The sequence below is a fragment of the Rosa rugosa genome, chromosome 3 (genome assembly GCF_958449725.1).
Source record: "Rosa rugosa chromosome 3, drRosRugo1.1, whole genome shotgun sequence".
In the NCBI taxonomy this organism is placed as follows: Eukaryota; Viridiplantae; Streptophyta; class Magnoliopsida; order Rosales; family Rosaceae; genus Rosa; species Rosa rugosa.
The window spans coordinates 34,371,412-34,443,500 of record NC_084822.1 but is presented as its reverse complement, the minus strand read 5'-3'; the positions used below and the strand labels follow the sequence as shown (position 1 = coordinate 34,443,500).

The 72,089-nt window shown below is 37.9% G+C and overlaps 2 protein-coding genes, 2 long non-coding RNA genes and 2 pseudogenes across 6 annotated transcripts; 2 read left to right on the top strand and 4 right to left on the bottom strand.

The window, feature by feature from the left end:
• Window positions 1-10,302: 10,302 nt before the first annotated feature.
• On the bottom strand, window positions 10,303-14,529 carry LOC133737617 (uncharacterized). The gene is made up of 6 exons (XM_062165142.1): window positions 14,384-14,529; window positions 13,506-13,670; window positions 12,426-12,548; window positions 11,221-11,339; window positions 10,887-10,957; window positions 10,303-10,620 (listed from the first exon to the last, which is right to left on the bottom strand). The coding sequence occupies exons 1-6, from the start codon at window positions 14,527-14,529 to the stop codon at window positions 10,417-10,419; spliced, it is 828 nt and encodes a 275-aa protein (XP_062021126.1). The 3' UTR covers window positions 10,303-10,416.
• A 5,443-nt stretch (window positions 14,530-19,972) lies between these two features.
• LOC133737616 (aspartate--tRNA ligase 2, cytoplasmic-like) lies at window positions 19,973-44,070 on the top strand (annotated as a pseudogene).
• Window positions 44,071-44,805: 735 nt separating this feature from the next.
• LOC133738876 (uncharacterized) lies at window positions 44,806-46,531 on the bottom strand. Of its 2 annotated transcripts, XR_009860346.1 has the most exons (4): window positions 46,501-46,531; window positions 46,198-46,279; window positions 45,971-46,093; window positions 44,806-45,065 (listed from the first exon to the last, which is right to left on the bottom strand). It is a non-coding gene; the product is annotated as an uncharacterized LOC133738876 (long non-coding RNA). The 2 variants fall into 2 exon arrangements; XR_009860345.1 differs by lacking the exon at window positions 44,806-45,065 and having other exon boundaries at window positions 45,517-46,093.
• Window positions 46,532-54,738, bottom strand: LOC133738875 (uncharacterized). Its single transcript, XR_009860344.1, has 3 exons — window positions 54,548-54,738; window positions 54,360-54,471; window positions 46,532-46,577 (listed from the first exon to the last, which is right to left on the bottom strand). It is a non-coding gene; the product is annotated as an uncharacterized LOC133738875 (long non-coding RNA).
• A 3,561-nt stretch (window positions 54,739-58,299) lies between these two features.
• LOC133736250 (uncharacterized protein At5g19025-like) lies at window positions 58,300-58,932 on the bottom strand (annotated as a pseudogene).
• A 380-nt stretch (window positions 58,933-59,312) lies between these two features.
• On the top strand, window positions 59,313-62,406 carry LOC133738874 (F-box/LRR-repeat protein 10). Of its 2 annotated transcripts, XM_062166546.1 has the most exons (4): window positions 59,313-59,587; window positions 59,677-59,882; window positions 60,003-60,096; window positions 60,607-62,406. In XM_062166546.1, exons 1-4 carry the CDS (start codon window positions 59,405-59,407, stop codon window positions 62,053-62,055), a joined length of 1,932 nt encoding a protein of 643 aa, XP_062022530.1. In that variant the 5' UTR covers window positions 59,313-59,404; the 3' UTR covers window positions 62,056-62,406. The 2 variants fall into 2 exon arrangements, with proteins under 2 accessions (XP_062022530.1, XP_062022531.1); XM_062166547.1 differs by lacking the exons at window positions 59,313-59,587; window positions 60,003-60,096 and having other exon boundaries at window positions 59,745-59,882.
• The last annotated feature ends 9,683 nt before the right edge of the window (window positions 62,407-72,089 follow it).

The window sequence follows — 72,089 nt, the reverse complement described above, 5'->3', positions numbered from 1 at the left end:
ATATGATATGCCAATGCATCATCAATCGCCATAGAATTTCTATCTATCATCTCATGTACACTAGTGTAATTTATGGAGATCTCTCTCTTCTTTGGAGTTGGTTCTGACATTGGAGCGTCCCCCAATGATGTCTCTTGGACATAACCATAATCCGGAATATTCTCATGAGATGGATTATTCACATCGATGATTAATGGATTATTTTGTGCCAAACTCGCTTTCTTTCTTGGGCGAGAATCCATCGAACCTATGGGCCTCCCGCGCTTCCTGGCAGGAGCTGTAGGCCTAGCCACAACGTCACCAAGGGTGGGGACGTTGGCGCCATACTCATGTACTCTTGAGGTGGCGTCATGTCCTCTAATTTTAGGGACATCAATCCTTGCAGGCACGTTTGCAGCAGGTATATGTGATCACGTCACTTTAGCGATATCAGAAAACGCATCAGGCATCGATTCTGCTACGTTCTGAAGATCGAGAATTCTCCGCACTTCAATTTCGGACTGTGCGGTTCGGGGATCAAGATGAGACAGAGTGGGGACAGACTACGACAATTCCTGTCGTTCCTGTTGAACATTGATGTTCTTATCTCCCCCTAACGACGGGAAGACTGTCTCATCGAAGTGACAATCTGCAAATCTAGCGGTAAAGAGATCGCCTGTCAAGGGTTCTATGTAGTGGATAATCGTTGGAGAATCATATCCAACATAAATGCCTAATCGTCTTTGAGGACCCATTTTGGTGCGCTTTGGAGGCGCAATTGGCACATAAACTGCACACCCAAATATGCGTAAGTGTGAGACATTAGGCTCATACCCAGTCACCATCTGGGACGCAGAGAAGGGTTGAGTGGCAGTGGGCCTCAGACGAATAAGCACAGCTGCATGCAATATTGCATAGCCCCAAGCAGAAATTAATAGGGAGATTGGTGCGCATTACCAATACCCTAGCGACCATTTGTAGTCGTTTAATGGCGGCTTCTGCGAGACCATTTTGGGTGTGAACATGAGGAACAGGATGTTCAACATCAATCCCAATGGACATGCAATAATCATCAAAAGTCTTTGATGTAAACTCTCCAGCATTGTCTAATCTTATAGACTTAATAGGATGATCAGGGTGGTGAGCCCTTAACTTAATGATTTGTGCTAGGAGTTTAGCGAATGCAGCGTTCCTTGTGGACAATAGCATGACATGTGACCAGCGTGTCGATGCATCAACCAATACCATAAAATATCAAAATGGTCCGCATGATGGTTGAATAGGTCCACAAATATCACCTTGGATTCTTTGCAAGAATGGTATATTTTCTTTAGTGTCCTTTGCATAGGATGGTCTCGATCCTAACTTTGCTAAAGAGCAGGCTTTGCAGAATGAATAATGGGCTTTAGAAATAACCAATGAGGATTTTGGTTGAGCCATGAAGTCACAATTGACTTTAGAAGTAGAAATTGGAGTCAGGGGAGCAGAGGTGGCGTCAAAGCCACCCTTGAGCCGCAGGGGGATGGCGGCGCCAGCTAGTGGTGGCCGGACTTGAAGGGGGAAGGCGCCGTGAGGCGCAGGTGCTCCTCCTTGATCCAAATTTCGAGTTTTACTTCCTTTCGTTCTGAAAAAGAGATGTCCGTGTGAAGTCTTTAATATACGGATCATCATGTCACGACCTGGGTGTCCCAAACGGTCGTGCCAAAGCCTATATGTGTCGGAATCCCATAAATCATCTCTCATGACATGGTTGGATTCAAGGACTCGAATAGTGGTTGCATACAACCCACTAGAGCGACACATAAGTTTCTCTAAGACTCTTTTATGTCCGTAGTCATTAGAAGTGATGCAAAGGAACTCTTGTCCAGTCTCACAATGTGTTTCCACATGAAAACCATTGGCTCTTATATCTTTGAAGTAATAAAGTTCGAAAAATATGTCTACGACATGAGATAAAATCAATCGATACTTTATTAATAATAGCCAATGATTACATCAAAGTTTCTTAACCAAAATCTAATCCAACATAAAAATCAACTGTAGACAAATCGTAGTCACTCAATCCGTTCGGTAATTTCAATTTAGTTGTGACCAGGTAAGGTAAGGCGAGATTTTGGTGGAGCGTTGCTCACTTTTAAAACCGTTCTCTCAGATCAAACCTTGCCTAGACATCACAAGTACTCTTGAGTACGCCTAGAGGGAAAGAGTTAATACAATAAGTCATTTTTATTGATTTAAGGCATAATAGCCATTACATAATTCTTGGAAAAAATGAAAGACTATAAATAAGAATCTGCGCATTTTGTCTTCATTGCCAAATTTAAAGTCTTTGTGAACTCGAAGTCTTGATCACCATGATGCGACTACCTCCGTAGGTACATTGCAAATTCAGGTCCATTGATCATACGTTCCATATCAGAAATAGACACCATAAAGAGGATTCTCCCTTGATTGAGGCGCATTGGCGCAATATGCATAGTCCCTAGGACTGGTGGCGTTGGAAAGTGGTGCCCATGGCCAACGTTGGCTCCATGGTTTCCAACCCTATTTCCCTCAAAATCACGCCTCCTACGGTCGTGTGATTGTCGCCTTGAGCGATTACCTTCTTGAGCATTTCGATCGTATGGATCATGACGTCGATGGCGACTTTCTCTAGCCATAGGACGATGCTCTTGATGGCTCTCTTGAAGCCTATCAAATTCTCTTTTCACAAGTTCATTGCCATGTCTTTCAGCAGTGGCCATAGCTTCAATAAGCTGTTGGAAACTTGTGATCCGTCTTGCATTTACATGAGTCCGGAATAAGTTAGAGGACCTCATAGCACAGGCGGGGAAGGTATTGAGGGTTTTCTCAATCAACTGGTCTTCTGTGATCATCTTTCCACAGAGACGCATCATTACTCTGATGCGGAGGGCTTCCGAATAAAATAGCATGACCGTGTCAAATTCAGAGAAGCGAAGATCTTTCCATTCTGCTTCTGTATTCGGAAGTATGGAGTCACGAACATTGCCATATCGTTCGCGAAGCGCATGCCAAAGCTTTATGGCGCTATCCTCATTTATGAACTCAAACTGTAGTTCACTATCCATGTGACGTTTCATGAAGGCAAGTGCCTTGGAATTATCTTTCTCAGTTTGAGGGTCTGGAGCTGTTTCTATAGGACAAAGCTCTTGGATAGTATGCAATAAATCACGGGCAATAAGGTGGATCTCGACATCAATGACCCAAATTAAGTACCTTTTGCCTGCATAATCCAATGGAACAAAATCGAGTTTGTTCATGTTTGACATCCTAAAAGATGAAACAAGAACAAGTTAGATTCGGAGTCAATGCTTCCACGAAAACTAATATAAATAAGATTTCCGAGCTATGCTACCAAGAAATCGATTTCCAAGAATAATTGGATTAGACCGAAACAATGATGTTTGAATGGTCAAAATAGATGCTCACGAACGCTCTTAGTCCGTAGCATACGAACGCTCTTAGTTCGTTAAATCGATGCTTACGGACGCTCTTAGTCCGAAGTCTTACGAACGCTCTTAGTTCGTTAATTGCGTGAATCCCCACGATTCCGCTTTTCAAGAATCGAACCCACGTTATAAGAAAGGTGGGATGTAGAAGAAGGGAGGTTTTCAAGTCCCCGAGAAAAAGAAGGAATATTTGAATTATAGGAACTTTAAAACTTACTCTTGAATACTTACTTGTATTTGGATCACGCGCGTGTCGATGCAGGCGTGATGGAGTGAAGCAATCCGAGTAGAGGTTTGCAGCGGTGCGGGGCAGCAGGGGCTGCAGTGGTGCAGGGCTGCAGGCGCGCGGGCGCGTAGGCTGGCAGCGATGGGCAGTAGTGGGCGCAGGTGTGCGCGGGGCAGCAGTGGGTCTTAGGCCAAGATGTGGTAGGTTGGTTGGCTGCTATGGCTAGCCGTGGTGGCTGCAGGGGCAGCTGAGCCTTGCGGCAGAGCTGCAGGAACGCTGCAGCAGCGTGGAGTGGACGCACGGGCGCGGGGCTGCAGGGCAGCAAGCAGAGCGCAGGGGCGCGCAGGTGGGCAGCAGGGGCTGCGATGAAAAGCTCGGCCTAGAGGGCTGCAGGAGCAGGCGGGCTAGCAAGGGGCTAGGTGCTGCGGCAATTTTGAGGAGAAGAATTTCTTTTCAGGTTTTTGGGTTTTTAGCTTTTGTGGTTTTAGGGCTCGTGCTGATAACGTGTTTAAGTAAAATAGATTCGAGAGAGAATTGTGTTGTATTATTATTGAGAATAGGAGCGCTATATATAGGGATTACAAAGTTCTAGTTCTAATGTTACAAGGAATACCAATCCGTGTAGGATTGGGAAATCTAGAACCTTCTCTCCTATTGCTACTCCTAGTTTGATAAGGCACACTAAATCGATATTCCTTCAACACCATAAAATTAATTGGTATACCTTTACACACATGCCTTGATACTTCATTAAAAGACTTCCTTTATTTAAAACTCGACCGGAGTTTCTTACATAAGTAGCCGTAAGAACCTAAAAAAACAAAATTGTCATTTACTTTTTCTTTGAAGGAAAAAAAAATTGTCATTTACTTCATATATCTCATAGAATGCAAAGTTTGTGTTTTTCAAAATTAGGTAATGAAATAGTTCACGTATACGGTTTTGGTGGCCGTGATGATAGTATTTCTATGAACAGCTCAAATGAGACGTTGGTGTAGGCTTAACCGTATATGCTATCCTAGCTCCCTGCTTTCCTTCGACTATCAAGAAAATAGTCCAGGTGAGCACAACGAGGTTTCTAACGGAGCATCTACATACCTTCAATTATCCGCTAACTGTTGCAGAAGGGCAGACTGCCCTCTCGTAGTAAAGGGGACACCAACATTCCCTGAGGTTATTAATGATTATATTATATGGAAGGAAAAGTATGTGAATTTGACAGGAATGTAACACCAAGTATATAAAGAAAATTCCTTTATTGATATAGCAAATATCACTGTACAATCATAACCACAATTGTAACCGGATATTAAGAAATCAAGTTCTACTATGGGGAAGCCATTCAATTCACTCTCTCTCGGTACAACAAAATAACCGGTTCTTTTGTCTTTTGGTTTCCTGGAAATTGGTTTCTGAGAATGCATTCTCTTCAGGATTGCTGTAAAAGCCTCTCTCCTGCACCGCAAACCGAAATATGAATAACAATTACAACATTTATAGTATCCAATATTTGTATACGTATGTTCCCTCAAACACAATTCAACTCATTGTTCTACAAACATGTATATAGAAGATAAACTAGAGAAGGCATCACACAAAGAATTCATTGATGAAAATTTGATTCCCCTAAAGAATTGGCTTCAATGGAAATCATTTTAACATGTGATATTTCAGAGAGGTTTTTATATAGTGAAAAGTACTAACTTTTTGGTTGATGTAAAAAATAAAACTATTATATGCAGTAGTATAAAACATGAGAGATCATACCTCTTTTGACCGGAGCCTTCCTGGAAACTTATTAAGAAGATCACGCACGGTGATTGGTGACTGTACATTGCATCAAAACAGCCTTGATTTCTTCTTCAGTGACAGGACTAGCAGTTGCAGGCTCTTCTTTGACGGAAGGTTTTTGACCCTGATTAAATCCCATAAAATGAAGGGAAATTATTACATGGTCCCGGACTATAGTACACATGGTGGTCCCGGGTGATATTATTGGCCCATGTAACTTGTAATGATTTCTGATTTGGTCTCTTAAATTAATAATTCCCCTTCAAGCATAGTTGAGTACAAAGATTAAAACTTCACCTTTCATTCAAGAAATAGTTAATCAAAATAGGAAACCGTTATATAAGCACAATGTGATGCTAACTTAATGTTAAGATCAACCAAGCACTGCCAATTTTTACTCAAACCTCTGTTATCGAACATTTTTTTCTTAATGGGTTATCATCATCAATCGATCCTTACTTCTAAATAATGAGTGCAACCACTGAGTAACTCCTCCAAATCAGAAATATGAATAGCTCACCCTCTTTTTTCAGCGACTGACCCCAAGCAGAGAGACCTGAATGGGTATTATCACATCCCCAAAACCAATAACAACAAAATTCTTCACTTTTCAACTTTTGCAATCATATTTCACCACACACAGCAGATCAGAACAAACAAAAAAGACCAACCTCACTACTAGCATATGCCTTATAGAACACTTTATTTTTTCTGTATCTTTTGCTCTAGAGAATATGGATAACCGTATCAAAAAGTCATTAGGTACGGTGCAACCACGGAATGAAAAATGATATGCTTTATTGCAGGCTCCAGTAACCAAAAGCCACGCTTTTGACTTTGGTGTCTCTATTTTTTATTTTATTTTAAATGTTATATTAATGTTTTTCTTTCTCTCTCTTCATTTTCTTTTAATTTCTATTTATATATTTATCGAAATATAAAAATACTTGTTTTATACGTATACGATACTAAATACCTTAATATTTCATTTAATATTATAAATTTTTATATAATGTTAATTAAGCAAAGCAACGAATCTTCTTCAGTATCTATTATGCGTTGGATACCCTATGACAAAGGTATCATTGTTATAAACTAGAGAAAAATATAGAGATAGAAGAGAGAAACAGAGTATGGAGGAGGTAGAAGTGTTTTTCATTCTCATTAGACCCCTTTATATAGGAGTAACGTTTACATCATAAGGACATAACTAATGAGTATTTACAGTGGACAGCCACATTTATATAATATTTATAACACTCCCCCTTGGATGTCCACCACTAAATGATATGGTGTTGGACGCGCTTAATGTTGCCTCGTCAAAAACCTTGCCAGGCAACAAAAACCCAGTGGGACAAAAACAACCCTGGTCGAAGGAGAAAAAGAGTACAACGCGCATATGTCCTAGGTAGCATGATTTTGAATGCTCCCCCTGATGAGAATCTCCCCCTGATTTTTGCAAGCTTCAATCATGTATGTAATAAAATACATGCACCATGTATATTAGATATGGTGTGTCGATTACATAGGTGAGACTATGTGTGCTTTGCATAAAAGGGGACTCATCATGAATTGCAATTCCTGCGAAGGTTAGGGTAATACCAATAAAACTATGATAATAAATCTTACCTCAAGTAGAACCAATTTCATATGCTCAAATTATAGATAAAGATATTAGTTAAAGAATAACAATATAAAGGAACAACAATTGACACATTTACCTTTATACAATATTCCGAGCATTGAAATTTATGTATGACATACTTAGCCATAGATATCAATGTGTGTAATTGATAATTTCATATAGGCTCAATATGAGCTCTAGATAAATTCATAACTTCGTGGAAGTTAGAATATGTTGCAACATTGTGAGCATGATTCGAATTCGATTTCTTAGTCTTGTCATAGTACTCATTGTGGCAATAAGTTACTTTGACCGTAATTGAATGAGTATGTATGAGCTTTAGACTTTTGATTCCATGAGTGAGCTTTAAGCTCATTCATTCATGGACTTGCCTTTGGCAATATGAATCGGTCAAGGATTTGATTAAGCAATATGCTTATAATGACACATAGGATTTGGGGATTTGCTTTTAGCAATTTCCTTTAAGATCTTCATAATAATCATGACAACCTGCTATAAGCCTCTCGTCAATATATCAGCTATATGTAACACTGTACTTATAGAAAAGTTGTCGCTTGGAGAATAATGATAAGCCCATGTCTCTATAAAGAGACTTGTGTCATAGTGATTTCAATTCACTTTAGTACACCCTTTGTTATTTTTAGGGTAGATAAAGTCCAAGTATATCATCACGTTTACAATATTTAAAATCATTGGAATTGCCTCTTTCCAATTTGGCCAATAGTATGATTTGTCGACACAATGAAACGTGGTAGTATATAGCCCTTGATGATATTTAGTTGCAACTACAGATGAGATATCATCAATGATCATCAATTAGAGATCTATCACACATTCAAAATATATGCATGCATTAGCTATAATAAGCTTATTCATATCAGGTACCCATGCCTCTTTTAGGGCATTTGTTGTCTCTCAAGGACAAATTAATTAAAGAATGTGGATCTTTGTATAACCTCATAACGAGTGTTATAGGGCTTGTATAATCTTCCCTTATAGGGAGATTAAAACATTGGACTTGGTGGATATATCACACATAATGCACGCCGTTACAATAGTGTTTCCTCCCCCTAACGGCGGGAAGACCATCTAGTTTGACCATTCGGAATATATGTGTGCAAAAAATTTGGATTGGAAATCCATTAGTGGGTGGCGAGCCCAAACCAATTTTTAGGTCAAAAACTTGTCTTTAATAAGTGTCACTTTCTCAATTTCTCATAATTGATTGAGACTTTTTCTTAAGATAATAATAAGACATGGTGGATAAATATCACACACCAATTCATATCGTTTTTCATAATATTTCTCCTCCTAATGACGGGAGAATTGTCTTATTAAAGTGACAACTCGCAGATATGCGATAAATTATAATTTCCTTGTTAGGAAGGTTTGCAACAATGGTTGTATTATACAACAATGTAAAGTATGTATGTAGATGAGTCTACATGACATAGTAATGACACATTAGTCACGCCAAAATAAATTTATTTGGCTCAATGAAATTTTTAATTCATGATATAGTATACAGTAGTATACTCATAGTTGATTAATACAACATAAAGTCGGTGGAAATTTCATCACCAATATATGCAATGGTATTCCACATAGGTAACATAATACGAGCTTAGTTGGAGTCATCAATCAGGATCTGCAGCTCTTGAGATGATTGTTACCTTAGCTTTTTGAAGCATCAATTGTGAAAAATTATCAACAATTGCAATGGATCATGTCCATAGTTGCATTATATGCATGCAAGACAACTATGTTTGTCATTATATTTATCATGAACATTCATGGTTCAAAATGAATTTATTAATGAACACGTGGTTCATATTATTGTTTGACACTGAAAACAAATGTCAAAATGATATACTCGAATTTCAAGTTTGGGACAGTGGTCCATATGGATATAAGCATATATATACTCCAATAATAATAGATTTAGGGATCATAGCCCTCATACTCAAAACATTTGGTTTGAGTCTTCACAATTAGAAGCATGTTCTAAGAGTGGAGTGAACAGAGGTTCACATGTACTCATAAAGAGAAGGGACAAAGGTCCTAACATAATTGGAGATCAAGAAACAAGAGGTTTCGATCTATTTGATTGTATAACAATCAGCGGAGGAATTTTAAGTCCTCATGAAATTGAATCAAGAAACATGTAGTTTCGATCTCATTATAAATTGACAATTTTAAATCAAATTATTAGATAAGATAATAAGATGAGATCAAATTGAAGTCGTCAAACTCATGAAAAATACATACCTCGATACTGTTGAAAATATAATTAATATTTTTGATACCAATATGTGAGTACCATATGTCAAAATAGAGGCAGATTCATTTAGAGTCAGTAATTGAAATATGCATTAATATAACATTATAACAAAATAATCATAAATTTGTTGTAGTCTAGTTGGTTAGGATATTTGGTTCAATCGCATCCAAAAAAACCTGGGTTCAAGTCCCAGCGATAGAAAATAATTTTGTTATTTTTTCACAAACGACATAATCATATGAGGTAGATATGACAAAAATAATCATAAGTAATAAATGTTCATTATGATTGCATAAAATAAATAACTATGGTAAGTATCAAAAATGGTAATAGAATGAGTTACTTATAACAATAATTACCGGAGAATGGTAATAAAATTGATAATAAAATGAGTTATTAATAACAATAACTACAAGATAATGGCAATTAAAAATATTATCATGATAATTGTAACTCTTGCAACAAATTCTCATGACAAATTCAGTTATGAAAGAATTGTAATAAAGGTAATTTAAACATAATAAATATGGTTAAACAGACACTACTAAAAAAAACTCCATTTGCGACGCCTATTTTACGACGGCAAATTGAGCTTTTGCAACGGAAAAAACTTTTTGCGACGGAAAATTGAGCTTTTTGCGACGGAAATGTTAACGTTGCAATAGGTGGCGTCACAAGATCCATTTGCGACGGTAAATTTCCGTCGCAAAAAGTATTTGCGACGGAAAACTGTTGCCGTCGCAATAGTTAAACTATTTGCGACGGGTACTTTGCCGTCGTAAAAAGATATTTCATTTTTTAAAAAAAATGGGATGAATTGGTTGCGACGGATACTTTGCCGTCGCAAAAGAGAATTTCATTTATAAAAAAAAAAAAATGGTGTGAATTTCACACCAAAGCTAGTACCATCTGCAGCAAATATCATAAATTGAAAAATATTGCAAAGATCAACCAAAGGTTGAATTGCACACCAAAGCTAGTACCAGCCAAAGGTTGTTTAAAAACAAAGATCAGCCAAAGCAACTCATGCCAACACTACAGCACCTTCATTAGAAGTGGAAGAAATGGCCAAACTATCAACATTATCAAAAGCAGGGGCATCAAGTAAAAAATTCTTCAGGTTTTGAAAAGTGTTAAATTCACTTGACAAAACCACACACTCAATGCTAGGTAAGTAAACTTCTAGAATTCCCATCAAGTAGCTCACCAAAACATACATGTCCCGGCCCTGCACCAAAAAACAGCTAAAGAACTCAGTTTGAAGTCCATGTAAATGACAGAAATTCATATTCCATTTCATCTTGATTCTAAAACGGAAGCTATAAATAAATGAAGTTGCAGTGCAATGAGAACATTGATCCATCAACAATATCTAGTTGGTATTTATCTAAAGCACAGTGCCTCTAATACGTCAATAGAACAAAAGAAAAGCCCAAGAAAACTCTAGATCATGTTCCAAGCTACACCGAAAAGAAAAAAAAAGCAAACGCATACCAGATTACCAGGAGCAGTAGTGTTGGAACTAGTGCGGGCAGGAGAAGCCGCCTTAGCTTCTGTCTTGCTACCTGATTTTGACAGTAACACATAAGTAAATTCTAAGCGGTGACATAAAATTTAACATAAAAACATTTGTCAAGCACCATATCAAGAGTATATAAATTGATCATGCCCAGTTATTGTGAAATAAGAATAGAAAAGACCAATTTAGATTGCATCTCTCCATCAGTAAGCAAATAAGAACTAGCACTATAGCTTAGATTAACGGAAGTAAATTCAGAATGAGGGGAAGACCGAAGTAAATTCAAGATTTAGGGGAAGACTACCATACCTAGAGCAGTAGAGTCCAAACGAAGCTCTGTTTCTTGAAGAAGATGAACACGACTAAGATATGGATTGTCAGAGAACAATGAATCATGATAAACCAAGTCTGCAATGCAGCAACCCAAACTGTTCATTCAACAGGTTATTATTGAAGGATTATCCGTACTACTACTCAACCACTCCTACAGTCCTACTGAAGTACCAGATTACACATTACACTAAATAATGGATTGTAATATCGCACCTAGGAACATGTAGACATTTTTTTTTGGTAGCTAAACAACACAAAAAATAAATCTATAAATTACTAGTCAACTGAAGAAACAGGCTGTGGTATAGCGGTTATTTGTATGGTAGGTACTCTCCCTCCATGATTCCTAAAAACAAAGAGCCAAAAACAAATCCTCAACCAAACTGTCCAAAACCTGGTGGTGATCCATCTGTTCAAGACATTACAGGTACATTAAGGTCGTCTCTCCTTTAACAACTATATGATATGCTTAGGGTTCAAATTGCCGAAGCAAATGTTTTACTTAAGGTTAGACACTAGGTTTGTATTGTGACGCCCAACTCCTAAAGAGCTCTTTTAAATAGTCACTTTAACCTTCCATTTATAATCTCAAATTGTCGTACCTTGACATCTGTATTAATATGCTATGTGTCCATACAACTGAATTCAGATACTAGAATTTCAAATTGCAGTTTCATATTCCAAGGAATATCAATGAAAACTTAGAAGATAGAGGTTGGTTACAAGCCATTAGTGATAAAAGACTTTAGTTCTTAAAATATATTATCAAAAGTTTGATATTTCCACAGAGCATATACAAAATTATCATGTCAATTGATTATTCACTGTGCTATAACTTGGTTAGTAGCCTGGCAATAGAGAATGCACATATTAAATTCAATAATGTAGCCATATGTGTTGATAGCTAATAAAAACGGTGCATGCAGCCAACCATAGGTAACCAATTAATGTTATATGTATTCATATATAGCAGAGCTAGCATGCATGAGCGGTTAACTGAACACGTATATGGCATCAGACATATCACCCTATTAGATACGAGGCACTTGTGAGAATTCTATAACCAAATAGCAAGACACAGGTAATTAGAATTAACAAACCAATTAATAAAGCAAAGGGTAATCTATATTTTACAATAAAAGATAGAACAGTTCTATCTATATATGAAGTTAAGAACAAACCTGATAATGATTATAGTGAGGAGACAAAAGTAGACAGCAAGCTTAACAAGCCGGCACTTCTTCTCAGTATTAAGAACCCTGAATACTTCAGTGACATCAATAAGATGCTTTTGTTTTACAAACCTGAATTATAGAAAGTGGATGGTTAGGACTTGGGAGGGGGTAACGCTAGTTCATCTTCCACCAATACACCAAGACATACATAGAGGCAGACATGTAAACAGACAATATAAGGCAAAACAAAAGCTTATGTTGTGAGGATCAATTATTGCATTCTTTTGTGTTTCACAACCTATTCTAACTGGAACAGTAGACAAAAAGTCATGATCATCACAAGATGCACCAACCATAAACTGTACCAACCCACTAGTTGTGTCGCTGCATATATCATTTTAAAAAGAGATGTTCCAGAACTAATATATGTGTAATGTGAGTATAAATATAAATAACTCCATGCTATTAGAGCAGGCTTAGAGTAGTGAAAGACAAAGGTGTGGTGCCTGTTTTCATTATATTCTATGGTACAGAGATTGGTCCGATAAAATGTTTCAGATATCGGATCAAAATTAGGTAGGAAAGAATAATGAACCTACATATAATGGGTCGCTTAACAAGAAACAGAGTGAGAATAGAGAAAGTCGCTCTCATTCACCATCAACAATCAGCCAAGTTTACAATGAAAATTCATACTCTAAGCTAACAATCAGCCAAGTATCTATTGTCAACTAAGCAATCAACATAACCAAATCGAGCCCCTAACCTAAATCCAATAAAATCTACAATTAACAGCAAAATAAAATGAAGACATCAAGTAAAACTACCTTGGTGATTACTCGGTAGGAGAAATAGGCCTACATGCCATTGCCCAATTACCTTGGTAGGTTCCAGTTCGAGGAGCTGCAAAGCATACACAATCAAAAACCAAGATCCACAACCCAACCAGGTAGCTCCTAAAGCTACTGTAATTTGCAATCAATAAACTAGATCTTCTTCCCAATCACATCCCATACAAACCCAAAATCAGGACACAAAGACAACCAAGAGCCAAAATACACCGAAAGCTGAAAAGCAAAGAGTCACCTGTAAGCTGCCGGCGAGAAGAAAATTCGGTTATCGAAATGTTCAGAACGGCGGGAACAGTGAGGTTTCGGAGTTGAGAAAGAGGGTGATGTTTGGGCGAGAGAGAGAGAGAGAGAGAGCGGGGTGATGTTTGGGACTTTGGGAAAAAGAGGGAAAGAATTAGGGCTGAGTGTTTTGTTAGTAGGACATTTGGCCAAAAAAAAACAAAAGAAAAAATTGAGGGAAAATTATTTGGGTTAGCGCCAAGACTAATACGGTGACGTTTATGTGTTGCCATGCTTCTTTCCATTGTATTATTATTTTTTTTTTTTGTAAAGAACATATACAAATAAGTTTTGCGACGGCAAGTGGAAAAGGCGTCGCAATTGAGTACAAAATTACTACGGCAAATATTTTCCGTCGCAAATGATAAGGCTTAATCGCGACGGAACATTTTCCGTAGCAATAGGGTGTCAATTGCGACGGCAACTGTTGCCGAAGTAAAAAGGCGAAGCAATTGAAGTTTTTTTTAGTAGTGAGATAAAGATAATGAAACATAATTACGTTTAATCGGTGCCAAAACATAGGCTAAACAAAATAAATAGAGACAAAAAAAGCGCCTAAACATAGGCTTAAAATTTATCGGTGTCAAGAAAAACCGCCGCTGATCATGTAATCAATATGTTTTCCATTGTCCACAAAAAAATCAGGACTTTGAGCTTGTTATCTTCACTGACAGATTCTCCACATAATTTTAGTTGGGAGGTAATCATATGTTTAGCGGAATTGAAAATCAGTGACAGATTTAAAGTTCTGAAGGCGCAAAATGCGTCCATTCATATCGTGCTCTAGATAGAACAATGGTTTTCTGGTGAGCAAATCGATCAGCCAATGCTTGCCAAATCTCAAGTGGATCTTTCACCGTAAGGTAATCATCTTTTAGGATCTTATCAAGATGATAATGCAAGAAAATCATAGGCTTGGCGGGATCTTGCACAGATGACTTATTGTCAACTTTGATGGCATTTCCAAGGTTTTTAGCCATAAGGTGAATTTCAGCATCAAATAGTTCTTGCCAGAAATTTTAAGAGGATAAAGTCCAATTTTGTTAGATGCGTCATCTTTCTACAAAGAGAAAAGATGAGATATATCAGGATCCATAATTATTAGAACAATATGTTCTATGAAAAATTCATATACGAAACAAAGGTTTCGAAGAGTTCATAAATATGAACAATGGATCCCATAGGGAACACACGAGAAAAACATTCGTGTGATGTCTATAGAACTATAGGTTCTAAGACTACTCGGTCAGAGGACTCGAGTCTTGAGCAATGGAACATGTAGTTCTCATTGTCGTATATAAAATATAATTTTTCAACAATTATATTGTATAAAAGATACATACAAATATATGTAAATGATCGCATAAAGAAAATTGATATTCATCTAGGAGAGAAAGAAGAAAAACTCATAGATCATTAGCCTTGGTCATAAGCAACTATGTTGCACCATAAGGCTTGCGGATCATCATGGAGTTCAAAGAAGAAGAAGAAGAAAAATAAGAGCAAATTCGTGCTGATAACGTGTTATAAACTAGAGAAAAATATAGAGATAGAAGAGAGAAACAGAGTGTGGAGGAGGTAGAAGTGTTTTTCATTCTCATTAGACCCCTTTATATAGGAGTAATGTTTACATCATAAGGACATAACTAATGAGTATTTACAGTGGACAGCCACATATATATAATATTTATAACAATCATTTGAATTTTTATATTAAAAAAAAAATTATTGAAACCTACCATTAATATTCAGAGCAAAAAATTTTAAAAAAAATATCTGCTATTATGAAAATTCAAATTAGCAATAATCTAACATCTCGTTATCAATTGTTTCATGATTACAACAATTATAACACCAGCAAAGAAGAACCTCAAGTGATCCTATAATTTTTACTTCAAACTGTCTCACCTAAAAAAAGTCTCTCTCTAGGGTTTCGACAAAAGTCCCCCTTCTCCTTCCGGCGGCGTGCCCTAGGGGCTCTGTCGTCGGACGGGATGTGTTGTTCCGCCTACGACGGTGGAGGTAGTGGTGTCCTCATTTGTAGGGGGTTCGACCTGGGCCGCCGCAAATTGAGGAAGGTGGAGGAGGAGCTCATGGTCATTGTTGGGCGAAGATCTAGTTCTGGTCGAAGTGGTTGGTTGCTGAGGACGCCGTCGCTGGGTTTTGGCACCGGTTGGGTCGGGTTCTGGGTTGCTGCGAGGGTGGTGTCGAAGGGTGCTTGGCGGATCTGGGTTGGCATTATCGTTGTTTCCAGATCCGATCTCGAGATGGAGGGTGGCTGGGCTGGTGGCAACGGGGTTGATAGGCGGCGGCTGGTGGCATCTTTGCAGGTGGTGCTACGACAGGTGCTGCGGCTTCTCGGGGATGTACCAGAGCTGGGTTGGGCCTGGCATGTTGGCTGGGCTCTCCTTGCTTCTAGTGCTTGGGCTTGCGTCCTCTACTTGGGCTCAAACCAGGCTACTATTTTCTTTATAGTTTTTATTCTTTTATGTTGTTTAGTTTTATTGAGCGTTTTGCGAGTAATAAGTCTCTGCATTTGTTGTGTAGAGCTAGTCTGGCCTTTTGCCTGTGGGTGCACTCAAAGTACCTTGTCTGCTCTAGGTAGGCGGCGAGTTCCTTGTTTCGTCAAATGGCCGCTACCTCCTAGTGGCAGGGTGAGACTAAGTGTCACTGGATATAATTTTCAGTGGCAACATGGTGGGAAAGCTGTGATTATGGAAATTATGATATGCTGTATTCGAGTTGCAGATCGAGTTATCTTTCCGTTGTGTCACCGCTGCGAAGCAAATAGAGCCGTCTGGAGCGCGTTCTTTGCTAGTATGTGCCTGTTTGAATACAAGTGTTTAGTAGAGTTTCATGATATTATTTCAGGATGTACTCTAAGTGCCTATTGTAATCAGGGGTTTAGGCTCAATGTCCTCCCCTTGTATTCAACTGTTTCATTAATCAAGGCTTGAGGGCAGCCGCACCAGCCCTTTATTAAAAAAAAAAAGAACCTCAATGAAAATATTCATATTTAAAATCAAATCCACTAACAATTAAATTTTACCAGAAGTACATAAATAGTTTTGTTATTTATAAGGTCTACATAATTTGAAATAAATACCGAATTCAAATCCTAATCTAGTACTGAATTGAAATCCTAACATGACATTGAATTGAAATCCTAATAGTCTTGAAGCAATGACCACCATCTCCACATGATTAGCTCCCGTTCTAGTTGCATAATGGCTGATAGAGGCATGATTCCTAAACATATGGACCAAGTTAAAGACGTGTTACTGATTAGAAATAGCATATGTACAAAATGATAATATGAACTGCAAAAAAGTTCCACATCCAATAAGTGGGTAAAGCTATGGTATGTTAACATTTCTCATACATCAACTATTTTTACCACTTTAAGGACTCATGTTACCACTTTGAGGACTAATATTACTATTTTGAGGACTCATATGGTAAACTAAGAAAATTTACCACTTTAAGGACTCATGTTACCACTTTGAGGACTAATATTACTATTTTGAGGACTCTTGTGGTAACTAAGAAAATTTACCACTTTAAGGACTCATGTTACAACTTTAAGGACTAATATTACTATTTTGAGGACTCAAATTACCACTTTTAAGGCAATTGTATGCATGTCATACGTTAACATTTTGTAGAATTTTCCCCAATAAGTATAGTCAAAATGCAATGATAAATATATACTTACTTGATTAATCAATTTGCATATGAATTGGGGCAATCAGATAGCATTGTAGGATGGTAGACATCATCATCTAGTGAAAAAGCAACAGTCGATGGCCTTTGAGATGTGTCACGAGCAAACTGAGACATCGTTTGCATGACATCTTCTTGTGTATCCACTGATATTCCGCATTGTTTAAACATCTCTCCCATTTTTTGGAGTGCCATCTCTACGCATCTTACTTCAAACATTTGTTCCATCCGTTTTGTTTGCTCAGCCATTTTGCTTTGTAGTTCCTCCATCAAGTGTGCTTCTCTCTCTTGTGCCTTTTTCGCTGCTCTTCCAATTGCTCTCGCAACTGTTTTACTTCTCTTGATACTCCTCGCTCTTCAACATGGATTCCAGGGACTTCGTCCCAAGTAACCCCTGCTCCAACACCTCTCACTCTGTTCCCCTTCTCCTTACCAAGAACTTCAGCATACATTTCTTCACGGATTTCTAGAGCAGTGATGTCAACATTCATGCTTAGCCTCTTTTGTTCAGCCTCTTCCAAATCCGCCTCCAACAAATATAATGGATAGACCATAAGCAAAGGAGACACAAAATATCTACAAATATAATAAAGCTACAGAGAAATTAGCTTACAATTGCCTTTGCAGATGCCGCATCGATTGGTTCTTGGGACCCTTTCCTTTGATGTGTTAATTTAAATAGCTCCCACCTATCTGGCTCTTTACCATGAGAAATTTCCTGTGCAACAGATTGTATATTTAAAATATGCACTAGATACACAAGAAGGTGGGCAGGTAAGAGAGAGAAGAAACAAAGATACAAAGAGTTAGAAACAAATCCAAATGTATGTAGGTAATCACGTTTTTAATAATTGGACTAATAATCTGTAAATAATTCCTTGACGTATTAATTATATAGTTTGTTATTTAATTATAGGTAGGTGTTAACTTTTTCACTCAGATTAAACAATTACTCAACAATGGAAGAATTTACCAAGCATGCAAAAATTAATCTTGCCATACTAACTTCTCAAAAAGCATAGTTGTCTACAAAGTATATATTGTACCAATCTGGAACTCATTACAATAAATCAATGTCAAGGTCTCTTCTTCCCTTTATATGTTTGCAATTACCACATTTGGCGTTTTCTTTTTAAGAAGTGGGCAGTTAGTATATATTTGGGGCTGAACCCCAATAGCTAAGCGAATGTTAAAGCAACAAACTGTATTAGTTGAGATACACCTATTAATGTTGTTGCATTGAAAGCTCAGAGTTAGCTTTGGTCAAGAATAAATGAGGACATACTCTAGCAAAAAATCACTTAAACTAAAGATTTTACCGACATGAACCACTGCAAGTGGCCTAGTGGTTCTTGCCTAGTTGGGTGTGCTCCCCAACCTAGGTTCGAATCCCGAAGCTGTCAAAGTGGCCAGGCACTGTGCTGCAATGCACAGTTGAAGCATTTCACATGCGCCGAAGGGGTTTATCTTGGGCCTAGGAAGCCTTTGGGTTCCCCTTGACAAAGTCAAAAATTAAAAAAAGATTTTATCGACAGAAACAAAGAAAAAGGAATTATTACTGTCCATATATAGTCTTTGATATAGCTCTGTCCAGCATTGATCATAGATTTGTTATCAAGCTGCATAGAAAAAAAAAGGAACGAGTATTTAATCTTTGTACTCAACTATGCTTGAAGGGGAATCATTAATTTAAGAGTCACATGGGCCAATAATATCACCCGGGACCACCACGTGTACTGTGGTCCGGGACCATGTAATAATTTCCCCTTGAAATTGTAGAGGCTGACTTGGTCGCCTACTTTTTTGCTTGTACTAGTTTTTTTTTTTTTTTCTCGGAAGGATAAAATCAGGAAAACAACTTTTTGTACATATTCTTGAAGTAAACAGGTTGGGTAGTTTCCAGTCCAGGTACAAGTCTGCATGTATTTCACTGCATATTTGGAGAGCTCATGTGCCACCCTATTACAATCTCTCAGTGTATACGAACATTCACAGAGGAGAAAAGTCGCAACAATAATCTGATCCCATCCAAAAGGTGCCCATCGGGTTCTAAACTTTCCCCACCTTCTAAAATCGTATGCACAAGCACCTACGCATCAAACTCTAGTTCAATATAGAGAAAATCTAGTTCCAATGCAAGTTGTAACCTGTAATAGATTGCCTAGATCTCAGCATGGCTAGGAGTAGTAACACCATAAAGAGGAATGGTTCTAGCCACCGCAACTTCCCCCTTGTCATTACGACTAACGACACCAGCGCCTCCCACTCTTTTATCGGGAACAAAAGCACCGTCAGTATTGAGTTTAAACTCATCTCTTAATGTAGAAAGATTAGGAAACTTCTATTCAATGGATGTGAGGTTTATATACAACACAAGTATTCTTTTCCTACAATTATTCTTTCTCCTAAAAATAATCTTCTCCCACAAGTAGACTTTTTCCACAAGTAAACTTTTCCAACAAGAAACCTAATTAAACCCAACACTATCAATTACACCAACAGATCGCTCAAAGAGAAGATCAAATCAAGAATGTCACATCCAGAACCTTAGCCAACCACCGAGCTTAGCACGAACCAGAGAACGAGGAGTCAGCCTCTCTTAGCAAAAAGGCAACAAAGAAAAAAGCGGCCAAGCTCGAGAAGCTCCGTCGCCGCCAGGAGCGAGAAGCAGCGACTGCCGCGGCTCGCGCTGATCAATAGATGAAGATCGTCGACGTCAATCTTTGGACGGAGGTCGGAGCTCTAACTGAGGCGTTGAAGGACCAGAAGGTTCGGATACGCGGCCGTGCGCAGACGATTCGAGCCGTCGGGGAGAATCTGGCGTTTATTGTTGTCAGAGAGAAGGGATTCATGGTTCAGTGCGTCGTGACGGTTCAGCCGAAGATGGTTAGCCGTTAGATGGTGAAGTACGCGTCGAAGTTGAGCCGCAAGTCGATTATTGCATTGAAGGGATTGTGTCTAAACCTGATGATAAGGCAATTACAAGCGCTTCACTGCAGGTGGATGTGCAAGTCAGAAAGTTGTACTGTATAAGTAGGGTTGCTGTTTTTGTTAGAACCATAATACATATATTGAATCATAATCAAGAGGATATGAACCTATACTAGATCAAAACATATGTATGAATTTCTGTAATTATCAGAATGTAAGATTGAACTCTGGGATTGAAGATAATATATCAATCCCCCCTGGATCTGTAGAATGCGAGAACACAAGAACACTAATTCAGAAACTTACTTGATGCACTTGCATTGTCCATGACAGTCTTCTCCTGAATCCACCTTGATTTTCTCTTAGTAATGGGACTAATTTTTGAGAAAGAACTCGTGTATCAGAAGGGACAAGTCTGACATTCATATAGAGGCTTTGCATGACAGTTTCATCCATAAAGAAACTGTCATTTGCTTAACTGTTTTATCAAACCATCAACTGCTTATCAACAGCAACAGATTTTGTATTTAGATACAAACTTATCCATAACCAGAATTGAATAATAGCTTGTACACATGTAATTTTAAACTCTTATCAATTTTCATAATTATATATACACACATGTATATCTGCATATCAGTAAAACTTTGTGCAATGTCTAGTTCTATACATAAGCTATATCATTAGCTTACAATCTCCCCTTGAACTTGACATTGCCTTAAGTCATGTCTGAATACTATCACACATCATATATACATAAAATTGATCAACTAGAGAGTGCACTGTGAGTTTAAAACACTTGAGTTATTTAAATTCAACTGATTAAGAATTCTGTCAATAATGCCTGCTTAAAGGAACCTAAGAACAGTATGATGAATAAAGATAAACACCAACATTCCAAGATCACCTTGCAACAGACTAATATCACATGAATTTCTGCTACATCAGCAGTATAAGCATACTTTGTGTTATAAATGCATTCAATCACAGGCATGCTTGAAGTCCTACCAAAATTTCTAAATTAATAGAAACAAAGGAAATTATATTCCACTGTAAAATTTTATCACAATCTGCATCATATACATATTGCCATTCAATGAATTGCAAACTGAAAGTTGTACAACTTGATTTTAGCAGATAATTAATTGGATAAAACCTTAATAATATAACTGCATTTTATTGATCATATCACAACTTAAATAACATAACTACTAGTCAATACTAACTTGTGATTTAAAGCTGATATGTTCTTCAGCATCAAATAGTGTCTGCAATTTCCATATTTGCAGTATGTTTCACAAATTCAGCCACTGGTAAAGCCTTAGTCAATGGATCTGCTAACTGCTCTTTTGTTCCAATCTTTACAACTTCAATTTCATTATCTCTAACACTTTCCCTTACTGCAAACTACTTGACATCAATGTTTCTTGAACCTAAGGACCTCTTTTTATTCTTTGAGAAAAAGACTGCTGATGCATTATCACAATAAATCACCATAGGCTTTTCAATAGAACTTATCAATTTCAAATGAGAAATAAAATTTCTCAGCCACAATGCATGACATGTTGCCTAAAAAATGGTAATGTATTCAGCTTGAAAAGTTGATGTTGCTGTCAAGGTCTGTTTTGCAGTCTTCCATGAAATGGCTCCACCTACTAGAAGAAATATATAACTAGATGTTGACTTTAAGTCATCCATGTCTGATTTGTAGGATGCATCTGTATAGGCCTTCACTTCCAGTTCTTGTTCATTTAATTTTTTGTAAACTAGCATGTGATTTCTGGTTTTCTTCAAATATCTTAGTACTTTCTTGCCTGCTATCCAATGCTCATGACCTGCATTTGATTGAAACCTTGAAAGCATGTTTACTGCAAATGAAATATCAGGCCTTGTACAAATTTGAGCATACATCAAACTCCCCACCAATCTTGCATATGGCACATTCTTCATGCTCTCTGCTTCCAACATATTTTTAGGACACTGACCCTTATGGAGCCTATCTCCTTTAGATATTGGTGCATCACCTGACTTGCAGCCTTGCATTCCAAATCTTTGCAATATTTTATCCACATAATTCTTCTGAGATAGACCTAAAGCATATTGCTTTCTGTTTCTGGTTATCTCAATGCCTAGCACATAATGTGCTTCTCCCATGTCCTTCATATCAAATTGACTCAAAAGAAAGGCTTTCGTTTCTTTCAACAAACAAATGTTGCTACTTGCAAGTAAAATGTCATCAACATACAAAATGAGCAAAATAAAATTGCTCCCACTGGTCTTAAGATAAATGCACTCATCTAATTTATTTTCCAAAAAAACAAATTGTGTTGCAGGAGAATTGTAATTGTCTCTATTCATTGATAATATGAGCCTTTTAAATAGGGAGTTACAAGGTACACAATAGGTAATAGAATCCGAATACAATTGAATACCTACAACACTTTCCTATTACAACTCTAAACCCTAGTTTGTAGAGGCACACATGATGTCGACATCCTTCAACACTCCCCCTTGTGCTGCTCAAACTTGGTTATGACGCTTTGATCGTTGCCTCGTTAAAAACCTTGCCAGGTAACAAAAACCCTGTGGGACAAAAATAACCCTGGTCGAAGGACAAAAAGAGCACAACACGTCCTTCACTCTTCGAGATCGAACATGTAGACAGTATACCTCCCCCTGATGTCAGTATCTCCCCCTGATTGCTACAATCATGGGAGTTCGGATAACTTTCTTAATCCGATGCTTCTCACATGTTTCTCGAAGGTGGATTTAGGTAACGACTTAGTAAATAAGTCCGCTACATTATCCTCTAATCGGATTTGGTTCACTTCAATGTTTAGAAGTGCTTGTTGTTGCTGATTGTAAAAAAACTTAGGCGATATATGCTTGGTGTTGTTGCCCTTGATGAACCTAACTTCATTTGCTCAATACAAGCTGCATTATCCTCATAAATGCATGTAGGTTCATCTGTGGTAGACTTCAAACCACAAGTTCCTCGAATGTGTCTAACTATAGACCTTAGCCATATGCATTCTCGCACGGCTTCATGTAGAGCAATAATCTCTGCATGATTTGAGGAAGTAGCAACAAGGGTCTGCTTTATAGACCTCCAAGATATCGCAGTGCTTCCCATGGTAAAGACATAACCCATTTGGGAGCGACCTTTGTGAGGGTCAGAGAGATACCCTACATCAGCAAAACCCATCAAGCCATCGTTGTCATTTTGATGGAGGGGAGGAGGAGTTCAGAAGGTGGCGTTTTGCCTTGTGGAGTCTGATCCCACACTTCCGCTATTTCTTTTCTCTCTGTAGGGATAGAACAAGCCCATATCAATTGTACTTTGTAAGTATCGAAAGATTGTCTTTATACCAATCCAATGGCGTTGCGTTGGCGCGGGGCTATATCTAGCCAACAAGTTCATAACAATTGAGGTGTCCGGTCTTGTATTGTGCTAAGTACAATAATGCGCCTATTGTACATAAGTAAACACTTCTGCTATTAACACGTCTTCGTCATCATCCCTGGGACGAAACGGATCCCTTTTAGGGCCAAGACTACGGACGACCATGGGAGTGCATCTTTGATTTTATCAAAAATGCCTAAGCATCTATTGACACGGTATACAAAACCGTGTTCTCCCAATGTCATTCCTCTCAAACTCGGATTTCAGGTGCTCAGCGGTTTTCCTTAACTCACAAGGGTTCCAATTATATTTATCAACATAAACCGCGACAATTGCAAATCCGGAACTTGTCATGGAAACGCGTGGGCATAGTTCATCATATCCCTTCCCAATCAAGTAGTCACTTTAGTGAGCGTTTCAACCTTGTTGCAAACGTGCTCCGTGGTCTAGAGCCTCTTGACTTGGGTAAATGAGGTTCACAAGAACCTTCATTATATTCTGTATCTAGATCCCTATAAAGATAGTGACCACATTTGTAAGCTGCATGTTCAGTTATTTGGAAACTACCAAACTGATAAGGCAGTGGAGTGCAATGACATCCATTACGAGAGAATATGTCTTCTCGTAGTCGATTCCAGGGCATTGTGAGAAACCTTGCGCCATAAGGTGAGATTACCATCTCTTTTTCTCATCACGCTATCTAACGAAGACCTATTAATGTCAACAGGTTTTATGTTAGGAGGTGTTGGCATCTCAGGCCTGAAATCCTTCCTCTTCGTTAGTGAATCCAATTCAACCTGGATCGCATCTTTCCATTTAGGCCAATTTTATCTACGTTGGCATTCTTCAACGGAGTAAGGTTCGATGTCATTGTTCTCAAAAATTCCACGTCCTCATGTACACTACTGTAGTTCGTAGAGATCTCTATATTATCAGGAATTGGTTCTAACATTGAGGCGTCCCCCAACATTGTCTCTTGGACATAACCACAATCCAAAATATTCTCATGAGACGGATTTTAAGTATCAATGATCAATGGATCAAGTTGTGCCAAACTCGCTCTCTTATTAGGGCGAGAATCCATCGAACCTATGGGTCTCCTACGCTCTCTAGCGGAACCCATAGCCTATGACGCCATTATGCCACCTTGTGGCGTCACCATCCCACCATCCCACCATCCATGGTGGTGGTGTCGTACCCATCTTATCTGGGTGGCACCATGTCCTCCTATGGGGACATCAATCCTTGCAGGCATGTTTGCAGCAGGTATATGTGATCTCGTCACTTTTAGGGGATCAAGATGAGACATAGTGGGGACAGACCACGACCATTCCTGTCGTTCCTATTGAACATTGACGTTCTAATCTCCCCCTAACGATGGGAAGAGTGTCTCATCAAAGTGACAATTCGCAAGTCCAGCGAAATAGAGATCGCCTGTCAAGGGTTCTACGTAGCGGACTTATAGTTGGAGGCCTATGTCCAACACAAATATATATATGCTTTCGTTGCAATGACTCATGTTGATGCGCTGTGGCGGCGCAATTGGCACATAAACCGCACACTCAAATATGCATAAGTACGAGATATTAGACTCGAACCCAGTCACTAGCTGTAACGCAAATAAAAGTTGAGTGACTGCTATGAGTCGTAGACGAATTAGCATAGCTGCATGCGATATTGCTAAACCCAAGCGGAAAAATTGGTGCGCATTACCAAAGTCCGGGCTACCATCGTAGTCTTTTAATGGTGGCTTTTCCGCCAGACCAATTGGGTGTGTACATGGGAATATGATACTTGATATCAATACCCAATGATATGCAATAGTCATCGAAAATTTTCGATGTAAACTCTCTAGCATTATCAAGTCAAATTGACTGAATGGGATGATCTGGGTAGTGAGCCCATAGCCATATGTTATGTGCTAGGAGTGTAGTATAAGCAGCATTACGAGTGGATAATGGCACAACACGTGACCAGCGTGTTTGCGTATCAACCAACGCCATAAAACATCTATACGGTCCGCAAGTTGGTTGATCTAATCCACAGAATTCCCTTAGATTCTTTGTAAGAATGGAATTATTTCCTCAATCTCCTTTGCATAGGATGGTCTCAATCCTAAAGAACAGGCTTTACAGAACGAAACAGGGGCCTTATAATCAACCAATGAAGGTTTTGGTTAAGCCACAATGGACTTGAGAAGTAGAGAGAGGAGTTTATGGTGTCAATGCCACGTATTTGCCGCAGGGGGTAGGCGGCGCCGGCCATGTGTGGCCGGTCTTGCACAATCATGGCACCATGAAGCGCATGTGCAGCTCCTCGAACCAATTCTTGGTTCTTACTTTTCTTCGTTCTAAAAATTGATGTCTGTGTGAAGTCTTTTAATACACAGATCATCATGTCACGACTTGGGTGTCCCAAACGGTCATGCCAAAGCCTATATGTGTCAGAATCCCATAAGTCGTCTCTCATGACATGGTTGGATTCAATAACTCGAATAGTGGTTGCATACAACCCACTAGAGCGACACATAAGTTTCTCTAATGCAAAGGAACTTAGAGGTAATGCAAAGGAACTCTGTCCATTCTCATAATGTGTTTCCACATGAAAACCATTGGCTCTTATATCTTTCAAATAAAGTTCGAATTAATGTATGTCCAAGACATGAAGTAAAAGAATCGACACTTTATTAATAGCCAATGATTACATCAAAGTTTCCAAAGTCTAATCCATAAAAATCAAACTTTAGACAAATCGTAGTCACTCAATCCGTTTGGTAATTCCAATCAAATATGACCAGGGAAGTAGAGAGAGATGTTGGTGGAGCGAAGGCTCTCTTAAGTACCACTAATCTCAATTACTTTCCTTGACATCATATTTAATTGAGTACGCCTAGTGAGAAAGAGTTAAAACCAAATGTCATTTATTCATTAAGGCACAATTGCCATTACATAATTCTTGGAAAATGAAAGACTATTTAATCAAAATCTGCGGCATCAACATTGTTGTTTTCCTCGCCAGATTTGAAGTCTGTAATGATGAGATTAACGTCATTGTCATCTCCATCATCTCCTTCGGCTGCGAGAAGAGCCTCATGCTCTCTCATATCTTTTATACACCTTGTATTGTGCAGCTTTTGTTTTTCCACTCGCATTTTAGTGCTTAAACCAATGCTCTGAAGATCCATATCTATAGCATTACCTCACCCATTAATTGAGATGCACCTTGTGCATTAGGACATCCTCCATGGATCCCACGTTGGCCAATGTTGCCACGTGTCTACGTATCTCGCGGTTTTCCTTCCTTTGTAGGGCGGTTGTATGGAGCCACACGTCCATTTTGTTATCCCCTAACTTTTAGGGTTCCGCTCCTTGCGCCCTTATTTCGGTGCGCTATTATAATTCGCCTGGTGAACGCTCTTAATTCTAACGGGCCTTTGAATTATGGTTTTTCACGAGTATGTTGTCAACTTACTCAGTAAATGACATAAGTTGATGAAACCTCGTAATCCATCTAGCATTGCTCACAAGCCTAGTGCTGAGACGGGGAAGGTTGAGAGGATTTCTCAATTAATTCATATTCTGTGAGCTCTACTCCACAGGATCTCATTAGTAGTGAGGTGATTCTTGACGTTATTCACCCATCGGTGATAACAAATGTCATTTGTATCTGGTTTAGTGAAGTCGGATTTTTGCACGTTTGCATTCGACATTCAAAGGTGAAGGAGAATAGATTAGTTTCGGAGTAAGAACTTCCACGACAACTAATGTAAGATTTCCGAGCCTTAATGCTTCCAAGAAATAGATTTCCAAGAATATTTTGGATTAGACCAAACAATGATGTTTTAATATGGTCACAATTTGGTGCTTACGGACGCTCTTAGTCCGAGCATTATGAACACTCTTAGTTCATATGAACGCTCTTATTTCGTTTATTATGAACACTCTTAGTTCATTGATTATGAACGCTCTTAGTTCGTTAAGCGTGAATCCCCACAATTCCGCTTATCAATTAATCGAACCTATGTTCGTATATTTCAAAACCTGCAGCAAATAATGGAATTTAAAAGACAAAAAATGCAGGAACTTTAATCACAAAACTTACTTGGGAATTTGAAGGTTTGCTTCACGATTCTTTATACACGCGCGTGTTGATGCAAGCGTGTAGCTAAATTAGGATTGCCAGAATTTGGTCGGAAATTGGCAGTTGGTGGGCTGCCCTTCTCCCTTCCTTTTCCTTTTTTTTCTTCTTTTTTTTTTTTTTCGCTGGCAGAAGCCTGCTACCCCTTTTTTTTTCTTTTTTTTTTCTTCTTCTTCTGGGCCCACTCCTTCTCCCTCCTTCTACGCGGCTTCTTCTTCTTCCTTCTGTTTTCTGGTTTCTTTTTTTTTTTTTTCGCTGGCAGAAGGCAGTCACTGTGCTGTAGTGGGCTCGCAGGAGGCTGGGCTTGCAGGAACGCAGCAAGGACGCAAGGGGCGTGCGCGGCTACAGGTAGCAAGCAGGCGAGCTGGGTAGGCTAGCTGGGCAATGCGGGCTGGTGTGCAGCGCGGGCTGCAGGGACGCAGGCAGCGTGGGCTGCAGGATGCGCGGGGGCGCAGGTCGGCACAGAGCAGCAGCAGCAGCAGCGGCAGTGCGCAGGCGCCTTGGGCTGTTCGCGGATTGGGCTGTTGGGGGCAGGACGCAGGAAAGCAGCGCGGGCTGAGGCTTGCGGCAAGGAAGCTGGGCTGGAGGCTACAGAGAGGCGTGCGGCAGGAGGTTGGTCTGCAGCTAGGGTCTTGTGGGCAATGAGGGTTTAGGGCAGATTTTTGTGAGAGAGAGATATATTTTTTTTTTTAGGTTTTTTTTCTTTTGGGCTTGGGTTAGAACTCGTGCTGATAACGTGTTGCAGGAGAATTGTAATTGTCTCTATTCATTGATAATAGGAGCCCTTTAAATAGGGAGTTACAAGGTACACAATAGGTAATAGAATCCGAATACAATTGAATACCTAAAACACTTTCCTATTACAACTTTAAACCCTAGTTTGTAGAGGCACACATGATGTCGACATCCTTCAACAAATTGAGTGATTACCTTATCAAACTTGAGGTACCATTGCCTGGAAGCTTGCTTAAGACCATATATTGATTTCTTGAGCTTGCAAACCTTGCTTTCATCTTCTGCAAAACCATCTGGTTGCAACATATAAATTTCTTTATGCAAAACACCATTCAAAAATGCAGTCTTGACATCCATCTGGTGTAACTCAAGATCAAAGTGTGCTACTAGGGGCATGATGACTCTGAATGCATCTTTGGTTGAGACTGGAGAGAAAGTCTCATTATAATCAAATCCTTCCTTCTAATTATAACCCTTAGCCACCAATCTAGCTTTGTATCTCTCAATCTTCCCATCTACATCCCTTTTTTGTTTTGAATACCCATTTGCATCCAATAGGCTTAAAATCATTTGGCCTATCAACCAAGGTCCATACACCATTATGTGCCATACTTTGAAGTTCATCCTCCATTGCTATTCTCCATTTTGTATTGTTTAGTGACTGCATGGCTTCTGCAACTGAGGTTGGATCATCCTCATCTCCAAGGTCAGTTTCTTCTACAGTTAAATACACTTTATAATCATCTGGTATGACTGATTTTCTGGCTCTTGTAGATTTTCTCAAGGCTATAGGTTGTGGTTCTTCTTCTATTGGTGCTGCATTCACATTAACTTGCTATTCATCTTGCATGTGTACTTCAACTTGCTGCTCACTTGCAATTTGTTCATTCTGAACATTATCCATGCTATGAATTGTATTTCCTGGTTGCTGTGCTATAACTTCAGCTTGTTCATTATTTGGAATGAGATTAAATCCAAAGTTGAATTGCTGGTGGTGCACGAATTGCTGGTGCAGTTCTAATCTGGGATTGCTAAGTCATTGCAATCCTGGTACACAAACCATTCTTCTATATTGTTATCTGCTTGTGAAGTTTCCATATCAGCTTCAACATATCCTTTCCAGCATTGTTATCAAAGGCTTCATCATAGAATTTGGCTCTCTGTGATTCCACAATTCTTGTACTTCTTTTTAGACAATAAAATCTGAACCCCTTTGATTTTTCACAGTAGCCAACAAAATAGCCACTAATTGATTATGAATCAAGTTTTCCATCTGCTGCATTGTGAACTCTGATCTCTGCATTGCAGCCCCATACATGAAAGTGATTCAAACTAGGTTTGTATCCACACCAGAGTTCAAAAGGGATTTTTAGCACAGCCTTGCTTGGAATTCTATTGCAAATATAATTTGCTGTTTTTAAAGCTTCTCCCCATAGAAATTTTGGTAGTCCTGATCTCACTATCATGCTCCTAACCATGCTGATCAATGTTCTATTTCTCCTTTCTGACACTCCATTTTGCTGTGGAGTATATGGTGTAGTGTATTGTGCCATTATTCCACATTCCTGCAAGTACAAAGCAAAAGGACCCTTATGTTGTCCTTGTTCAGAATACCTGCCATAGTACTCACCTCCTCTATCTGATCTGATAGATGTGTTAGCTCAATGGTTAGAGCACTCACTACCTATGTATGAAGTCATGGGGGCAGGAGTGAAACCCTTTGATCATCTTTAAAAAAAACATCCAGTTTGTTTTTCAACCTCAGCCTTATAAATTTTGAAGAATTCCAAAGCTTGTGATTTTTCTGAAATAAAAAAGATATGACAGTACCTTGAAAAATCATCAATGAAAGTTATGAAATAACAGTTTCCACATATTGTGTTAACTGGAAAAGGGCAACAGATGTCTGTATGGATCAAATCAAGCAAATGCTCACTTCTTTTTTATCCTATCTTTCTAGCATTTGTCATTTTACGCTTTAAACAGTCAACACAAGTTTCAAAGTCAGCAAAGTTTAAATGAGGCAAAATTTATTGTTTAACCAGTTCAGCCAATCTTTGTTTTGAAATATGGCCAAGTCTTTTGTGCCACAGAAAAGATGAAGAATCACAAAATTTTCTCTTTGAACTTGGTCTGTTTAGAAAGAAAATATCTTTGTCTTCGTTCTCTGCTAGAACATTTGTGCAATTAACACACCAATAACCATTCAAAAGTGCAGCATCACCAAAACATTTCAAATTATAATAGAACTTCATAACTTTATTATTACTAAAGAAGCTAAAGCCATTGTCTGCTACAAATTGAGATCCAAAAATCAAGTTCCTACTTATACTTGGAATACAATAGACATTGTTCAATACTACTACATAATTATTCCTAAACTTGAGTTTGACAATTCCTACAACCTTCACAGCCACCCTTTGGCCACTCCTAGTACACACCATTGTCTCATTCTTTCTTGGGATTGAAATCTCTGACAATCCCTGTAATGAATTGACAATATGAATAGGGGAACCAGTGTCAAACCACCAAGAATTGTCATGCACATAATCATTTGACTCAAAACTGAAAACAGATTTGGACAAAAAAACTACCTTTCTTTTTCAGCCAAGCTTTGAACCATTCACAATCTTTCTTAAAGTGACCTGGTTTCTTACAAAAGAAACACTTTATGCCACATGCAGGTCTATACTTCATTTTATCAACATCAGATTTCATAACAGTTTTGGAAGTACTTACAGAGGTACCTGGCTTGGAGTTTCTGTTTCCAAACTTCTTTTTGTACTTGGTTTTGGTCATCAGATTCACAGTCATATCGGTTCCTTCTTGCTTTTCTTTCTCTTGCTCAACTTCCACACACAGTGATATCAATTCATTCACACGCCATTTCTCCTTTTGAGTCTTGTATAGTGTCTTTAATTGAGAATACTCACTTGGAAGTGAGTCTAGAAGCATGTACACAAGGAATGAATCATCAATGGCCATGTTCATTGCTCTAAGCTTTCCAGCAATGTCTGAACCTCTCATGATATACTCCCTAACACTTGTCTTCCCATTGAATTTCATTCTTGCAATAGACCTCACCAGATTCTGCACTTCAGCTTTGTTTGAAATTTTAAACTTTTCTACAACAAAATCAAAGAACACTTTGGCTAATTCTGAATCAGGTACACTACCCCTCACATTTTCATGCATGCTTTTCTTGATCATGATCAGTGCCATCTTGTCATGCTTGTACCATTTGTCATGCTTTTCCTTGCTTCTCTATTAGAACTTTCAGTCAATGCTGCTGGTGGGTTCTCCTTCAAAACATGATCATAATCCAATATTCCCATATTCAGTTCTATGTCACCTTTCCATTCTTAAAATTTGAGCCATTCAGAAGCTCAATTTGATTGATACTCATTGGAAAGTGCATAGCTGCATGTGAAATGATCAACCAGATTAAACTAGTGTAACGTAATACCAGAATAAACTGAATACCCCATAACTTGAATGAAATGTATACATATAGTAATATGAATTTATCAATTTCAAGACTCTGACAACCTTTGTGGTGTACAAATCTCTATTGATATATGAATATCCATCTACTTAATATATATATATATATATATATACACACACCAGATTTAATAACCAAATGTTTGAAACTGTATTTCTTTGGAAATGTCCAGCAAATTTATTTTAAGTTTCATAAATCTGTGATCTTAATTGATAAAGCATCAGTATCACTTATCTCATTTACATGAAGCTACTTTGGCAGCATACATGAATTTAAGATATATGTTAGTTTGATGCAAATAATCATTTCTGGTATACATTATGGCCACTTTGACAGCACACAATGTATTTGACATTATACCAGTAACTTTATCAATATATTCATATGTCAATCTCTTATCCAAATTTGGTCAAAGATAAATAGATGTATATATGATGATCATGTGCATTCGAAGTAATATACAGACCATAAGATGTCACAGATCTAAACAATATAGTCTTGAATATGTATATCACAATACATGTCTAAATGCGGATTAAAACAGTTTAATTCCCTAGAATACATAATTTCAATATTGTTAAATTATTTAACATGCCAATGATCTATATATAGGTGCTCTGATATAGAACCATAATACATATATTGAATCATAATCAAGAGGATATGAACCTATACTAGATCAAAACATGTGTATGAATTTCTGTAATTATCAGAATGTAAGATTGAACTCTGGGATTGAAGATAATATATCAATCCCCCTGGATCTGCAGAATGTGAGAACACAAGAACACTAATTCAGAAACTTACTTGATGCACGTGCATTGTCCATGACAGTCTTCTCCTGAATCCACCGTGATTTTCTCTTAGTAATGGGACTAATTTTTTAGAAAGAACTCGTGTATCAGAAGGGACAAGTCTGACATTCATATAGAGGCTTTGCATGACAGTTTCATCCATAAAGAAACTGTCATTTGCTTAACTGTTTTATCAAACCATCAACTGCTTATCAATTACAACAGATTTTGAATTTAAATACAAACTTATCCATAACCATAATTGAATAATAGCTTGTACACATGTAATTTTAAACTCTGATCAATTTTCATAATTATATATATACACATGTATATCTGCATATCAGTAAAACTTTGTGCAATGTCTAGTTCTATACATAAGCTATATCATTAGCTTACAGTTTTACCTATTGAAATTGAGAATGCTGCTCGAAGTGAAAAACCTAATGAGGATGGATAGAATACTCGCTTGAACAACCAAGTACTTGACTTGCAAACACCAGCCAACCGGGGGATTTTCCGAATCCAGAGTCAAGTTGGAACTATCTTCAGGCAGTTCTTGTTGTACGTCCGATGGGTTTATTGAAATCCATACGCCAAAACTGATCGCTGGCTCAAGTGAAGGTGGGGCTTCGGTGTTTAAACTGGACTACGGGAAGGGGCAACCTGCCTGCCTTGCCCAGTCACCGCAGCTCCACAAGCAGATGTCCATCTGTGCTGACTTTGGTCGTGTTTTTGAGGTTGGTTCTGTTTTCAGAGCTGATCGAGAACTCTGATACACATAGGCATCTATGTGAGTTCACTGGTCTCGATATTGAGATGGAGATTGAGTGGAGCTATTATGATGTTCTGGATATTGTTAACAGGTTAATTGTTTGTGAATATGTTTGACTGTATTAAAAAACGCGCCTCAGGGGCGCCTTGAATGGAGATTGAGTGGAGCTATTATGATGTTCTGGATATTGTTAACAGGTTAATTGTTTGTGAATATGTTTGACTGTATTAAAAAACGCGCCTCAGGGGCGCCTTGAGGCTCAAAAAGCGTGAGGCGTAAAAAGCGCTGATTCAGGCGTGAAAGGCGAACTCCCAGGCTTTTTTTTTTTTTTGTGCAGCTTCTGCTCACGCTTTGAAGTTGTTCTGCACTTCTGCTCTGCTCACGGTTTGTAGTTGTTCTTGTTCTGCTCGCGGTTTGTAGCTTCCTTTCGATCCCTCATGGCTGTATTAATTTGTTTTAATTAAACTTCTGTATATTCATTCTCGGTCTCGGCCGACTTGCACAGTTTGAAGGTCATGAATCGAAGAAAAAGAAGGTGGTGTTGCAGTGTTGCTTGGAACTGGTTGGGCTGGCGTCAGTTTCCTGAAGAATTTGCTTGTGCTGGCGTCAGTTTTGTTCACTCCTCTGCTATCGGGTATTACTTGTGGGATTATTTTGAACACAGTTTGTAGTTGTTCTGCTCAGTTATAGTTTATTATTATGACTAAATTCAGTTTACCCCCTCCAACTTTGGGGTAAACATCAGTTTGGTCCCTGATCTTTTTTTTTAATCATGATGGTCCTTGCACTTTCATTTTTCATCACGCTCGTCCAAAATTTAAATTTTGTTCGAAATGTGACGTCAGATGCTGACTTGGCACCGACATGATGGCCCATTTTTCAGACTTTGGCCCTTAGTTTAGATGAAATGTCGAAACTGCCCCTTGTTGCACATATTCTTCTTCTTCAAAGACTTCACCTCTCTCTCTATCTCTCTCTCTGGTTTCATATGGAAGACGATGATGATTCAACCACCTACCACCCTCCTCCAGCCGCCCCTACGCTGCCATCATCATCGACTCTCCCTCCCACACAGACCACAAAAAATCCTGGCGCCCCAACCCGATCTGCAAACTCCACAAAGGATCTGGAATTAGTAATTGCAAAAATTGTAGATTTGGCGAACCCCTATATGGGTTTAGCTTGGAACATGTTCCAGATCAGCCAAAAAAAATACTTGAAATCTGCCAACTAATTAATTTGGCGTTGCAGGAGTAAGGATATATGGAACTTCTACTTTGCACGTTGATGTGTAATGCTTCGTTTGAGCGGGTGAATTTCTGAAACCCCAAAATCATCGAACCCGGCACTCCTTCCTTTCTCATCGCCAAATTCACAGCTTCATTCTTCTTCTATTGTAAGTATCTTCTCACTACTCTTCTGTTTTCTTGTTTTGGATGATTATTGGAATTTGGGGATTATTTTAGGGTTGAAATTCTCAATTGGGTCAGTGTGTTAGGATTTACAGTTATTGCTAGCTAGTCTGATTCACTCTTTCTTCTTAGCTTCTATAGCTGCTTTCTATTTCTATTTAAGAAGATTATTTCACAAGATTGAAAGAATTGCAATTATCATCCAAGTAAAAAAAATAAAAAAATTCTGTATCAACCTTATATCAGTGCTTAATTGTTTAGGTGTTATTGTTCATTCTTGGATGTGCTATAACTGGAGGATGGTGAAATAGATCGGAAAATAGTACGGGATAGGAAAGATGTTGTTTATATTTCTCTCTCTTTGATGGTTGTGTGAAATGGATTATGAATCTATGATTGGCATGAAAACAATAACAGAGGCTGTTAGGATTTGGCCTAATGGGATACTGAAATGAATTAGGTAAGGAGCTTTGACTCTATGCAACCCCTATATGGGCTTAGAGCTTTGACTCTATGCAACCCCTATGTCTACCAGTCTTTGGTGAATGAAAATATGAAATCATGAATATGTACTGTGTGTGTGACTTTTCTCAGTTTCTGTGTACCATTGCAGATGCTTTCTCTTTCCATAATTACCTTGCATATATGATGAACTAACTAAAATAATGTTGAAAAATATGGGACCTTGGCAAGAATGTTGAAGCCCAGAAATCTGGGACTTCGGCGAAGGGAAGATAACAATGGGGAGTAGTAGATGGCAGTGAAAGGAACATAAAGGGTCAAGCCTTGAAGAAACGCAGCGAGTTCGCCATTCACAAAGGGCTTTAGCAACAGCCAACGCTCAATGAACGCCATGTCGTACTTTTGTTTGGTCTTCTTCTTCTGGTCTATGATAAAGCTCAGATGATCTGATCCAAGGGAGGTGGGAAGCTGGGAGAGAAATAGAGGGAGGAAGAGAATTTTAATTTTAATTTTTGAGATTTTATTATTTGTTAATTTTAAATTTTGAGATTGGGGTTAAATGTCCATTATGCCCTTCTAGGGGGTTAAAAGTCTGAAAAGTGAGTCCTCATGTCGGTGCCAAGTCAGCATCTGACGTCACATTTCAATCAAAATTTAAATTTTGGACGAGCTTGATGAAAAATGAAAGTGCAAGGACCATCATGATTAAAAAAAAAAAGATCAAGGACCAAACTGATGTTTACCCCAAAGTTGGAGGGGGTAAACTGAATTTAGTCTTTATTATTATGTTCTCTGCAATCTGCATCATATGAATAGGATATAGCTAGCACAGCCAGTTGTTGTATGAATGAGGATGGATGGCATCACCAATAATTAACTTGAATCATACAGGTAGCAATTTCTTTATTTCTTTATAATTAACTTGCTTGAATCATACACGTAGCAATAAGAACATATAATTAACTTGAATCATACATTATCATTGGCATTGTGTATCTAGTTGTCCTGCTCTCACTTTAAATTGATATAAGTTTTGAATTTGTGTAGTGTTGGCTAAATTACTTGGATAGCATTGTGGAAGAGGTGGGGGAGGAGAATGTTGTCCAATTTATAATGTTTTTTTAGTTACAATACTTATATATAGAACATGATTAGTTCTATACATAATACAGCTAGTTTATACCGCCTCAAGGCAAGTGCCTTGCTAAGGCTCTCCCGGCTACGCCTCAACCTTTTAAAACATTGAATTTTAAACAAAAATTGTCAGAAGGAACTTGAAGCTGTACGAAGGCAGTATCCCTTCAAACCATTAAAGTACTTGCCTAGCCTGAGATGTACTCTACGTCTCACTTTTGCGGAAGGTGTTCAAATGCTAAAGGATGCTGGTGTCGAAGTTGATCCTATGGGGGACCTAGATACTAAAAAAGAGAGGAAGTTGGGCCAAATAGTTTTGCAGAAATATGGCACTGAGTTCTACATACTTCACCGCTATCCATTGGCTGTGAGGCCCTTCTTATTTCTTCTACTCATCCTTTCTGGGGCATCATTGTTAGCTGTGTCATTTCTTATTTCTTCTACTCTTCCTTTCTTGCACTTTCTCTTCAGTAGTTTTCCTCTTACTGAAAACAAAGTAAAATTAATCAGTAAGAAAAATTGAACAGAGGAAAAAAAACAGACCATTTCACGAATAGAATCCTATGAAGATTTAAAAACAAGTTCTAGAGCCATGAGCAGACAAGAAGGAATTTATGAAGAATAAAATGCTGATAGATCCAGAAGTGGACATCTAGCAGGGTGCAACTGAGAGTACAACATGCAGAGAGGGTCAAAAAATCTGAAAATAATTTTTACCAAGGAACTTTTGCAATTGATGCATGTCTGCAGTTTCCCTAATCATCTGCATATTATCCAAAAGAGTACATTTTAGAATGCAAGGATAAAAAAAACAAGAAAATAAGGAAGAAACTATTGTGATACCAGTATGCATCCACAACAAATTAAGGAATCAATTGTCATTGGTTATTCAAACTTTCAAAGTTTGTACTCATTTTCCCAGGCGTCATATTGAAAAGGATAGCAATTAAAGGTAGTCGAGTAATTCAATTACTACTCTCCAAATAAATTGCAACTTACCACGTATGGACTATGGATCATTCATTATAGCGAAATAGACCTTAAACTTCTCTGAGATGGGCAGTGTTTCATTTTATCATACTGCCACAATGACTTCAGGTTTATGAGATTATTAAAATTCAACTATGACTCAGAACACGTACTCAGAAGTGAACCAAAAAAAAAAAAATTTGCACCACACCAAATGTGTAATTGACAAGCCTACGGTTGCGGCAGTTGCGACAGGACATGTAATTCCAGTACCATAAAAATTTGTTAAAAGATTCTGCTGCCTCTCTTGCCTTCGTTTCTTTTTTAGTTCTCTTCCTTTCTTCTGCAGAATACATCATTTTTTCGTATGAACGCCAAAGTATGCAAGAATAAAAGTATGAATAAAGTTCACTGGTAAATTGCTACCAAACCGCTAATGGTTAAGCATGCATTTTTGAAATTATTAGCCACAAATTAAGGATAGCAAGCATTACCTTCTGAAGTTTCTTGAGAGCAGGAATAGCATCAGTTTTAATAGTCTTAGCAGCATCACGTTCTCCAGCAACTTTGCTTGATGAGAGGTCATCCTGTCATGACAGCAAGGAACAGTTAATGATGGATTTCACCCAAGTGGCTAATTATCGGGCAAAAAAAAAAAGGAAAGAAAAGGGCAAATTGAGCTACAATAAACCTCATTTAATTGAAACTGCATGTGCTATGGACAAACTAAGCAAATTTGGCAAATAAGGCAAGTCTTGCATTTTCCATACAAAAAGGCAGTAAAAGGAATATCAAACAAAAAGGACTCAATCATGGCCACCACATAGCAAGTTTATTAGTCACCCATGCATCGGAACTATCCAATTTTTTACTTGCTGGTGGTATTCCCTGGAAAAACCACAGGTCATGGAATTTATGAGATGAAGATGATCATATGTACGTGTGAAAGGAATGAAAAATTAATTGAAAATAGACATAGAGCAACAGTACGTCTATACACTTAGGGCCATCAGACCAGTTGAAAACAATCAAACTGTACCATTTCTGACCTTTGAAACCACTACATTCCCTTCCTAGTTTAGTAAAAGAAGCTAGACTCCAACTGTGTCTTCAGTATGAATTCACTCTTCACCAAAACAAACTATTCAGTCAACCACGCTATTCCAAACACAGAATCATATAAGATAACCAAACGCGGGCTAACAAATCCCATAGTAACTTGTTGAAACAAGCAATATGGCAAAGCTCAACTATAAACTCTTGCTTCATTTAAGTTTGGGTAAACAATATTACTGGACCCTTCGGACAGCCAGAATTGCCCAAAGATAGTTCCAACTTGACTCTGAATTCGGAAAATCCCCTGGTTGGCCGGTGTTCGCAAGTCAAGTACTCGGTTATTCAAGCGAGTGTTCTGTCCATCCTCATGTTGGAGCAGTCAAAATCATTTATTATTTCCTAGGGTTTGCATATTTACCTTTCTGTTAATAAACCCTATTTATTAGGGTCATGCAGTAGTGTTGGTCCTTCAAAACCTGTCCCTTAGGTTAGTACTTAGTAGGTCTATGAAAACTTTTCCCTTTTAAGAAATTTTTCCTATTATGTTTTGAAAATATTACTCCTAATCCTATTAAAATTCCTCTCGTATTTTGAAAAGAAAGAACAAGCCCTATATATAGAGGCCTTTGGTCCTGTTATTCTCATATTCTCAACAAGTTTTGGTTTAGAATTTTAGTTAATATTTGTTCTCAAAAGATGAGTTCTTCAAATAATTCACAAGTGTATGGAGCCGCGGATGCCAACAAGTCGACATCTTCAACAACCCCAAAAGACAAAGGATCCAAATTGCCTCCACCAGAGCAAGTTACGTGCCCGCCAGCCCCGAAGCGTCCACCTCCAACAAGTGTGCACAATGATTCTTTTAGCCCACTTAATTTGAACACAAAATGGCGATAAACTGTTGATCAAGAGAGAATTGTTCAAGTAGTTGAAATATACTAAGAGTCTAAGAAAAATAGTTTTGATGTTGTTTGTTCATCTATATTTTATGTTTATGTACTTTTTATAATAATTTTGATATACGGTGGTATGGAAGTACTTATGTATTCTCGTAGATGTTTTTATTACTGCTGTTTTGTCTTTTGTAAGTTATTATTGGTAATGATGTGAGATAAATGTTAAAAGCAATATTCATAGGGACATATTGTTCATGTTCAGCATGAATGTGCCTTTTCTGGCTTTTCATAATCGTTATTGAGAAGAATACCAGTATTTTTTTCTCCTCCTTTATTTAAGCTAGCAATATGTACGAAGTAGATCACTATCTTTCGACCCCATCGAAGCCAATGTAGAGCACCATTGACAAGACAACCAAAATCTTTATGCTGAAAGTAGGAAGGAAAAGCATCAGCGCTTACACTCTATAATCCTTATAGAGAAGAATACCATATATTGTTTCTGTTTTGCTTAAATAATATCTCTCTTAACAAGCAAAAGAAACCAAAGACATAATATCTTCTTCTTTGCTTCATTATATCAGTATTCCACATATAGACATATTATCAGATAATTATTAGTGAAAAGGCCAAACACAACAAAATGTAAAGCACTTGAACAAAAAGCATTAACCTTTACATTCACCCACAATCCAGATGAACATCTGGTCACACATTCTAAGCAAAACAGAAACAATGTTGTGTTCTGTACACAATTTCATAGAAAATAGTAAAGCAATTAAGCTCATAAGTACACAAATAATGAAGGATCAAAAACCTTCAAAAGCGCAATGTGAAGCTGAGCAAGTGAATCTTTAGGGGTTATCAAACCCATCTAGATCTCTTCCGCTGATACTTTAGTAAGCTTCCCCAATCTGGCTAAAACACCTGCACAAAAAAGAAAAATCAATCTCACTCTGAGACCCAAATTAAGAGGATCTTCACCGTCAAAAAGTTGATGATGGAGGCTGGCTCCCATCGCAATCTCAGCCTTCAATGGATCCTTGTCTTCTTCGTCCAAAACCAGCATCTCTACATCTTCCGTCGCCGGCTAGACCGCCGAACCCCAGCCATATTGAGATGCTCAGAGAGAGGGCTGTGAAATTGACTAGGGTTGGTAACGCCTCAATTTTCGGAGGTAGTGATTTTCCCGCCTAAATGTTTTACCCACAGATCCTCTGTGCTATGGTAATGACAGCTTATTTTAGTCGTTTTTTTTTTTTTTTTAACTTGATGGTTACAAACTTACAATCATTTTAATCGAGGCATCGTGAACATCCACAGGAGCATAACTCAACCTAAGAATGTAGTTGAAAATAAACTCCACCTATGCTCGTCCTTGAAAAACCAGCTATGTTGCTCGCCAATGCTCACAATTGAGGTGTTTACAATACAATAGTCCAACTAAAACACATTGTAATAATAGAGAATAAACTCCACCAATTTGTAGAGAAAGAAAATTAATAAGACTTAAGTTATTCTCGACTCCAAACCATAACATGGTTGGCCACCATATGAAACTTGTCCCCTTGATTGTTAACCTGACCAAAATTAAGTCGATATAGATTAATCCTCCAGGATTTCTAATGCGAAACCCTAAAAATGTAACTGCTCATTCAGACCAATCCAGAGTTGAGCCCGAGCCCAATTTTCATCTCAATCCACCATGAAAGGCACCCAAGTGCCCTTCGACACCCGAAACCAAACAAAGTATTAGGCCGTCAGAGCAGTCCATAGTTCATAGTTGGGCCCAAAACCAACTATGCTGTTGATTGAAGATTTACTCTTTTAACTGATGCATGTCGATGATAGATGATGATATATTTGAGCCATTATCATTACCGTGATACGAAATTGATTTAGTGCTTCATGTTGTGTCGTTTATATGTTATCGGTTCTATAAAACAGTATGTTGAAGCTTAAGTATGACAAAACAAGAAATTAATGTACAGATGAATAAAAACTGACCTAAAACATGAAATAATAAACATATAATTATCGCTTGCATTTGTTTGGTGAATATTCGTATGTCTAGTCAACTTGACAGTGATGCATTTCTTTTACGTTGATCAATAAGCTCCATCTATTTTGTCTGGTCCAACATATCAACCAGCTTTCGTATTGGCTGAATTTCGTCACAGTTCTGTCATTGCCCGTATTTTATCTGTGGTCAAAAGGAACCGTGTGAACTTGTTTTCTACCTTTTGTATTAACCTTGCATTATTATTATGGAGGACTTAAAGCTTAGTTATAGAAGGCGCGCATTGGGACTTGTACGTTTACATGGGCATGTCGGTGTGGTCGGGAGTTGTAATGGGCAGCTATGCCTTGTTCATGATGAAACCATACTAATTTGGAACCCTTCTATTAGAAAGTTTGTGAGGCCTATTTGTCGTCTTCCCCAAGGCAAGTGGCGGTTATGAAGTAAATTGTGGATTTGGCTATCATTCGGTCAACAATGCATGACTTGAGGTTTTGAGAAATACTATTTCATCAAACAGTTCACGTGAAGTTGAGACTTGGTCCCTAGTTAGGGGATGTTAGAACTTAGAAGAGTGTAAGCGCTGATGCTTTTCCTTCCTACTTGCATAAAGATTTTGGTTGTCTTGTCAATGGTGCTCTACATTGGCTTCGATGGGGTCGAAAGATAGTGATCTACTTCGTACATATTGCTAGCTTAAATAAAGGAGGAGAAAAAAATACTGGTATTCTTCTCAATAACGATTATGAAAAGCCAGAAAAGGCACATTCATGCTGAACATGAACAATATGTCCCAAGTTATGAATATTGCTTTTAACATTTATCTCACATCACTACCAATAATAACTTACAAAAGACAAAGCACCTATAATAAAAACATCTACGGGAATACATAAGTACTTCCATACCACCGTATATCAAAATTATTATAAAAAGTACATAAACATAAAATAATAGATGAACAAACAATATCAAAACTATTTTTCATAGACTCTTAGTATATTTCAACTACTTGAACAGTTCTCTCTTGATCAACTGTTTATCGCCATTTTGTGTTCAAATTAAGTGGGCTAAAAGAATCGTTATGCGCACTTGTTGGAGGTGGACGCTTCGGGGCTGGCGGGCACGTAACTTGCTCTGGTGGAGGCAATTTGGATCCTTTGTCTTTTGGGGTTGTTGAAGATGTCGACTTGTTAGCATCTGCAGCTCCATACACTTGTGAATTATTTGAAGAACTCATCTTTTAGGAACAAATATTAACTAAAATTCTAAACCAAAACTTGTTGAGAGAATATGAGAATAACAGGACCAAAGGCCTCTATATATAGGGCTTGTTCTTTCTTTCCAAAATACGAGAGGAATTTTAATAGGATTAGGAGTAATCTTTTCAAAACATAATAGGAAAATTTTCTTATTCCAGAAAGGAAAAGGGAAAAGTTTTCACAGACCTACTAACCTAAGGGACTGTAAGGGACAAGCATGACCCTGATAAATAGGGTTTATTAACAGAAAGGTAAATATGCAAACCCTAGTAAATAATAAATGACTTTGACTGCTCCAACATGAGGATGGACTGAATACTCGCTTGAATAACCGAGTACTTGACTTGCGAACACCGGCCAACCGAGGGATTTTCTGAATTCAGAGTCAAGTTGGAACTATCTTCCGGCAATTCTGGCTGTCCGAAGGGTTTATTGAAATCCATACACCAAAACTGATCGCTGGTTCAAGTGAAGGTGGGGCTTCGGTGTTTAAACTTTAAACTGGACTACGTGAAAGTCAACCAGCCTGCCTCGCATGCCCAGTCACCGCAGCTCCACAAGCAGATGTTCATCTGTGCTGACTTTGGTGGTGTGTTGGTTCTGTTTTCAGAGCTGAGAACTCTGACACACATAGGCATCTATGTGAGTTCACTGGTCTCGATATTAAGATGGAGATTGAGTGGAGCTATTTTGAGGTTATGGATATTGTTAACAGGTTTTTTGTCAATATGTTTGACTATTAATTGAACAAAAATTGTGAGAAGGAACTTGAAGTTGTTCGAAGGCAGTATTTTCCTTCGAACCATTAAAGTACTTGCCTGAGACTCTACGTCTCACTTTTGCGGAAGGTGTTCAAATGCTAAAGGATGCTGGTGTCGAAGTTGATCCTATGGGGGACCTAGATACTAAAAAAGAGAGGAAGTTGGGCCAAATAGTTTTGGAGAATATGGCACTGAGTTCTACATACTTCACCGCTATCCGTTGGCTGTGAGGCCTTTCTATACCATGCCTTGCGACGATAATCCTGAATACAGTAATTCGTTTAACGTCTTCATTCGAGGTGAGGAGATTATATCAGGGGCACAACGTATCCATGTACCAGAATTATTGGTCGAACGTGCTGAAGCACGTGGAATTGAAGTTGAGACAGTATCAACATATATTGATTCCTTCAGATATGGTGCACCTCTCCATGGTGGATTTGGAGTAGGGCTGGAGCGTGTTGTGATGCTCTTCTGTGGTTTGAACAACATCCGCAAAACATCTTTATTCCCGCGTGATCCAGACCGGCTAGCTCCTTGATTTCTTCAGTCTTGCAAACAACTAGCAGCTTCGGGTTTAACTTATTGAATTGGGTGCTTTATTTTGTAACTTTTTATCAGAGTTGTGATGGCTACTTTGAGATTATGAGTCTATGACTATTGAAAATGGTTACTTGCTTAGGGCTTGTTTGGGATTGCTGTGATTTTTTAAAAAAAAACTGCTGCTGCTGTGTTGTGAGAATAATCAGCTGTGAATTAAAATAGTTTCGTGTTTGGTAAATAATATTTTTAAAAGTGCTGTCAGTACATAAAATAACTGCAGTGTGTGTTTTGATCCACAGCAGCTTCTAAAAGCATCCTCTAGGCTGCTTCTAAAATCTGCTGCCAGTGACCTATAACTTGTAATTAAAGCTGCTTTTTATTTATTTACCAAACACAATAAAATTTAAAATTTTGAACAAAAGCTGATTTTTTTAAAAGCAAAGCAATCTCAAACAGGGCCTTAGACTATGCGGTATTGTGGTACAATTTTTTGGGTGCATTTTGACATTGGTTTTGGTACAGCTCTTTTCCTGCGACTCTGCAAACTTGATTGATTAGGGCGACTTGATAATCTCACATCAATCAAGTTGTATTCTTCAAATTTCATTTTCTGATGACTTGGCTTCAGACACACAAAATGTGCTTCCTTTCAAGCAACCGAGAAAGTGCAGTTCATCAGTGAAGAAAATTGAGAAACAGATTTCGCAAAAACTAGACTGCATACTGCATAAGTAAACGTGAATGTCTGAAACCTTACATTGATTAGCTCAAATTGGATTTACAAAAATGTGTTTTCCATAGTACAAAAGTTGAGCATCTTCCGCTGTATACCTACTTGCATAACAAGTTTTGCTTTAGGATACTTCTAGCTTTCACTGACTTTTTCAGGATGAGTATACTGACTTTTTCCGGATCAGTATCTGGAGATGGATTTTCATGCTCTGAGGTCTCACTTACTCTTCCTTTCTTGCACTTTCTCTACAGTACTTTTCCTCTTACTGAACACAAAGTAAAATAAATCAGTAAAAAAAACTGAACAGAGGAAAAGAACAGACCATGTCACGGATAGAATCCTATCAACATTTAGAAACAAATTCTAGAGTCATGAGCAGACAAGAAAGAATTTATGAAGAATAAATTGCTGATAGATCCAGAAATGGACATCTAGCAGGAGTAGCAGGCCAACTGAAAGAGTACAATCTGCAGAGAGGGTCAAAAATTCTGAAAAGGAACTTTTGCAATTGATGCAGGTTTGCAGTTTCCATTGTAATACAGTTCCCCACAAGTGGAATAGTCTGTGCTTCTCTTCTTTTTTGTATGTGATTATGGTGCACCATTTAAAAGGATTATAACTACAGAAGCCATAAACGAACAAATTAAGATCATTTCTTCGCATGTTCATGTAGACAGTCAGATATCTTACTTTATTACTTTTATAGCCTCATTACTTTTATAGCCTCATGAATGACCCGGTCATAATCATCTGCATATTATCCAAATCAAAAATATTTGAATGCAAGGATAAAAAAAAAAAACAAGAAAATAAGGATTAGGTAACTATTGTGATACCAGTATGCATCCATAACAAATTAAGGAATCAATTGTCATCAGTTATTCAAACTTCCAAAGTTTGTACTCAAACATCTCTAATTTCCCAGGCCATCATATTGAAAAGGATAGCAGTTAAGGTAGTCGAGTAATCCAATTACTATTTTCCACATAAATTGCAACTTACCACGTATGGTCTATCCGTCTATGGATCATTCATTATAGCGATATAGACCTTAAACTTCTCAGACATGGGCAGTGTTTCATTTTATCATACTGCCACAATGACTACAGGTTTATAAGGAGATTATTAAAATTCAACTCAGAAGTGAACCAAAAAATATTTGCACCATACCAAATGTATAATTGACAAGCCTATGCTGTGACAGGAACGTGTAATTCCAGCACCATAAAAATTTGTTAAAAGATTCTGCTGCCTCTCTTGCCTTCGTTTCCTTTTTAGTTCTCTTCCTTTCTTCTGCAGAATACACCATTTTTTTGTATCAACACCAAAGTATGCAAGAATAAGAGTATGAATAAAGTTCACTGGTAAGTTGCTACCAAAAGGATAGCAAACATTACCTTCTGAAGTTTCTGAAGAGCAGGAATAGCTCAGTTTCAATAGTCTTAGCAGCATCACGTTCTCCAGCAACTTTGCTTGATCCTGTCATTACAGCAAGGAATAGTTAATGATGGATTTTGCCCAAGTGGCTAATTATCTGGAGAAAAAAAAAAAAAAAAGGAAAACAATTTAGCTACAATAAACCTCATTTATTTGAAACTGCATATGTTATGGACAAACTAAGCAAATTTGGCAAATTCAGCAAGTCTTGCATTTTCCATACTAAAAGGCAGTAAAAGGAATATCAAGCAAAAAGGACTCACCCATGGCCACCAGCCCACCAGGTAGCAAGTTCATATGCATCAGAACTATCCAATGTTTTACTTGCTGGTGGTATTCCCTGGAAAAACCACAGGTCATAAAATTTATGAGATGAAGATAATCATATGTGGAAGGAATGAAAATAGACATAAAGCGACAGTCTGTAAACATAGGGCCATCAGCCCAGTTGAATTGTTGAAAACAATCAGTCCCATTTGTAATCTTTGAAACCACTACATTCCCTTCCTAGTTTAGTAAAAGAAGCTAGACTCCAACTGTGTCTTCAGTATTCACTCTTCACCAAAACAAACTATTCAGTCAACCACGCTATTCCAAATACAGAATCATATAAGATAACCAAACGCGGTCTAACAAAACCCATAGTAACTTGTTGAAACAAGCAATATGGCAAAGCTTGTAAGATCAAATATGGACATAACACATATCATCATAAAGTAATTGATGATTAGCTTAATATCAATCCTAGTTTAACATGGATACAAACAGTGAATCAATACTAGTGACTTAATGAAGTAGTGTATCAATTCATTAAGGATAGTAATCCATTGCTTAGTCGACAAGAAAGGCTACAAGTTGTGATACATTAGGAATCTAATAGTGAAACCTAAACCGACAAGGAATGCTTTAATGGGAAGCTTCTTGAGGTTTAAGTCTCATATATATACAGATGAATTGGTCCCTGATTACTACCACGACTATTGCATATTGTTCTGTCCATTGAGAAGCAAGTTGGTAAGTAACAGAAGACCACATTCAGTGATCGAGTTAAGCAGTTGCATAAGATGGAATCCATGTCTGTTATTGCTGAAGGTAAGCCTTAATCCTTTTATGATTGTTGTGCATATGTTGTGAGCATGTAACTATGGTTTTACAATTGGTATCAGAGCATAGGCTCACAAATATGAAAAATCGTTTTAGGGTTTTGCAAAACGAACATAAAATTTTTTAAGAGTTTTTTGCTTTACGGGTCAAGTAACTGATCAGGTTACTGACCGAGTCACTGGTCATGTAACTGATCAGGTACTTGACCAAGTAAGTAACTGACCAGGTAACTGACCAAGTAACTGGTCAGGTACCTGATCAAGGTAAGTTACTTAAGTCGACTGCTGCATCTGGTTAATTATAAAATTCACGCTTCCGCTATGTTTTTTTTTTTAGCAGCAAATTGGGGAAAAAGCAAAAACAGGTTTTTAGTGAAAATTGTTTTCGATTCATAGCATGATAATTAAGTTTTGATTGTGCCCAAGAACCCTAGTTGCATTCCCGGCGTGCGTTAGGCTAGAGTAGATGGTGACCGGATGAAATTTACAATTTCTTGATTGTTCTGTGGTTTCTTGGAATCGAATCAATTTTGGTTATGCTTGAATATGCATGTTGAATTGATTGATGATATGGTATTGTATCTGTGATTGTGTAAAATTGTATGAAGAACAGAAATCTCCCAGATTTTGTTTACAGTTGTTAAAGTTGACAGATACAAGAGCTTAATTTTCTTACAAGGATGAATCTGGATAGAATGTAAAGTAAAAGAGCTCATATGTTTTGTGGTTTTCTGTTGGCATAAGTGATTATTGATGTTGGCAGAAAACATTGATCAGGTACGTGTAACTGGTCAAGTAACTGACCAAGTAACTGTACCTGATCGAGTAACAAAACTGAAATTGTGTTTTGTGTTTTAAAACTATGTTTCAGTTTTATCTTCCAAAGAAGTGGTCAAGTATGGTTTTAGAATACAAAACAGCAGTATGCATGCTTGATGAAAATAAATACGGATACTTAGAAATTTTTCTTCTGTCTAAAGATGTGGATAAATTTCTTTGGATAACTTGTTTTCATTAAACATGGCATATTGATAAAGAACTCCGGGATGTTATGCTTCTGCTCAAAAGTGTTGCTTAACATTGTTTTTTGTTATGGACTGACATGAATGCAAGTATGGTTGTTTCGGTTTTCTGTATGTTCTTGTTTTGGTTACTTAAAGCTAAATAAAACACAGAAAACTTAAACATATTTTCTTTACAAACTGAGAACTCACTCGAATTTTTGTTTTGCTCCTTAGGTAACTCTTACATGAACTTGAACAGTGTCTTGATGTTAACTGGAACCAACTATAGAGCTTGGCTAGACTCTGTGGAAAATTATATGGGAATGCATGAGAACATAGATTACTGCTTTACTGAGGATAAGCCTGAAGAGTTAAATGAAAAGAGCACCAAGAAAGATACTGACCTTTACAAGAAGTGGCATAGATCCAATAGAATGGCTAAGAACCTCATCAGAACATCTATGTCTAAGACTGTCAGGGGAAGTATAGAAGAGCCTGAGCTAGCATCAGATTTTCTGGAACTCATAGGTGCTAAGTTTAAAGAAAGTGAAAAAGCAGAAGCAGCTAGGCTAACCAAGGAGTTTCATGATTTGAAGTACATGGGTTCAGGGGGAGTTAGAGAGCATATTATGAAGATGATCAATATAAATGGCAGACTCAGGGAACTCTTAATGGGGGTTAGGGATGAGCAAGTAGTGCATTATGCACTACATTCCTTGCCTAACAGTTTTAGTCATCTTAGGACCAGTTACAACTCTCAAAAGGGAAACTGGACTCTAGATGAACTTATATCCATCTGTGTGGATGAGGAATCTAGGATCAAGGAAGAAAAGGAACCTGCTACAACCATTAACCTCATTGAGAAGCCTAAAAGGAAAAAGCCCCAGAATAAGCTCAAGCCTACCAAAGCCATAACTAAGAGTTCAACAGCTGCAGTGGCCAAGGAAAACAGGCCATTCAGGTTCAAGTGCTACTTTTGCAAAAGAGTAGGACACATGAAAAAGGACTGCACTGGCTATAAGAATTGGTTAGCCAAAAAGGGTAAGATTTTTTCTAATACAGTTTTTTCCTTAGAAATTAATCTTATAAATGTTGAACCACAGTCTTGGTGGATAGATTCAGGCTCACCTATTCATATTACTAATTCTTTGCAGGGATTCATAAGGAGGAGAATCCCAAAAAGTGATAAAGTGAACCTGTGTGTAGGCAATGGCATGAGAGTGGCAGTCAAGGCTATTGGAACCTTAAAGCTCGATTTAGGATTAGGAAAATTATTAGTTCTGGACAATGTTTTTTATGTACCTTCCATGAGAAGGAATTTGGTTTCAGTTTCTCTTTTAGTAAAATCTGGTTGTAGACTTGTTATGGATAGTAATGGAATTCTTATTTCTAAAAATTCTATTCAAATTGGTTCTGGTGTTATTATGAATGATTATTTACAGTTAAATTGTTCAATGGCTCAACAAGAAATTTTACTTGTTGAAAATAACACCAACAGTACTAGCACTTTAACAGGTGTTAAAAGAACCAAACTAAATGAAAAGTCTTCATTTTTATGGCATAGAAGACTCGGCCATGTTTCAAAAGAGAGACTGAAAATTTTGGTGAAAAACAACATCCTAAATGAACTTGATTTTTCTGATCTAACAGACTGTGTTGAATGCTTTAAGGGAAAAATAACTAATACTAGAAAGAAGACTGCATATAGAAGCCAAAATTTATTAGAACTCATACACACTGATATATGTGGACCATTTAGGCATTAAACTATCTGTGGGAATGTGTATTTTATCACATTCATTGATGATTTTTCTAGATACAGTTATGTTTATCTACTTTCAGAAAAGGCACAAGCATTGAAAGCTTTTCAAATCTTTAAGTCTGAGGTAGAAAATCAACTAGAAAAGAAAATCAAAACAGTAAGATCAGATAGAGGGGGTGAGTTCTATGGCAAGTACACTGAATCCGGCCAACAAAAGGGTCCATTTGCCTTGTTTTTGCAAGACAATGGAATTAAAGCTCAATATACAACACCCTATAACCCACAACAGAATGGTGTTGCAGAGAGAAAGAATAGGACTCTTTTGAACATGGTTAGATGTATGATGTGTACAACAGGTTTGCCTAAATTTCTATGGGGTGAGGCTTTAAAAACTGCAAATTATATTTGCAACAGAACACCTAGCAAAGCCATAGAAAATACTGCTTTTGAGCTTTGGTGTGGCAGAAAACCTAGTCTTCATCACTGCCATGTTTGGGGATGTCATGCAGAAGCTAGGATTTATAATCCAAGCTTGAATAAACTTGATCCTAAGACAGTTAGTTGCTATTTTATAGGTTATCCAGATAAATCTAAAGGCTATAAATTATATTCTGCTCATCATTCACCTAGAATTTTTGAAACACATCAAGTAAAGTTTCTAAGTGAAAAAGTTCACAATACAAACCTTGAGGATTTAACCTCAGATTTTGAGGAAATTGTGTCTGATGAGAATATAAGTGTTGTATTGCCTTTAGAACAAGATGTAACTGATCGAGTCACTGGTCGAGTAACTGACCAAGTAACTGTCCCTGATCAAGTAACCGGTCATGTAACTGGTCATGTAACTGACCATGTAACTGGTCAAGTACCTGTCACTGGTCAAGTCACTGACCAAGTAACTGTCGCTAGACAAGTAACTGACCATGTCACTGGTCAAGTAACTAACCAAGTAACTGTCACTGGTCAAGTAACTGACCCTGTAACTGATCAAGTCCCTGTCAACCCTCAGCCTAGAAGATCACAGAGAGCAAGAAAACCAACTTATGGGGGGGAAGATAGTGACTACATTGTTTATCTGCAAGAAGCAGAAATTGAAATGGACTGTGCAGAGGACAATGATCCAACTACATTTAATCAGGCTATTGAAAGTAATGAATCTCACCAATGGCAGCTAGCAATGGAAGCAGAAATTGATTCCATGAGCCAAAATGCAGTTTGGGAATTAGTTGAACCTGACCCTAATCAGAAACCTATAGGTTGTAAATGGGTTTTCAAAACCAAAAGAGATGCAAATGGCAATGTAGAGAGACATAAAGCAAGATTAGTTGCCAAGGGTTTTACACAGAAGGAGGGCATTGATTTTACTGAGACTTTTTCTCCAGTTTCTACAAAAGACTCGTTTAGGATAATCATGGCTTTAGTGGCTCATTTTGATATGGAGCTGCACCAAATGGATGTTAAAACAGCCTTCTTGAATGGTGAACTAGATGAAGTGATTTATATGAGGCAGCCAGAAGGTTTTGTGCAAGCTGGAAGTGAAAACTTAGTATGCAGGTTAAGAAAATCAATTTATGGCTTTAGACAAGCTTCTAGACAGTGGTACAAGAAATTTGATTCTGTGATTTCTACTTTTGGATTTACAGAGAATCTTGTTGATGAGTGTGTTTACTTGAAGACAGTTGGGAACAATTTTATTTTCCTAGTTCTCTATGTGGATGATATACTTTTGGCTAGCAGTAACATTAAACTGCTTAAAGACACCAAGAGCTTTCTGTCAAAGAATTTTGACATGAAAGACTTAGGAGAAGCATCCTATGTACTAGGCATTGAGATTAAAAGAGATAGAGCACAGACACTACTTGGTTTGTCTCAACAGAATTATATTACCAAAGTTTTGAAGAGATTTGGTATGGAGAAGTGTGCAGCTGGAGAAGTCCCCATGTCCAAAGGAGATAAACTAACCAAGAAGCAAAGTTCCAAAAGTGATGTTGAGAAAGAAGATATGGAGTCAAAGCCTTATGCTAGACTTGTAGGAAGTCTCATGTATGCACAAGTCTGCACTAGACCAGACTTGTCTTTTGCAGTAGGGATTTTATCGAGATTTCAATCTAATCCAGGCCATGAACATTGGGTAGTTGGGAAGAAAGTGTTGAGATACCTGCAGAAAACTAAAAGTCACATGCTAGTTTATAGGCAAGTGGAGGATTTGAAACTCGTTGGATTTTCAGATTCTGATTTCGCAGGGAACTATCCAGACTCCAAGAAGTCAACTTGTGGATATGTGTACATGCTAGCAGGAGGTGCAGTTGCTTGGAAAACCATGAAGCAAACACTAGTTTCAACCTCCACCATGCAAGCTGAATTTATTGCAGTATATGAAACTGTGTGTGAAGGACTTTGGATCAGGAATTTCTTGATGCAGACCAAAGTGTTAAGTCACATTGTGGCAGGCACACTTGTGATTTATTGTGATAATGAAGCAGCTGTTTTCTTTAGCAAGAACAGTAAAAGATCAAATAATTCTAAACACATTGATTTAAAGTATTACAGTGTTAGAGAAAGGGTTAAGCATGGTGAGATAGCTGTTTTGAGCATTGACACGAATTCACAGCTAGCAGACCCCTTCTCCAAGGCCTTGTCAGTAGTAGCATTCCAGAAGCATACAGCCAGCATTGGAGTTTTAGCTAATCTAGATGGTTAGGTTCAGTAGAGAGTTAATCCAGTTGGAGCAATTTAAATTTCTAAGGTTTTTGAGTTCTTGTATTTTTAGTTGTGATCTTTTGACTTTATTTATCACAACTTATTTGTAATGACAGATTTTATTATTAATAAATTTTGAGGTATTTTCAGATTCTGGTTATTGCTGCAGTTTTTTGTTGAATGTTCTGAAAATTATCAATTTTGTGTTTAAAGTTATACTTGCTATCAGATGGCTTAAATCATGTGAAGCATGATGTTAAGGTTCAAGCAATATTTTTAAGCCATCAGTGTTCAGTGAATTTGCTTGAGTTTCTGGTTTTAGAAACATAAAGTAGGACCTAATATATGTTTACTTGTTGATACACATTAACATATATTGTATCACTTCTGGTTGAACATATGTGGATTGCAGAAGCTTGTGTTAGTGGTTTTGAAACTCTGCATTTTTGTTAAAATGTATACTGTTTCTTGCTCTGCATAAGTAACTGTGATCTGACCATGTTGGAATGGATTTTCGATTGAGTTTGTTATCTGGCGCGCACTTCAGTAGGTTTTGATCTTCTCTGGTGCAAATCATCGAGCATGATATGTGTGAGTCCAAGGGGGAGATTGTAAGATCAAATATGGACATAACACATATCATCATAAAGTAATTGATGATTAGCTTAATATCAATCCTAGTTTAACATGGACACAAACAGTGAATCAATACTAGTGACTTAATGAAGTAGTGTATCAATTCATTAAGGATAGTAATCCATTGCTTAGTCGACAAGAAAGGCTACAAGTTGTGATACATTAGGAATCTAATAGTGAAACCTAAACCGACAAGGAATGCTTTAATGGGAAGCTTCTTGAGGTTTAAGTCTCATATATATACAGATGAATTGGTCCCTGATTACTACCACGACTATTGCATATTGTTCTGTCCATTGAGAAGCAAGTTGGTAAGTAACAGAAGACCACATTCAGTGATCGAGTTAAGCAGTTGCATAAGATGGAATCCATGTCTGTTATTGCTGAAGGTAAGCCTTAATCCTTTTATGATTGTTGTGCATATGTTGTGAGCATGTAACTATGGTTTTACAAAGCTTGACTATAAACTCTTGCTTCGTTTAAGTTTGGGTAAACAGTATAAGTTACTGGGCTGAACATATGCGGTATAATAATTATGCTTCTGAGTTAAATCATATAACTAACATATGTATCAAACGTGGTTCAATTCAATCCATTAAAAGGAACAATTATACCAATCCACGAAGCTCTCTTAACAAGCAAAAGAAACCAAAGACATAATACCTTCTTCTTTGCTTCATTACATCAGTATTCCACATATAGACAAATTATCAGATAATTATTAGTGAAAAGGCCAAACACAACAGAATGTAAAGCACTTGAACAAAAAGCATTAACTTTTACATTCACCCACAATCCAGATGAACATCTGGTCACACATTCTAAGCAAAACAGAAACAATGTTGTGTTCTGTACACAAATTCATAGCAAATAGTAAAGCAAGCTCATAAGTACACAAAAAATGAAGGACCAAAAACCTTCAAAAGCGCAATGTGAAGCTGAGCAAGTGAATCTTTAGGGGTTATCAAACCCATCTCGATCTCTTCCGCTGATACTTTAGTAAGCTTCCCCAATCACTGGCTCAAACACCTGCACACAAAAAAAAAAAAAAAAATTTAGATCAAAATCAATCTCATTCTGAGACCCAAATTAAAAGGATCTTCACCGTCAAAAAGTTGATGACGGAGGCTAGCTCCCATGGCAATCTGAGCATTCAATGGATCCTTGTCTTCTTCGTCCAACACCACCATCTCTACATCTTCCGTCGCCGGCTGGACCGCCTAACGGCCCGAACCCCAGCCATATTGAGATGCTCAGAGAGAGGACTGTGAAATTGACTAGGTTGGTAACGCCTCAATATTTTCGGAGGGAGTGATTTTCCCGCCTAAATGTTTTACCCACAGATCGATAATAGATGTTTGTTACATAAGCAAAGGACTGCAGCATGGGGAATTCCCCATCGACTTTTCACATATCATGTACAGTGTTACACCCCCATATCTACGTCTTTCCTTGTTCAGATTTGATAGTCAATTTTCACCAACCGTGACTTGAATTTAATACATGTGGCTGTGATTCATTTTTCCCTTACAGTTAATTTGAATTTAAAACAAACTCTTGAAACTGTCTCTTAGATGAGCATTCCTCAAAATCTTGTTCCATATCACAACAGGATCAAATTAAAATGTATTAGTTGATGATATGTCTTGTCGATATAATATGTGTTATACTATTGCGAACACCGGCCAACCGGGGGATTTTCCCAATCCAGAGTCAAGTTGGAACTATCTTCATGCAGTTCTTGCTGTACGTCCGATGGGTTTATTGAAATCCATACACCATGTTGGAAGAGTGTAAGCGCGTCCGCTGATGCTTTTCCTTCCTACTTTCAGCATAAAGATTTTGGTTGTCTTGTCAATAGTGATCTACTTCGTACATATTGCTAGCTAGCTTAAATAAAGAAGGAGAAAAAGCACTGGTATTCTTCTCTATAAGGATTATGAAAAGCCAGAAAAGGCACGATCATGTTGAACATTGAACAATATGTCCCAAGTTATGAATATTGCTTTTAACATTTATCTCACATCACTACCAATAAGAACTTTAAAAAGACGAAGCACCTATAATAAAAACATCTACGAGAATACATAAGTACTTCCATAGCACCATACATTCAAATTATTATAAAAAGTACATAAACATAAAATAATAGATGAACAAACAACATCAAAACTACTTTTCTTAGACTCTTAGTATATTTCAACTACTTAAACAGTTCTCTCTTGATCAACAGTTTATCACCATTTTGTATTCAAATTAAGTGGGCTAAAAGAATCGTTGTGCACGCTTGTTGGAGGTGGACGCTTCGGGGCTGGCGGGCACGTAACTTGCTTTGGTGGAGGCAGTTTGCATCCTTTGTCTTTCGGGGTTGTTGAAGATGTCGACTTGTTGGCATCCGCGGCTCCATACACTTGTGAATTATTTGAAGAACTCATCTTTTGAGAACAAATATTAACTAAAATTCTAAACCAAAACTTGTTGAGAATATGAGAATAACAGGACCAAAGGCCTCTATATATAGGGCTTGTTCTTTCTTTTCAAAATACGAGAGGAATTTTAATAGGATTAGGAGTAATCTTTTCGAAACATAATAGGAAAAAATTATTATTTCAAAAAAGAAAAGGGAAAAGTTTTAACTGACCTACTAACCTAAGGGACAGTTTTTGAGCGACTGTAAGGGACAAGTGAATCTGATGGCTGAGAATAAATACATAGTTTTAAATTGTTATAATACTTAATACATGCTACGTTTCATTTTTTCCTCACAATTTGAATTTCAAACATGCCTTTGAAACTGTTTTTTAGGTGAGCATTCCTCAAAGTCTTATTCCATATCACAACAGGAAAGTTCTGTATTAGTTGATGATATGCCTTGTTGATATAAAAGACATGAACATTAATTTTAGTTGATGATATTTCTTGTTTATATAAAAGGTGTTCTACTCCCTTTTCACTTGCTATGATCGAGCAAGATATTTGATGAGGCCGTATTAAATTCCAAGCTTGTTGAAACGTTGCTTATATTAATGATTTTTTCTTTCATTAAAAAAAATCACAAAAATGTCTATAAGAAAATAACAAATTACATATAAGTTATTGACAAAAAATGACTTAACAAATACATCCACTAAAGATTGAATTAAACATATAAGGACTAAATCTTACAAATAAGGACAATGTGCTCTCCACTTGCCACATGTCATGAGTTAATTTACTTTTTTATCCTTAACTACTTCTTTTGACTTCTAATCTCTTTACAAGGATTAAATTTTACAAATAAGGACAATCTACTCTCCACTTGCCACATGTCATGATTTAATTTATTTTTTTATCTTTAACTATTTTTTTTTTACTTTTAATCCCTTTATATTACTTTTTTTTTTAGAATAATCAATTTATGTTATTTTTTTTTTCTGAGAATAATTCATTTATGTTACTTTTTTTTTTCTGAGAACAATTTGTTTATGTTACTTTTTCTTTTTTTAAGAACAATCCGTTTATGTTACTCTTTTTTTTTTTTCTTTTTTTTTTTTGAGAATAATCCATTTATGTTAATTTTTTTTCTTCTGAGAACAATCCGTTTATTTTACTCTTTTTTTTTTTCTTGAGAATAATCCATTTATGTTACTTCACAAAACCTCACTCTCCTACTACTCTTATCTCATCGCCTAATCCTGTTACTGCACTCATACTCGTCCAGTTCTGCTACTGCACTCGTGATCGCCTAATCCTGCTACTGCACTCGTGATCGCCTAATCCTGCTACTGCACTCGCTGCATTCATTCTCGTCCAGTTCTGCTACTACTGCACTCGTGATCGCCTAATCATGCTACTGCACTCGTCCAATCCTGCTACTGCACTCGCTGCACTCATACTCGTCCAGTTCTGCTACTGCACTCGTGATCGCCTAATCCTGCTACTGCACTCGTCCAATCCTGCTACTGCACTCGCTACACTCATACTCGTCCAGTTCTGCTACTCGTGTTCTGCTACTGCACTCGTGATCGCCTAATCCTGCTACTGCACTTGTCCAATCCTGCTACTGCACTCATACTCGTCCAGTTCTGCTACTCGTGTTCTGCTACTGCACTCATAATCGCCTAATCCTGCTACTGCACTCGTCCAATCCTGCTACTGCACTCGCCTAATCCTGCTACTACACTCATACTCATCCAGTTCTGCTACTGCACTTGTCCTCATGTTCTGCTACTTCACTCGTCATCGCCTAATCCTGCTACTGCACTCGTCAAATCCTGCTACTGCACTCGCTGCACTCATACTCGTCCAGTTCTGCTACTGCACTTGTACTCGTGTTCTGCTACTGCACTCGTCATCGCCTAATCCTGCTACTGCATTAGTCAAATCCTGCTACTGCACTTGTCATTGCCTAATCCTGCTACTGCACTCGTCATCTCCTAATCCTGCTACTGCACTCATCCAATCCTGCTACTGCACTCGCTGCAGTCATGCTCATCCAGTTTTGCTACTGCCCTCGTACTCGTGTTCTTCTACTGCACTCGTTACACTCATACTTGCAGAATTAATGAACAAGAAATCTTAAGACTTGATAACTATGTACATATACATCATACGCAGAATCAACCTTCCAAAACCTATTAGAGATTTTGTTTTCATAACACTAAATAACCGCCTTAAAGTTGAAATGCCCAATTAATAGCATCCAGTATGCAATCCCTCCACTCAAAATTGATAATTATCCAGATCGATCAATCAATCAATGCATTATACTATAGTTACTGAATCATCATTGCAACATTATACTACTTGTATCAATCCTCACAAACAAACAAATTCCAGAAACAAAAGCAATTGCATTTGAGGGTAAAATTGGAAAAGTCACTTCTTATGCCGGCGGCCTCGCTTGGGACCCCAGCCTTCAAGCTTGGCGACGGGGCACCCACACCGTGCTCGAAAAAGCAAGACGGCGGAGCCATCTTCCTGAGCTCGGACCGGAGACACTCGTAATTGGGATTGGTGTCACTCCCGCCCTTCCAGGGCAACTTATCGATCTCCTTAGACCCGGTCTTGACACACTCCTCATTCTGCAGCTGCAAATCGAATTCCATGGCCTTCTTCAAGCCCTTGCAGCCATGGCAGTCGCACTTGCGCGATCGGGCGCCACAGCAGAACTCGACGAAGAGGAGGGCGGCGACGAAGAAGAAGAGGAAGCCGAGGAGGTAGGGGATCAGGAGGAACAGCAGAATCACATGGCGGAGGCTCCCTGATGTCCTCGTTGGAAACGCCATAGTCGGGATTAGAGATGTAGAGCTTGGTTCCAGTTTCGATGGCGGAGGCTCTGCCAGCCGGGGCTACATAGGCAGCTCCCTGATCCGAGAACATGTCGTGCTGCCACTGGACTCCGGCGCCTGAATCCCCAAATCATTCATGAATATTCATTCTTGTTGTATTGTTTTAATTCGAACAAGGCAAAATCAGAGCAGGAAGCAAGAGATCTACTGCTTTACCTTGGCGTCGCGCGATTTCCGGCACGATTGGGCAAGCAGCGGGTGGGTCCGGGAGCGGAGGCAGCCCAGGCGGCTTTGGGTTTTCGTTTTGGGGTGTTGGTATTGGGTCAGTGGCATACGCGTAAATATTTCATCAAACTGAGTATTTTGGTCATTCTGCATTAAATTTGGGGGTCAGGCTTGCATCATTTGACTTTTGGGCCTGGGCTCATGTCCTAATTTGTATAAATCTTTTGGCAAGTGGGTTTTCTGTGTTTACATCTTTGGTCATATGCTACTATGTAATTTTCTAATAAGAAAAAGAATTACACTTCTTGTTGTTTGACAGTTGACCCAAAAAAAAAAAAAAAAACGTCCCCTCTTTCACTCGTGGCAGTCGTGTGTGTTTCTACTTTCTAATCTCAGAAGCAAAGCACCTGCAGTTGAAGGTCGTCGTCTCCTCCAGATCCCCTGAAAAAAAAAAAAAAAAAAAAAAAATGTCGCTGACGAACGAAATCGCCACCGTAATGGAGAGCCTGGATCAGCTACCGGCGGCCCTACTCGCCACCATCCTGACGAAGCTCGACGTGTCCTCCATCTGCTCCGTCGCTTCCACCTGCACCGTCTTCAAGGCCTGCGCTCAACACATCCTCTCCTTCATCCCCTCCTTCCATCTCCTCGTGCGTTTTTCATCCTTCATTTCAATTTTGCTCTTTTTCAAAAAAAAAAACAAAAATTGATTTTTTTTTTTTTTTGGGGTTGTGTTTAGGAAACTGCGCCTTCTATGGAATTGTTGAGGCCTCTGTTGCCGCCAAACCCTTGGCTGAAGACGATGAAGGTGAACTGCGGCCGGCTCGATGATTCGGCCATCCAGGTTCTGCTGCAGCCTTCTCTGCACGAGCTTTGCATGCTCAATTGCGCGGATTTTAGCGGCAAATTGCTCTCGGAGATCGGAGGCCGGTGCAAGGATTTGAGGTTGGTCTTTTTGTTTGTTTGTTCTGATCTGCTGTGTGTTGTGAATTATGATTGTGGAAAGGTGAAAGGTGAAGAATTTTTGTTGTTATTGGTTTTGGGTATGTAATAATGCCCATTCAGGTCTCTCTGCTTGGGGTCGGTCGCTGAAAAAAGAGGGCGAGCTATTCATATTTCTGATTTGGAGGAGTTACTCAGTGGTTGCACTCATTTAGAAGTAAGGATCAATTGAATGATGATAACCCCATTAAGAAAAATGTTCAATAAACAGAGGTTTAAGTAAAAATTGGTGGTGCGTGGTTGATCTTGGTAACCCATTAAGTTTAGCCTCGCAATTGTGTTTCTATAACGGTTTCCTATTTTGATTAGGTAGTTCTTAAATGAAAGGTGAAGTTTTAATCTTTGTATTCAACTAACTATGCTAAGAACATAATTGCCTATTGAATATATACAAAAAGTTGCTAAAGTTGTCTTCAGTGTTTAGTTTTTGGATGAACTAATGGGTTTATTTAAATGGTTGAGTTTGTTAATGTGGTGTGGTTCCTCCTTATTCATCTAGATACATAAGTGCATGGTCTACAATCTGGCTTGCATCTTAACATAATAGCGGTACATGCTTCAGCTTATACATGTTTCTTCACTTACAATGTCTCCATATAGTATGTGTACGGTATCTCATGATTTGTTGATGTCATTCATCTAATGTGCATCTGGATTGTTTTTTTAGGCATTGGTCCTGATGTTTGATGTCTCGTTTTCGCTGCGTCATGACTTTGCTCGAGTTTGGGCTTTGGCCTCTGAGAAACTCACTTCTCTTGAGATTGGCTACGTTTCATCTGTAATGGTGACTGAACTACTTAGCCCAAATTTCGAATTACCACAGTCAGCAAATCGTATTCAGCCTTCCATATTGCCTAATATTCATAAATTGTCCCTTTCTGTCGACTACATAACTGATGCCATGGTTGGTACTATATCTAAAGGTCTCACCTCCTTGACCCATTTGGATCTTCGAGATGCACCCCTCATTGAACCAAGAGTTACATTTGACCTTACCAACTCTGGCCTTCAATTGATAAATCAGCATGGAAAGTTGAAGCATTTATCATTGGTTCGGAGCCAGGAGTTTCTCTTCTCATATTTCAAACGAGTAAATGATCTTGGGCTCCTTTTATTAGCTGACAAGTGTGAAAAGATGGAAAGTATATTTCTCGGTGGCTTCTGTCGTGTTACAGACACAGGGTTCAAAACAATCTTGCATTCTTGCTCCACGCTCTACAAGCTTAGGGTGTCTCATGGGACTCAGTTAACTGATCTGGTTTTTCATGACATTTCTGCAACTTCCCTTTCTTTAACACACGTTAGCTTGAGACGGTGTACACTTTTAACCAACCATGCAGTCACTAATTTGGCTTCTAACAAGGATCTAAAAGTTCTTGATCTGAGAGATTGCAGAAACCTTGGGAATGAAGCCCTCCGAGCCATAGGCAATCTTCATAATTTGAAGACTTTATTATTGGATGGCTCCGATATCAGTGATCTGGGATTATCATACTTAAGACCAAGGGTTATAAGTTCACTAATTACATTGTCTGTTAGAGGCTGCAAGAAACTGACTGATAAATGCATCTCTGCTCTATTTGATGGCTCTTCTAAATTGGCGTTGCAAGAATTGGACCTATCAAATCTTCCGAATCTCTCTGACAATGGAGTTTTATTACTTGCAAGAAGTAGAATTCCGTTATTGGAACTACGAATGCGACAATGCCCACTCATAGGTGACACGTCTGTAGTGGTATTAGCTTCAATGCTGGTAGACGAGGAAAGGTGGCATGGTAATTGCTTGCGGTTGTTGGATCTGTTTAACTGTGGTGGCATTACCGCGGTTGCATTTCGGTGGCTGAAGAAACCATATTTTCCGAGGCTAAGGTGGTTGGGGGTTACAGGTTGTGTAAATAGAGATACAGTAGATGCTTTAGCTCGTAGTAGACCGTTCTTGCATGTGTCATGCCATGGTGAGGAGCTGGGGGCAGAGCAGTGGGATACCGGGGATGACTTTCATATGCATGACTATGATGAGATGGATGAGCTTGAACAGTGGCTTCAAGAAGGTGACTATGAGAGTGGCGATGAAGAGATGGTGGAGGCAGAAAACGTTGCAGAAGCAATGGAGTAGTCTGCTACAGAAGATGAGTTTTCTACACGCATGATCATCATGAGATGTACGAACTGAACAGTGGTGATGGTGATGGTGATGGTTGATGCTGCAAACAATGGAGTAGTCCTACATAAACTCAATGTAAAATTCGATACATCTATGTATGCTGAATACTTGTGGTTGTTTATTTGGTTTTGTATAAATGTAACTGTAAACTATTGACTATGTATTAGAGTTAAGCAAGGTGTGCTGTAGTACTTAACTCCAAATCTGTTATTTGGCCAAGTAATTCCTGTGATTATTTGGGGTAAGTTGGATTTGGAGCACTGTTGTATTTCGCTATAATTATATTTAGATTCATTGCGCCTATGTTGTCAATGATTTAAACTCTTCAGGTTGTCATTGGTCTCTTTTTCAGGGTATATCCCAACGAGTTGAGGTTTGATACCTCTAGTGCTGAAAGAAAGTGACACTGTCGGGCTTTTCATAAGTGGATGATCATATCATCATGGCTCCAAATATTCGGTGGCCACTTTGGAAATTCTGGATACGCTATCTGTACGTAATGATATATTGATTCATGAAGTTTGGAAATGTCAGCAATCACTTGCTTGAAGAATTGAAGTAATGAAAATTTTTCCCACACTTAAAATAGGGTCTTAAGAGCCTCTTGAACATCGGTGCCTCTGTAATATTAGGGGTCGTCAACGGGCCGGGCCGGGCCTTGTTATATTTTTAAATAATTGCGGGCCGGGCCGGGCCGGGCTTTATTAAAAATCAAAGGATCCAAGCCCGTCCATATAAAGCGGGCCTTGCGGGCTTTTTCGGGCCGGGCCGGGCTTGGCCTTGCGGGCTTTTTTGGGTCGGGCCTTGCGGGCTTTATTTATAAATAAATATTTAAAGACACAAGTATTTTTTTTTTTAATCAAGCTTTGGAAATTCAATGGATAATGATCAAATAAAACCAAAGATAACATATCTATATAACTATATTGTACCCAAAAAAATCTATATTTATATATAGATACTAATTTATTGATAAATAAATTTTTAAAGACACTAATTTTTTATAAATCTATATTTATACATCATACACTCCAAAGAGCTACATATAGCAATTCAAAGAAAATGAGAAACCGACCGTTGGATGAGTTTATTACAATAAATTATGAGTGTGGTAAAAAATTTAGCCAATTTCACCATATTTTCGAATCCGATCGGATTGCTCAACCGTAGTCACTTATGTGTTTTATTGGTTGACCGATGGCGTGGCAACCACGAAACGTGCTTATTTTTTCACATCACGTTTGTATATATTCCATTGATGGATGTGCGTGGACATAAGATAAAAAAAAATTAATTTTAATTACAAACACATTGGACTATACCAATTTTATTCCTAAAGTTATATGACTTATACATTGCATTTAAATTATTTAGGTTCATTCTAAAGCAACCATGAAGTGGAAAATGAATTCGGAGAAACCAACCGCTCGATGAAGAGATTGTAATGTTTTATGGTGGTTTTAGAAAATCCAGCCAATTTGGTTCTCGTTTCGAATTCGATCAACTAGGTCAAACGTAGTTACTCTTATAAACTTATATTTATATATCATACACTCCAAAGAGCAACCCCTATCAATTCAAATAAAATGAAAAAACCGACCGTTGGATGAGTTTATTACAATAAATTATGAGTGTGGTAAAAAATTTAGCCAATTTCACCATATTTTCGAATCCGATCGGATTAGTCAACCGTAGACACTTATATGTTTTATTGGTTGACCGATGCCGTGACAACTTCGAAACGTGCTTATTTTTTCACATCACGTTTGTATATATTCCATCAATGGATGTGCGTGGACATAAGATAAAAAAAAAAATTTTAATTACAAACACATTGGTCTATACCAATTTTCCTCCTAAAGTTGTATGACATATTCATTGTATTTAAATTGTTTAGGTTCATTCTAAAGCAATCATGAAGTGGAAAATGAATTCAGAGAAACCAACCGGTCGATTGAGAGATTGTAATGTTTTATGGTGGTTGTAGAAAATCCAGCCAATTTGGTTATCGTTTCGAATTCGATCAACTAGGTCAAACTTGGTTACTCTTATAAACCTATATTTATACATCATATACTCCAAAGAGAAACCCATATCAATTCAAAGAAAATGGAATAACCGACCGTTGGATGAGTTTATTACAATAAATTATGAGTGTGGTAAAAAATTTAGCCAATTTCACCATATTTTCGAATCCGATCGGATTAGTCAACCGTAGACACTTATATGTTTTATTGGTTGACCGATGCCGTGACAACCTCGAAACGTGCTTATTTTTTCACATCACATTTGTATATATTCCATCAATGGATGTGCGTGGACATAAGATAAAAAAAATTAATTTTAATTACAAACACATTGGTCTATACCAATTTTCCTCCTAAAGTTGTATGACATATTCATTGTATTTAAATTGTTTAGGTTCATTCTAATGCAATCATGAAGTGGAAAATGAATTTAGAGAAACCAACCGCTCGATTGAGAGATTGTAATGTTTTATGGTGGTTGTAGAAAATCCAGCCAATTTGGTTATCGTTTCGAATTCGATCAACTAGGTCAAACTTAGTTACTCTTATAAACCTATATTTATATATCATATACTCCAAAGAGCAACCCATATCAATTCAAAGAAAATGGAAAAACCGACCGTTGGATGAGTTTATTACAATAAATTATGAGTGTAGTACAAAATTTAGCCAATTTCACCATATTTTCGAATCCGATCGAATAGGTCAACCGATATGTAGAATATATATATGTGCACATATTCTATATAGAATAATAGATGTATAGGAACTTCCACACACTATATATATATATATATATATATATATATATATATATATATATATATATATATATATATATATATATATAAACACACACACACATATATATATATATATATATATATATATATATATATATATATATATCTCTATATATATATATATAAACACACACACACACACACATATATATATATATATATATATCTATATATATAATTATATATATATAAACACACACACACATATATAAATATATATACATATATATAAACACACACACACATATAATATATATCTATATATATATATATATATATATATATATATATATATTTATTATGCGGTAATGCATATATATCTTTTCTATATATATATATAACACACACACACACATATATATATAAACACACACACAAATATATATCTATGTGTGAGTGTGTGTGTATATATATATTTATAAACACACACACACATCTACACACACACACATATATATATATATATAATATTTTACGGGCTTTTACGGGCCGGGCCTAGCGGGCTTTTACGGGCCGGGCCTAGCGGGCCTTTGGCGGGCCGGGCCTACGGGCCGGGCCGGGTTTTTGCGGGCTTTTGGCGGGCCGGCCCTCGGCCCACCGAGGCGGGCTTTTGCGGGTTTTTTGACGGGCCGGGCCGGGCTAAAAGCCCTCAGGGTCTGCGGGCCTCCATCGGCCCACTTGATCCGCGGGCTTTTTGATGAGGCCTATGTAATATAACCGTTAGCTAGTTTCCAACAATATGGACTCATTCATTCTTCTTTCTTTGGGTAAGAATAGAATGACACTAAAGGATTCTTTTCTTACATTCTAGTCTTTCATAAGAACAAGGTTTTTGGGATTCAAAACTATGAATTCATATTTGTTATACTTGTAATGAACAGCTAAGATTAATCCATACAAATTTTCAAGTAAAAAATCCATATTAGTCTTTCATAGGAGCAAGATTTTGTGCGATTAAAAACTATGAAATCATGCTTGTTAAATTTGTAATGAACGGCTAAGATTAATTTACGATCATCCAAACACAAATTTTTCAAGCAAACGATAACTTTGAAATATTCCGGCATCATCCCATTTTGCGTAGCTGAATATGCCGGCAGAAGTCCACTTTTTTATTTTGATATTTTTTATGTTTTCCCCATCCTCTTCCAGTCATGAAACTCCCGTGATTACTTGCTTTCTATGTGAAAGATTAAGATGTGATGTGATTTCCAACAACCATGTTCCGTGGCTTAAAGTAGCAACAGATTAAACAACTATGAGGAATAAATATGATCATCATCTCATGAGATAATACCATCCTTCCTTTAAAAACATTTTTTGTTCTGTTTTTTTTTTTTTTTTTTTTTTTTTCTCATTTGCATTTTTCACTTTAGGCATTGTTTTCTGAATTCAAGAAAAGCAACATTCAAACCGTTAGCATAGACCTGGGAGTGGAGATTTTTTAGAACCGAAAACTGATAAACCGCGCCAAGTTAAACTGTTGCTTGCAATACGGTTTTCAGTTAGTACTTAAAAAATGTCCGGATAAAAAAAAAATCAAACTGAACCGAAAACATATAATTAAGAATAATGTTAGGTGAACCACTTCTTTGTGTATCACTCGCATCTCACCTGATGTGACAATGATATGACAACATCTAATGAAGTTATCTGATTAGTTGATTTTTGTGCTACATCGGCAGCTACATAAAGTGGGATGCATATGGTATCTAAAAAAGTGATTCACCTAGCATTAATTTATAATTAATTAATATATATATATATATATATATATATATATATATATATATATATATATATATATATTAAATGTAGTTGGTTTCTACAAGCTTATTTTACGTTTTTTTTTTTAAATTAATTGATAAATGGTTGTCATGAATACGCAAGCCAGAATGGCTATTACATATCATTCGGCTGCCATTTAAGACAAACAAGAAGTTGTGCCAGTACCACGATGATACATAGGAATAGATCACTCATTAGACATTCAGTGCTCACTAAAGAAAAAGCTATGATAAAACTAGGACATGCAAATAGACCAAGTGACTACACTCATTAGCGCTTATTAAGAACTAGCTTATTAAGCAAATACATGAAGGTCCCATATGGACTTCAGTTACCTAAATCAAGTGGCTCTAAACCACGGAGCGCGTTTGCAATAAGATTGAAACGCTCACTATATGGATTGAAGCAATCCGGAGGACAGATGTGGTATAACCGTCTAAGTGACTACTTGATTGGGAAGGGATATGTTAACAATGAACTATGACCATGTGTGTTCATAAAAAGAACAAGTTCCAGATTTGCAATAGTAGCGGTTTATGTCGATGACATGAACATAATTGGCACCCTTAAAGAGTTGAGGGAAACCGCTGAACACTTGAAATCCGAGTTTGAGATGAAAGATCTTGGGAAAACACGGTTTTGCCTCGGTTTGGAACTTAAGCACCGTAAAGATGGTACCCTTATTCATCAATCAGCTTATACCCAAAAGATGCTTAGGCGTTTCAATACTGACAAAGCTAAGCCTTCAAGCACCCCAATGGTCGTCCGTAGTCTTGATCCAAAGAAGGATCCATTCCGTCCAAAAGAAGACAACGAAGATGTGCTAGAGGCAGAAGTGCCCTATCTAAGTGCAATAGGCGCATTATTGTACTTAGCACAATGCACAAGACCGGACATCTCATTTGTCGTGAACTTGTTAGCTAGATATAGCTATGCATCAACACAACGCCATTGGACTGGTGTTAAAGATATCTTTCGATACCTAAGTGGTACGATTGATATGGGCTTGTTCTATCCCAACAGAGAGACGATGGATTCGGACCCATCATATGTCAAGAACGCCACCAACAGTGGTCTGCGTTCTCTCTCCCCATCCCAAAACGACATAAGTGTTTTGGAAGGTTTTGCTGATGCTGGGTATCTCTCTGACCCGCACAAATGTCGTTCCCAAACTGGTTATGTATTCACCATGGGTAAGACCGCAATATCTTGGAGGTCTACTAAACAGACTTTAGTCGCAACTTCTTCGAACCATGCAGAGATTATTGCTCTTCACGAAGAAATTCGTGAATTTATATGGCTTAGATCCATAGTTGTGCATGTTCGAAGTAATTGTGGTTTGGAATCCACCACAGATGAGCCTACTAGCATTTGTGAGGATAATGCTGCTTGCATTGAGCAAATGAAACATGGCTACATCAAAGGCGACAACACCAAGCACATATCGCCTAAATTCTTCTACAATTAGCAACAACAGAAGCTCCTCAAGATCAAAGTAAACCAGGTTCTATCTGAGGACAATGTGGCAGACTTGTTTACTAAGTCATTGCCCAAATCCACGTTCGAGAAACATGTTGCAAGCATTGGCTTGCGGAAGTTATCTGAACTCCCATGATCGTAGTCATCAGGGGGAGACACAGACATCAGGGGGAGATGTCTACATGTTGATCTTGAAACGTGAAGGGTGTGTTGCATTATTTTTCCCCTTCGACCGAGATTATTTTTGTCCAACTAGGTTTTTGTTACTCGGCAAGATTTTTAACGAGGCAATGAAGCACCGCGTCTGGGAGACATAAGGGGGAGTGTTTAAGTAAATCCAAATTGTGTCTGGCCCAAACTCTAGATTACTTGACCTAGTAGTGATAGGGTTTTAATTAGAGATAATCTCGGAGAATATCTTAGTCCATTCATTGTATGATTACCTTTCCTTGTACAATTCAGATGCTATGCATTGTAATCCTCTATATAAAGAGGCCCCTATTATCAATGAGAATACACAGCAATTTTCTCTCAAATATCGATTCCCTAAAACAATTAGTAGTTTTTCCATATTATAAGGAAAATTAGACTATTTTTTATTTCTTTTAATACATAAATGTTTGTTTTGGTAATTTAACTAACCTATAAAATCTGATTAGAAATATAAAATAAGGATTAAATTATGTTTAGTCCCTGTACTATGACCCTTTTTTCGTTTCAGTCTCTGACATTCTCAATTAATCTGAAAAGTCCCTAACGTTACAATTTTCGTCTGATTGGTACACTCCGTCAATTCGGGCCGTTAACTTGCTGATGTGGCACTGCAAGCCACACCACCTCAGCAGTTTGCATGCCACTTGACCTGTAAATTGTCCAATATATCCCCCATGCATTTTTCCCCATTCTTCACCAAAAAATAACTCCAAAGTGATTCAATTTTTCACTCCAAACCGCCAACTGCAGGCTAGCATACCTAACTAGATGCTTGAATGCAACTATGATTTCATCATTTCAAAGCATGCAACTACTGAAGCCAACTGATACAAACACACATATAGTAATAACAAGACAAGATTGAACAAATTAACACACTCTGCAAAACATATGCAAATTAACACACTCTACAAAACATATGCAAGTTAACACACTTTGCAGAAAAGATATAAGACAAAGGCAAAATAAATTTCATATACAATTTTCATCTCATATACAAGGAAAAACAGATGCAATTCGAACCAAGCTTGAAGAAAGTATGACCTAGAAATCAAACCAAGGGAGAAAGGCAGCAACTGACCAAGCTTGAAGAATCCGAAATCGAAAAGTCGAAAGCTGAAATCGAACCTAGAAATCTTCATAAGCCTTGAGGATGTCTATGCTTTGCTGCTTCACCTGCTTGAGTTCGAGGTGATTGAAGACTGAAAATTGAATACCCAGAAGCGATTGTTCTTGAATTATGATCACATGAATCATCCATCACTCTTTACAATACTTTCATCATCTTCATAAAACAAACAAACAAAACCAAACTACACTAACAATCACAGAAACTGACCCAAAATCATACCACAACAACAAATTGAATGCTTATTTCACTCACAGAAATACGAAAAACAACTAAAAGGTTCGAAATTTATCGGGAATTTTACTTACAGAAGCTGAATTGTACCTGAAAAACCCAAGCTTTATGAAGATTTGGAGCAGAATCGGACGAATTAGAGCAACGAAACGCCCCCTATTTTCGAGAAATTGGGAACCAAAGCCGAACCAAATGTAAAATTGATCGAGAAATTGACCTCCGAATGTAAAATTGATTTGAAAATTGAAATCTTTGGTGGCCGTGAGGACCCCAACCAAAACACCAGAATCTCTATCCTCAACTGCAAGGTCACCTCAGACCTCATTCCGGTCAAATCCACATTCAGACCACTGTTCTTTCCGATCTTGAACCTCTCCTCAAACCTCTTCTTGGTCTCCTTCAAGGCGGTGACTTTCTTTTCCTTGCTGGTGAGCACGTCGGGGTGACGACCTCGAGATCGACGTGGAGAGTGTAGAGCGTGGCAGAGGATCACGGCCCTAAAGGAGGAACACGGCCCTTGCGACCGCCGTAGGGACCCTGAAGGAGGATCACGACCTTGTTTGGCTTCAAAAATTTGACCATGGCGACAACGCTCCTCCCTCTCTCTAAGATTAGAAAGCTCCCTTGGATTCGGTGTGAGGAAGAACATGTTGCAGCAAGAAGAAAATAGAGTAGAATTAAAAAAAAATTAAAAAGTTAAAAGGGGAGGGCTATTCTTGACTTTTTACCATCCACTGTGCTTACGAGGCGCTGAGTTGGCGTTTAAATCTGTACCACGTCAGCCAATTAACGGAGCAATTGGACGGAGTGGACTAATTGAAAGGAAATTGTGAGATCACACTATGCCAATAATGCCTTCAGACGACACACTTCAGACGACAGAATTCTTGTTTTCCGTCGTCTGAATTTTTTAAACTTCTTCAATTCTGTTGTCTGAATAGCATGAGAATCCATACTGTTTTAGTTTTTCTTGCTTTGAAAAATTCAGACGACAGATAACTGTCGTATGAATAAACTGAGAAATTCTCACTTTCAATTGAAAAAATAAGACGACAGATTTATGTTGTCTGAATGAAACGGGGAAATTACTTCACCTTGTGTGTCCAAAAATTATTTTTTTTTACCATGTAAACTTATCATCAATTTGCCTTAACATGTCCGTGTTTTTCCCACACTTGGTCAAAAAATCAAAAACACCTTCTCGCGCCTAGCTCTCTCTCGACCCAGCAGCAACCCTAGGCAACCCAGAGGAACAACCTAGCAACATCCCATCCATTACCAGCAACCCAACCTAGATTCCCTTGATTCCTCTCCATCAGAAAAGACAGAAGATTCCTTTGCACTCCCCGAACTAGGTTTTCCCAGAACTGGAGTTCTTCGATTTCAAGAGCTGGAGTCCGAAGTATTCAGTATTGTTAATTGCATGGTAAGCTCGTTCTTCCTCTTAGGGTTTCGACTTCGATTCGTTTTGGATTTTAGGGTTTTGTTGGGATATTGATTTGGGGGTTTTGCTAATCTTCTTTGAAATTAGATTGGGGCATTAGGGATTTGTTGATTTACAGGTTGGAAGTGACTGAAATGGAATTGAATTTTACTCAGGTTTAGGGATCTGGTACTGGGTTTTTGGATTACCTTATTGGTTTATTCTTGAATTCGATTTGGGTGTTTATTAGCTATAACCTTTGAATAAAATTTGCTTAAACTTTATGGGTGTTCTTCAAATTGTTTTGAGCTGGACTCCGATTCGTCGTCATTGTACTGTCTCCAGCTCTGAAGCCGTCTCTGCTCACTATACCCAGAAGACAACACCTTGAGTATGAGTAACAAATAGACGTAACAGATTACAGGGCTGGAAGAACAGTAGTGGATCCTTCGGAGAGATCTACTTAGGTGCGTTGTTCACTTCTTCTTTTACTTTGCTTGCTTTTCGTTATTGCTAAGTCATGTTTGTGGTTCTATAAACTCTATACAATTTATATGTTCGGACTCATTTTTGTGGACTGGAATATCCCTTCTCTTACAAAAATCTCTACTTTCTGTCAATTACGAGTTATTCATTTGCATACTGACAATGGGTAGAGTGTAGTTTGCTTAGTTCTGCTCATATAGCTTATCGTCAAATAGGTGCTAAGTTGTGTACATCAACTGTTTGTTAAAATGACTCACCGATGGTTGATTAGCTAGTTATCATGTACCATTTGAATTAATACATAAACAATGAGCTCTGTTCATCCAAGTAGTCCAGTCTATCCAATATACAATTGTTTTATTTATTTATTTATTTTGATTGATCTTGTTAGTCTTAAATCTCTG

What these genes read in the sequence shown, in the direction of transcription:
- LOC133737617 (XM_062165142.1), bottom strand. Translation starts at nt 14,529, where the DNA reads ATGGCTAAAAACCTTGGAAATGCCATCAAAGTTGACAATAAGTCATCT. An exon ending in AAAGATCCACTTGAGATTTG is followed by an intron (nt 13,671 to 14,383) that starts GCAAGCATTGGC and finishes CAAAACACTCAG; the next exon opens with CCCTAATTCTTTCCCTCTTT. An exon ending in CTACTGCTCCTGGTAATCTG is followed by an intron (nt 10,621 to 10,886) that starts GTATGCGTTTGC and finishes TTTTTGGTGCAG; the next exon opens with GGCCGGGACATGTATGTTTT.
- LOC133738874 (XM_062166546.1), top strand. Translation starts at nt 59,405, where the DNA reads ATGTCGCTGACGAACGAAATCGCCACCGTAATGGAGAGCCTGGATCAG. An exon ending in GGCCGGTGCAAGGATTTGAG is followed by an intron (nt 59,883 to 60,002) that starts GTTGGTCTTTTT and finishes ATGCCCATTCAG; the next exon opens with GTCTCTCTGCTTGGGGTCGG. An exon ending in GTGGTTGCACTCATTTAGAA is followed by an intron (nt 60,097 to 60,606) that starts GTAAGGATCAAT and finishes TTGTTTTTTTAG; the next exon opens with GCATTGGTCCTGATGTTTGA.